This window comes from Manduca sexta, chromosome 22 (genome assembly GCF_014839805.1).
Source record: "Manduca sexta isolate Smith_Timp_Sample1 chromosome 22, JHU_Msex_v1.0, whole genome shotgun sequence".
NCBI classification, from domain to species: domain Eukaryota; kingdom Metazoa; phylum Arthropoda; class Insecta; order Lepidoptera; family Sphingidae; genus Manduca; species Manduca sexta.
In genome coordinates this window covers 7,212,737-7,275,205 of record NC_051136.1, presented here as the reverse complement: position 1 = coordinate 7,275,205, position 62,469 = coordinate 7,212,737, and the positions used below count along the sequence as shown (strand labels likewise).

The 62,469-nt window shown below is 34.0% G+C and overlaps 4 protein-coding genes across 15 annotated transcripts; 1 reads left to right on the top strand and 3 right to left on the bottom strand.

Annotated features, from left to right (window-relative positions):
• Positions 1-5,404: 5,404 nt before the first annotated feature.
• LOC115442608 (proline-rich extensin-like protein EPR1) lies at positions 5,405-27,003 on the bottom strand. 11 transcript variants are annotated; one of them, XM_030167691.2, is made up of 9 exons: positions 26,748-27,003; positions 17,744-17,924; positions 15,850-15,984; positions 11,980-12,159; positions 11,172-11,431; positions 7,688-10,133; positions 7,412-7,618; positions 6,824-6,948; positions 5,405-6,590 (listed from the first exon to the last, which is right to left on the bottom strand). In XM_030167691.2, exons 2-9 carry the CDS (start codon positions 17,847-17,849, stop codon positions 5,823-5,825), a joined length of 4,227 nt encoding a protein of 1,408 aa, XP_030023551.2. In that variant the 5' UTR covers positions 17,850-17,924; positions 26,748-27,003; the 3' UTR covers positions 5,405-5,822. The 11 variants fall into 11 exon arrangements, with proteins under 11 accessions (XP_030023551.2, XP_030023552.2, XP_030023550.2 ...); XM_030167692.2 differs by lacking the exon at positions 26,748-27,003 and adding an exon at positions 19,461-19,600; XM_030167690.2 differs by lacking the exon at positions 26,748-27,003 and adding an exon at positions 18,409-18,522.
• Positions 27,004-28,114: 1,111 nt separating this feature from the next.
• LOC115442653 (protein phosphatase 2C and cyclic nucleotide-binding/kinase domain-containing protein) lies at positions 28,115-34,525 on the bottom strand. Of its 2 annotated transcripts, none has more exons than XM_030167762.2 (10): positions 34,247-34,525; positions 33,984-34,177; positions 33,239-33,343; positions 32,882-33,137; positions 32,374-32,501; positions 31,797-31,991; positions 30,025-30,386; positions 29,258-29,327; positions 28,711-28,878; positions 28,115-28,354 (listed from the first exon to the last, which is right to left on the bottom strand). In XM_030167762.2, exons 1-10 carry the CDS (start codon positions 34,287-34,289, stop codon positions 28,187-28,189), a joined length of 1,689 nt encoding a protein of 562 aa, XP_030023622.2. In that variant the 5' UTR covers positions 34,290-34,525; the 3' UTR covers positions 28,115-28,186. The 2 variants fall into 2 exon arrangements, with proteins under 2 accessions (XP_030023622.2, XP_030023623.2); XM_030167763.2 differs by having other exon boundaries at positions 33,984-34,175; positions 34,254-34,522.
• Positions 34,526-35,113: 588 nt separating this feature from the next.
• Positions 35,114-36,969, top strand: LOC115442621 (proteasome maturation protein). The gene is made up of 4 exons (XM_030167714.2): positions 35,114-35,369; positions 35,455-35,616; positions 35,854-35,955; positions 36,747-36,969. The coding sequence occupies exons 1-4, from the start codon at positions 35,367-35,369 to the stop codon at positions 36,906-36,908; spliced, it is 429 nt and encodes a 142-aa protein (XP_030023574.2). The 5' UTR covers positions 35,114-35,366; the 3' UTR covers positions 36,909-36,969.
• A 690-nt stretch (positions 36,970-37,659) lies between these two features.
• Positions 37,660-42,370, bottom strand: LOC115442652 (2-oxo-4-hydroxy-4-carboxy-5-ureidoimidazoline decarboxylase-like). Its single transcript, XM_030167760.2, has 3 exons — positions 41,901-42,370; positions 41,391-41,544; positions 37,660-37,870 (listed from the first exon to the last, which is right to left on the bottom strand). The coding sequence occupies exons 1-3, from the start codon at positions 42,085-42,087 to the stop codon at positions 37,690-37,692; spliced, it is 522 nt and encodes a 173-aa protein (XP_030023620.2). The 5' UTR covers positions 42,088-42,370; the 3' UTR covers positions 37,660-37,689.
• Positions 42,371-62,469: the final 20,099 nt, after the last annotated feature.

Genomic DNA, 62,469 nt, shown 5'->3' with positions numbered 1-62,469 from the left:
ACACTTTCAGTCAGAAATACACCTAGGCACACAAGATATTCGTATTAAATAAAGAGATAAAAAAATCAGAAAACTAAATCCGAGGTTTTCGTTATTTATGGTTGATATCTTGCTCAATATTAGCAGAGGTAAAGATGAGTATATGGTTTGATTCATTACCACAATGTCAAAATGACCCTATAGAGATAGGGGCCAAGTCAGAACAGTAACCCCTATTTAGAGACACCTGTTATAAAAATGATGAACAAAATATTTATAAAAAGTCATATATATTTTAAAATAATTCATATTTAATTTCTCACGAAAAATTAGGATTGGTATAGCGATAGGGTCATATTGTCACATCCTGAGTTTGATATAAATCCGACAAAGAGCGGATGCCCTAGTTGCATCTCTGCCTAATTTTTCGCCAATAAAGGCGTGAGCTTATGTAAATATTATGCTCTCGTAAAAGTCACTGGTATATCTGAAAAAATTAGCACACAATATTAAATATATTTAAATTAGTAATCATGCCAAAAGAACACCATGCTAATTTATAGCTCATTGTTTTCGATCCAAGGAATTCCCGATATCCTGTAACTATTTTCCTGGTTTGTTTATTAATCGCTTTTGATATAGGTGCTAATGGCTTAATACTTATTAAAAACAATGTTACTCATAGTATACATTAAGTAAAGTATTGCACTCCCTAACAGTTCACTAAAGAATTCTTTAAAGGTATGACGTTCCTGAAACATTGTAATTACGAAGGTATTTTGAGAACAGCGGCAACCACTGCCTTGGCAAAGGTAATTACGTCACAATGCGAACACAGTACTTTATTCAATTTACGTCAGAAAGACGGGTATACATTTTTATGAAAGTGAGGGCAGTCAGGAATAAAACGATTATTTACATCCATTACACGATTATACTGTTTTTTTTTTTTTATTTGACACGGAGAAAATTGTGAGAAATGATAGGGGATCACACCTTCAATCGTTATGAAGTTAGCAAATGAAAATGATTTAAAATATTATATCGAAAGAAAATTACAATACGCATCCTATTTTATTAGACTTTGGTAATGAATATGTCAATCATTTTAGTAGAGTTAAGACGGTCAAGGAATCACCAGCGACGATAAAAACATTGCCCGAGAAATTGTGTTGCGTCGCCAACATTCACCCTTCCCCCACATGTAAGATCATGATTAAACCAAGGCCGAGGTCAAAGGGTGAAGTAGCTTTTCCACAAACACTTAATCGACAGTATATACATTAGACGACGTAGTTAAGCTTTGAAGCAGCGATATTTTCAAGAACAAGACAAAATATTCAGGTATCGCAAAAACTTGTGATAACCCTTTCCATATAGATTAATTGTAATGTTATTTTTTAAGTATGTCTACCAGCAATAAGGCGAATTGGTCCAGCTTACAGCACTCTAATGATTTCAAGTCAAGGTTGCCATTACATTATTGCGATGTATCATTACTCGGACGGGTGAATGAAATAAATATGCATAGCTTCATAGCTTCACCCCCTTTGTTTCTTTCTAACCTAAACAAAGGCAAGTCCAACACACTACATTTCGTCAGTTATATCAGAACCCATGTTCCTTTATGTAAGTCACAATTTCAGATATTTTGGATTAACATAATAGACCACTTTTGTCCCGAAAAAGTACACAGTGGGACTATTATATCAAAAAACGTCGATAGGGTGAAGCCAGAAACAATATCTAGTTTAGAATTGTCTTTTATGCTTCAGAATTTTGCTACTACTGTGTAGAGGTAGAGCCGTGCTGACCTAATCACAAAATTAGGGTCCAAAAGATTAGCAAATCTTTTACAGTTTACTGTATATACTTTTATAATACAGTTCCTACAGAAACCAGACCTTAAATATGGTTGAATTCAAAGCAACTATTAAGCGAAAGCAATAAAGTTTATTACAAGATCTAATAATACCTAGACTCTAGGTATATTTATCCTCTAGATCGTAAAGGATAAATATTCCTGGAATAAAGTAATATTTTGTCATATTCTTTGAAATCACATCCTTCGATCTAGTAAGTACTTATTTATTTTTTTATTCGTAATAATATTTAACACAATTAATTGTAACCAGCTTGCGTATGATATACTCCCTATTTGGGCCTACAGTGGCGTCATGTGCTGGGTCAGCCACTTCCATGCAGCATAATTAAGGAGACCGATGGCTGTCATGTGAACGGGTGCTGCTTGTGTGGACTCGTATATCCATTTTACAAACTACATCTAAGTTCTAATAATCGATAGTACCTTTATCGGAAAAATTTATTATCTTCAAATTATTTCATGTTTCTGAGAAGGTTGTATACTAGTATGGGAACAGAACATTTTATTATTTCTCAAGAAAACAAATACATGCTCTTAAGAAAAGATTTTTTTTTTGTGTTATTCATTACACATATCTTAATACCTTTAAAGTGATTTCGAAAAGAGTAAAACTAACGTTTCTTGCCCGTATTTTATTATTTTATAAACTGCTTTCCGAAAAGTTAAATATTGTTCTTCTTTTATATTTGGTATGGTTCCCACCACTGAATTTTATCGGAGATTTCGCTAATATGGCTTAGTAATATCAGTTAAACCAAAAAAAAAAAGGTACAGAACAACAAAAACTTATTTGTAAATATACATGAGTTGTAACGTCAAGCAAACAAGGTAGATTAAAATTTTGCCTGAATTTAAATAAACATTTTATTGATTCAAGTTAATTATTTCATTTCATTTCATTAGTAATAGCAGACTTAACATAAGATATTTAAATTGTGAACCTAAAGAGAAAAAAAATCAGCTGTAACTAACTATTTCGGAAGCTGTTGATTTGCGTCAATAGCGGTTTCATCGATGAATGTTTATTCAATCAATTAACGTACTTATTCGCTTTTGCCGACATTTCAAAAGTCATTACAATCATAACAGTTTTTTGCTTATTTTTTTCTTCCATTTGTATTTATCACCATGTCATTACGTCGCTCAATGCTCTGTGCCGTAAAACCGAGCGTAGGCGAACAACGCGGTTCACTGCCCACTTATCCAGAGTCCATTCCTAAAGCATCCGTTACAAACAGAACTCGAACATCGAGTTATCAAAGGAATACATCCGCCACGATTATTAGTATGAACAACAGATAAGTATAAAATACTCGTGTACGGCTAAAATATTTAATTGGTGTTGTTATACACAATTGTTTGTACTTATATTATGTATTTAACTCATACATAATATTTAATTTCATGCAAAATTAACACATGAATATTATTGTTTTATAAAATTATTCCAAATTCTAAGTAGGTTAAAAACGTTTATCTGCATCAATGCTTGGCATCAGACACCATAGTATAAAAAAAATAGGTACTCGGTTTCGACGCCAGATGTGAATTAAGCTTTTTTATGCTTTGTGGGAATAAAGTAACTGGTATAAATACATATAATTAATAGTGACCACGATTCCCGGATCCCATCTGACTGCTACGATAATATATCGCACTCTTAATAAAATACTGACACTAAAATTGCAAATTTGTGGGAATCGTCAATCAACCAATTTCTGTTTGCGACCTTTTAGTTATTTCCCTTTTTTTTTCATGCTATAGGTTTCATTTTTTACCTATCTTTAATAAACTCAATTTTATAGCAACTTCAAAACAAAAGGTAACAAACAAAAATTAGTTTTCCGACGACTGCCACAAATTAACAATTTTGAAATAGGTTTTTCAATCAAGTTAAAACTACCTTCAGTATAACTAGGTAAACGAAAAGGAACCTGTGCCCTCCATTGGCATAATAATATAACGCTTTGTACCCCTAATTATGAGTTAAAACTTTGACATTGATTTGCCAAATTAGTTGACCAAGTGTTGACATTGTTCTACAAGCATTCACTAAAAAGGTGTAAAAAAAGAATAGTGCCATAGCCACGAACAGGCGCAGACGGTTTTGTGCCTGTGCGAATGTCAGAAAATCCGTACAGTTGACAACTCGGTTCAATTCCCACCGTATGCCTCGTAGACTTTCTTGACAAGAAAAAAATCTATCATCAATATAACTTTGAACCGAAACAAATTTCGAGACTGTCCCGATAGAATTTCAATGTTAAGACTAATTACAGGACCATTACTTAACAAAGAAGCGCATGATAATTCCAGTAAGATACCAGTATGAAAGTGTCTAGCTATAATTTAAACTTTAAACTCTTGTGTTAAGGTTGAAACTGTTTTTTTAGCTCGATATCTTTTGAACATACACAACATTTTTGACTCATGTGCACGTGTGTGATGCATGAATTAAGTATCGTTGCTGGACAATGAGCTGTTGCTCCATAGATCGATAGCAGTCTATATCCGGAACCAGATTACTGTCTATACCATATCCAGGAAAGAAAAAAAGAATCTTAAACAAAGAACACTTTCTTATCAAAAAATCTTGTCCAGACATATTGTGTAATTCATCAAATATAACAGGGCGAACAGTCGATAAACGTTATTGTTTCAAACATTTAATTTTTCGTTCTCAGAAAATAGTACAGGCACGGTAAATGCATTATTAACGAGAATCCCCCAAGTAAGGAACGAACTCCGTATGATCCACTACTTCCTAGTAGCATTATGCAAGTTATTAAGCTATCACATTGTTATCCAACAACCCGGTTTTATCCCGGGTGGATTGCCCATCTTCATATGCAATGCTTTGGTAATTCCAAGTTCTGGTTACATTGCTTTTGTAGATTAGTTGTGATACTAACCATCAGACGGGCGACATTATCAACTATTCACCGTTGAATTATAAAAAAACTTTAGTGTCTAGTATCTAGTGTGTGTTGTTTTAATATGTTTGACTATGAAGATTTAATTTGTGAAAGAGTTTTTAATTAGCTTTTTACAGCAATAGTAGTGTCAGGTGAAAATTCTGTTTTGTTTATTAGTAATGTATTTTTTAAGATAGTAATGAGTAAGTATAACAAAGTGTGCAAAAGTGTGTGTGGTGGTTTTATAAGTACGTATTTATTGCTATATATTAAAGTTATCTAAACTTATTACGTATTTAATTTGTGTAAGAATGTAGTAACGTTAACAAGCTACAAAGTTGCATCTTTAGTTATAAAGATGTAGGACACTAGGACTGATGTCATCGCTATCACAGCGCGAACAAGGGAGAGTGACGTCAACGACTAACTTTCCCATAGACCAATATATAAATTGAACTTGCAGCCTGATGTTTAAAGAAACTTAAATGTTTTCGCATTTAATAAAATCCTTTTCATTTTTTTTTCCTATTATCGTAAGCAATTATACGATTATATAATGAAATAGTCGGTAGGTATATCATTTTTTCTTTAGAACACACAGCCATAATTTCAAATTTAAACTAAATAAAATTAAAAATGCTTTATTTAAAAAATGCATTTCAAAACAACATTAGTAAAGTTAACAAACAAATAAATTGTCATTTTTCTTAATATTAATTACAGCTACGGCCATTTAATTTCTTAATGTAATAGCAACATCGTTTCATATAATTTATAAAGCTTTCATAATAATTAATTAAAAAGCGTTGAAAACCGTCGATACAATCGGGTTTATCTATAAATATATAGAAAAATAATTCAGGTAAATGAATAAATTAAAAATTAAAGTATTAAAAAACACTTCGAAGTCCGTACTACAGCCGGACATAACAAGAATAAGTCTTATTTCGCAAGTATTATATTAATATTTGTTATAACTAAGGTAATATAAGAGATGAGTTAGAATGTAGTAACTTTAGTTCAGCCCAAAGACAATTGTCCCGTTATTTAACGCCAACGTCTCGTGACGTGACAGCTGTTGCAGTGCGCGTGACGGTAGTGCTAGCATTTGCTGTACGGTCAGCAGTTCCCACTCTTCTAACAGTAGTAGTTGTTGTCGTCTTAGCTATTCCTCCATTAGGCAAATGTTGCACCTCAGTGCCAGTGCGCACTTCTTCGCTGGCTTTCTGATTTCTCTCATGTGCACTAGCATTTTTCACATCTCTTTCTACATTTTGTTCGTAACCATTTTTCCTTATAACTTCCCGACTGTGCGCTTCTGAAGAACTTCCACTACGTTCTCCACTTTCGGCCATTTTGATAACACCATTCGCCGTAGGTACCACTTCACTGTTCTGATAACGCTCAGTGAATCCCGCTGATGCATCTGGCTTGTCAATAGTGTACGAGTCTCGTCGAACTGGTTTCTCTGGGATCCACACGATCTCTTGAGTTAATGTTTCTTGTACAGGCTCCGGGGTAACCGTTGTGCTCCTTGATTCGTTCTCTCTTATTTGAGTGATGTGAGTGCGGTTGTTATACGTATCATTGTTATAGTCGTTGTCGATATTTCTAATATCTTTTGTAACTTTCTCGTTGCTTGGTTCGACAAATTTCTCCACTACCTGTGTAACTTTCTTTACATTGTTATATTTGACATCCTTTGGTGGTTCATTCACACGAGGAGAATATGGCTCTCTAGGTTTTAGTTGTCCCAGTAGTGGCGAATGTTTGATGCCAAAAGTGATTTGTGGAGTTTTATTGATCTGCACCTAAAATTAATATATTTTTTAAACAAACAATATTTTTGCTAGAATAATTCCGTTTTATATTACCGCGATAAAGAAGGGCACCACAATTTTATAGAAAATAAGTTCTTCATTTGCCAGAACTTCTCAGATTATTAGGATTTTTTGTATGCTAATCTTAGCAAATGTTTGAGGTATATTCTTTCCACATATTTATTTAAGTAACATTATATGCAAACACTGAAATTTTAACATACCTTTTCTGGAGAGTAGGTACCAGGAGCGGGCACTTTAACTCTATCGTCGACGGGCACTTTGTGTCGACCGGATATCGTGTAAACTGGCGTGTCCAGCACGGAAGGGATTCGGTAGGTGTTAGGAGCTGAAATATAAGAAAAATATTTGATGTTATAAAAATCTGTTAGATATTAATAAATTGGTAATCTCTACTCCCATTCTTAGTACGCAATTTTAAAATGGTTATTAATTATCTAAATATTACCTTCAATTAAATAACTTCATATTCCCATTTTAATTAATTATTACAAAAAGCCTTATTTTCTTGATTGGAGCAAACATTGCTCTGATTAAAACAGATTAGAGAAAGCATAAGTCTGGTTAAGTAATACTTACATGAGTATTATTTTAATTTCGTAAAGCTTTCGGTGTGATATAATTTATTATTTTGTTATAAAACTGAATTGGCTTTTTTAATATTCTCGAGTTACTGGTCTAGAGTTATCGTGCAGATATTTGATAAATAAATGAATAATAAAAAGTTAGATACAAAATGGATAAAGCATAAGCTGGTTGTTAGAAGATTGAAGACGAGGATGAGCACTTACCAGGTGAATCGCCAAACTTATTTGTATGTATCTTGATGCCAAATGTATGCTGGGGTGAATAAGTCAAAATGAATTTATACCCCTTTTCGGGGTCATATGATCCAGGAGCAGGAACTTTTAAGCGCTCATCAATAGGTTCCTTATGTCTACCGGATATAGTATATAAAGGCGTTTGAACAGGTGTGGGAAGAGTATAGGCATTTGGTGCTATAACAAAAATTGAAATGTGAAAATGTACATGCTAGTTAAAAATTAAATAAAAAGTATATTCCTTACCGGGAGTATTAATAGCCTTCAAAGTATCTGGTTTAACTCTAAAAGTATATTGTGGGGCATTGTGCAACAGTACTTTATCGGCTTTGTCAGGGTTGTACTTGTTGGGAGCTGGAACGTCATCGGGCTTGTGCGGATTCGTTTTGATTCGGAATGAGTATCGAGGCGCATTATCTAATAATATTTTATCGGCCTTTTGTGGATTGTAAACATTTGGTGCAGGCGTGTCACTAGGCTTGCCATCTTTGCCTTTTGGTGACAAGGTATAAGCTGGTGTTTTTTGGTGTATAACTTTATCGGCAATTTGCGGGTTATAAGCTGTAGGTCCAGGTGTATCAGGTATCTTTCCATCGGCAATTTTCGGCCTAAATGTATACGCTGGAGAATGATGATGCATTATATTCTCTCCTTTTTCTGGATTGTAATAATTAGGTGCAGGTGTATTATTAATTTTATTGTTATCTATTTTCGGTCGGAAAGTGTAAGCTGGTGAATTTTCATGAAGAGCCTTATCTGCTTTCTCTGGGCTATATGCATTAGGCGCGGGATTATTTGAAGGTTTATCAGCAGGTCCTTTTGTTCCAAAAGTATATTTTGGTGCTCCATCCAACATGTAATCATATTTACTAGGGTCATAAGCATTCGGAGCTGGTGTATTTTCGGGCTTGTGGAACGGTTGTTTGGTCCTGAAAGTATATGCTGGAGAATTCTCTAGCAATACCTTATCAGCTTTCTCTGGACTGTAAGCATTAGGTGCTGGCGTAACCATAATCTTTTCAGGTTGTCCTTTACCAGAAATGGTGTACTTTGGTGTACCATCAGGCATATGTGGATCGTAAGCATTCGGCCCCGGTGTATTAGAGGGTTTCCCCTCCGGACCGCGACCGTACATACTAAATTTGGGAGTATTATCAAGTAGGTGAGGATCGTAAGCATTTGGACCAGGAGTGTCTGATGGTTTTCCATCGGGACCACGACCGTACATACTAAATTTGGGAGTATTATCAAGTAGGTGAGGATCGTAAGCATTTGGACCAGGAGTGTCTGATGGTTTTCCATCGGGACCACGACCGTACATACTAAATTTGGGAGTGTTATCAAGTAAATGAGGATCATAAGCATTTGGACCCGGTGTGTCTGAAGGTTTTCCATCAGGACCGCGACCATACATACTAAATTTTGGAGTGTTATCTAGTAAGTGAGGATCGTAAGCATTTGGACCCGGTGTGTCTGAAGGTTTTCCATCAGGACCGCGACCATACATACTAAATTTTGGAGTGTTATCAAGTAGATGAGGATCGTAAGCATTTGGTCCAGGTGTGTCTGATGGTTTTCCATCGGGACCACGACCATACATACTAAATTTCGGAGTATTATCGAGAAGATGGGGATCATACATGTTTGGGGCAGGAGTATCACTTGGTTTGTCCAAATTATTCTTAGGTCTAAATGTGTATGCGGGAGATGAGTCGTGAAGCAATTTGTCGGCTTTGTCGGGATTGTAGAAATTAGGAGCTGGTATGTTATCTATTTTGGCCGCAGGTCCTTTTCCTGCAATTGTAAATTTTGGTGAATGATCGAGCATATGAATCGACTTTTCCGGGGCATATACATTAGGAGCTGGAGAGTCGCTAATTTTATTAATTTGATCTTTCACTCTAAATGTATAAGCAGGTGAACTTTCGTGCAAGACTTTATCTGCTTTCTCAGGATTATATACATTCGGGGCTGGTGTATTAGGGATTTTATTTGAAGGTCCTTTGCCAGCAATAGTAAATTTCGGGGTTGCGTTTAAAATATGCATGGCCTTCTCGGGAGCATACACATTAGGAGCTGGCGATTCACTTCGCAAAATAATTTCCTCTTTAATACGGAATGAATAAGCAGGTGAATTTTCATGAAGGACTTTGTCTGCTTTCTGAGGGTCGTAACTATTTGGAGCTGGAGTGTCATCTATCTTCACAGAACCAGCTTTACCATAAATGCTAAATTTGGGCCCACCATTCATTATGTGTATTGATTTCTCTGGGGCATAAAAATTCGGTCCAGGTGTTTGATCAATTTTCTCAACATGTTCTTTAGGTCGTATTGAAAAAGCTGGCGCACTTTCATGCAGTATTTTATCTGCTTTTTGAGGGCTGTAATAGTTAGGTGCCGGAGTAACTTCGTGCTTCTCGGCAGTACCCTTTCCAGCCAAAGTATATTTAGGACCACTTTTTAGCGTGTTTAAGGCTTTTTCTGGAGAGTAAACATTAGGTGCAGGGGCATTGTGTGACTTCACAATCTCAGTTTTAGTTCTAAACGAGAAAGCAGGCGACTTCTCTCTCAGCAAACGATCTGCTTTTTCAGGGGAGTATGCATTAGGCGCAGGAACTTGATCAACTTTTTCAAGCTTCATCTTACTTGCAATCGTATGCTTCGGAGATTTTTCGCGTATAAAAGCGTCGGCCTGAAATGAGATAAAATATGTTTTTATTTAATTAATACGAATATATTCATTCAACTACAATTTACATTTATCAAAATCAACGAATGCAATTATATACCATACAGTGTAACAAATGGCTAAGTACTTATATGTATACCGAATAATATTATAATAATGACAAAATATATACGAAAAGCATAAATTAACTGAATAAATCGCGATAGCATTTATATTAATATTTTGTAAACTGTACCTTTCATATTTTTTTGAAGTATTGGTTCAAGCAGCATGCAAACACATATCCATGACATTTATTTTTTTATTATTAATTTTAAATCCAATTTTTTTTTCTTCCGTAAAGAACTTACCCAGAGTGTATTAGTAAAAGTATAGTTAAGAGTTCAAAATATTTTAATAGGCAATATTAAATAACAAATTTACAAAGTCCACAAAAGTGAACTATTATAATAATTATAGAAATTACAAAGCATCCATGAAGCGAGTTAGAGTTGACGGGTTAGAAATGATGTCAATGATGAAGCTTGTTACAGACGAGTGAGAGTTAGATGGCTGTGATCCCCTCCGGCGCAGGATAGTGAACAGCTTGGCCGGCGAAGGGCGAGTGTCTGATGCCGAACGTATGCGCGGGCGCCCACGGCAGCGTCACGCACACCTGTCGCGTGCCCACCCTCCAGTTAGTACATGATTATAAATACACATAAATGAAAGGCCTTGATTGGAGATAAAACAAGTGGGTGGACTGCAATACTTTGTTTTATAATGTTAGTTGCGATGGCGTGGGCATTAGACAGATATTGTTTTTTTTTATTTCCGCGTGGATGATGTTATTGAAAAGGATAACATCAATGACAATAAACTGCAAACAGCACCCATCATCTATTTTTAAAATCATTAGCTGTAGTGTATAATATACCATACATTAACAAAATTAAGTTATTGTTATACAATACTTCACTTACAAGTCTTGACTTTAAACAAATATTTTGCAATTAAGTTAGTTATAATTATTTTATCAAATATAGTAATAATATTATATACCTTTTCAGGACAATAAACTCCGGGGCCGGGTACGGCAGCGGTGGCAGGCTTTTGCTCTCTTCGAGGAGCCATAGTAAATGCTGGAGGACGTTTTGTGAGTGCAGATGTCGCTTTATCAGTAGTATATGTACCAGGGCCGGGCATAGGAGTTTTAGATTCTACAGATTTACCACGGCCTGTGATACTAAATGCTGGCGCTGCTCGTTTACTGCCCTCCTTGGCCTCGCCGAGGACCGGTGGCATAGAATATGTGTTCGGCGCTGAAATTTATAATTTCAAATTAAATTTCTAACATTTCCGAGAAAATCTTTATTAAATTTTTAAAAACACAACTGCATTTAATTTTGTGATAAAGCGAGAAATCAACACGTCTATAATGAATCGTGATCTAAGTAATGAAACAACACACTAAAAACAAAGTGTATGATTGGTGAAACATTGAACATCGATGACATCACTGGCAACAACATAAATGAAACGAAAAGATTAATCAAAGCCGAGGACGACACTGACGATTTCCATAAACATACATGACATTGTAAACACATTCAACAAAACTAAATGTAGGTATACGGTGAATGTAAGGATCTATAACGATTCGTGACGAAAAAGCAGCAATGGCAACGCATAAAATAGCAATACAAAAATATTGAGGTGCGCCAGTACACGAGTGAAAGCCCATGCAAAACCATTGAATATAAAGTCAAATGACGCATACATTACAGTGTACAGAACGTCGATGATAACAAAACATATTGGCAGTGAAATGTGTAGGCTTAAGAGCATTGAAATGCTATGACCGCAGCACCTGGCGTTTTGCTTCCCGGCTGTGGAAGGCTTACACGAAGGCCAATGGAAAACGCAGGGGCATGGTCGAGGACTGCGCGAGCCGCCTTGCTTGGTTCGTAGTCGCAAGGCGCCGGAGTCGGGGCAACGCGAGGTGGCGGCCAGCGACCGTGGAGGGACGCCGCTGGACCAACTGCACGCCCTATACCAACCTCCTAGTTTAATAATATCAATAGTGTCCCCTAGATTGGCCCCAAAAAACTAAAAAAATATGTCTTTGTCATCAATTCAGCTTATTATAATTTTGCATTATACATAATATATGAAACATTTTTTTAAAGACAACTACTGTCTTCCGATGTGTAGAAAACGCCAACTGTTCATAATATGATACAATCCAAGAACCAAAGTGACCTTCCTTATACTAATACATATTTTTTTTCATCTTTAAACCAATATTAACCAAAATTCCAACTAAACATTTTTTTTTTATTATTTATAATATTAAAGCCCTCAAAATGCTGTACCGTTAATACCCACTTTATGAAACCAGTTTTAGGGTCTGATTCTTACGACCTATAAATAAATGAAACTGTAGAATTAACAGATAAATACTATAAAAATATTTTGTTATTTGTAAAATTATTTGTAAGTAAAAAAGTAATCAGAGGTAAAAACTTGACATCGTTTAAAATTCAACATCATAATTTTGATTAATTAAGTACTATAATAAAACTAATTCTGAATAATGACACTATTAAAAAATATTTTATAAAAAAAATATTGTTTTGATTTTACCTTGAGGCAATTTTTAAAATCTCATTTCGTAGTAAAATATGTATTTTTAAAATTTAAATATCTTTATAACACACCCCTTAAAAAGTTACAAAGAACAATAATATAGTCAATTGAGCAAAATTATCACAAAGTGTATTTTTATTTACCTTTCGTAATGCACTCTGGTAATCACTATGCACTTGAATGATGAAAATAAACCTCTGCCAACACTAAAGAACCTTAGCACAACTTGCATAAAACAAGTTCAAGGCACCCAAACAAGAGTGGTTAGTGAAGCGAGGTAGATGTGCGACTGAGCTCATATCGCGCCGTGGCAGCCTCTCGTGCTTTATCCGGGCACCTACACGGCCGGTCTGACTCAGCGTTGATCACCTTCGTTCTTACGGACTTATTTGGTGACATCGCTGTATGCAAGCAAATAATTCGCCACAAACATCCAATATCGACTGTGTTTAATTTAAGAAAGTTAAATCATTTATTCAACGCTTAGCACGTTTATTTATAAATAAACATGACGTTGTTTATTCAACAAATTGTCCTTGTTACGTAATCTAAAGGAACAGCCAATAGCCAGGAGAAAATACTTCTACAAGCATCCCACTAACGTTGTAATTGTGAAAGTTTGTGAGTGGGTTTACATATTTAAGTTTTTTTGGTTTAACCAGTGTTTCATTGGGTGTCCGTTGAATAGAATTAAATAGTTGAAATAATGGCACAGAGGTGGATTTATCTCCTGGACTGAGCCAATTAGGCTACTGTTCATCTCGATAGTAATTGTATTTTAAAATGTTTATCCCGTATTTTCTTTTTAATTTTTAAATAGTTAGCATTTAAGTTGAATTGGATCATCCTAATGCAAGATATGAAAATTCAAGCAGGCAGAAATTAGTTTGATAACCATTTTTCTTTAAGAAATCTTTTCTTCTTCATAGTATTATTGAATGAGTTTTTTCTGTTTAATTTATTACATCTTAATATTAATACTAAAATCAATGTTTAAACAATAATAGATCAAAACACAATAAAAAATTACATTACAAAAAGTGAAACCCGATCAAATCATTATATAGATTTTCATGTACTTAGGTAACCATGAACAAAACACTGCAGACGACATTGATTTATGTAAATCGGACTGCAGTAATGACCTACTTTCAAGCAAGTGTCGCATAATAAACCACAATATGTCGTGAAAGCATCTCTTTAAAATATCGCACTGTTGCCGAAACGTCCAATTACAAAGTTTCTTTACCTCAGATTAAAACTTTAATGACGTTATTATCAATGCCTTAAATTGATTAAATTTTACAAAGAACATAATAATATAGTTTAATATTATGCGGATTTTTTTACAGCACTGTCATTAGGTTAGGTAGGGACATTTCCTGGGATAATATTTTTATTTTATGCATTATGATCTTAAAGCATACATCAGAAACAACTGCATGTAGGTGGTAACTGTATGCTTAAATGTATGATATTTTCAGCTTAGAAATAAAACCTTAAATGTTGTTCGCAATTCAACAAATTCGTAGCGCCAGTGGGTGTAGATTGTATAATTGGACATAGAAACTGTTTTGATCCGATATAAGGCAACTTGGGCAATTAACCAATAACATGCGACGACAATAGCCGAGTCACTTCCCACGTCTGCGACAGACAATTCGAGACCGACTAAAAACGATTTCTCAATGTGATCGGCCTGTACCGATGCGGCCTGATAATTATAATACTCCTTTGGGTGCAGTACATTATGATCTGTAACGAGGTATTGTTGTTCGTGGCTGCTACAAAAATATGGCTTACTGTAGTATCGTATAAGTTCATCATCAATCATTGTAAGGGTTTATTTGTATAGAAAATAACATTAAATAGCAAAATCTTTTATCTCCCTTTCTTTCTTGTTAGGAACGTAACTTAATCCATACAAAAATGTCAAAATTTTATAGTACAACAATTATCCAAGTACCTAATAGTTTTAATGCACTAACTCAATACCCCAAAAATACAACATAGTCAACCAGCCGCTGGTAATAAATTCCAAGACATAAACGAATCCAGACGTCATTATTGCCATTCGTGTTTGGCGTTTATTTTCATAGCCATCAATCGTTCGACGACTAGTTCTAGTAGACCATAAAAATGTCACACACTTAATAATAGCCTGTATAGATCTACATACCACTAAGCATTGCTTTTGACATTCAAAGCATATGCCACTAATTAGAAATGATTTGGATGCTTATTTACATTAATTAACATAGCTAGGACACGCAAGCCTATTTGCTATTCTAGTCATGTGCACCATATTCATGTAGTATTTAACAACTTATTTCATGTAATTTCTTAATGATACCTACGTTGAATAAAGTAAAATAAAATTGTCTATTATAAATGACATTAAAAATAAACAATATTCTCTGCTTAACTTACTGAAACAAACTAGTTATTTTAGGATGTTAATGGTATTTTTTATTTAATCACAAATGCAAGAATAGCTAAACCTGTTCATGTATGTAGGTACACTTAATAAAGCTTATTTATGTTCGTACCTGACATTATGTTGTCCTAACTCAAAACGGATATAAATTTTAATGTATCATACACAATTTTAAACACATGGGTCCAGATGGTTTATTTTTTAATGAGTAAACAAGATTAACTCGGACAGATTTAGGTTGAAATAAAAATCAATCAGACAGATGAAAATATTAATAAAACTTCTCAAAGTCACCTCGGTTACGATTTGCTGAAAAGTGAATCAATAACAATGCAATTTCTCAAAGACTTATGATCGTCGTTGAACAATGATCGAATCATAATTGTACGCAAGGCTGTCCATGATGCAAAACCACACTTGGTTGTATAGATATATGTATATCATTTGATCCGAATGAAATATTGCCGGCGAACTGACGGTAAACAAAATTTAAAATCACCTATTATATATATTGTGTGCAGTTGTAGACAAGTTAGGTATAAAAATTACGTATACAAAAACTGCATTCCAGGCACTTAAGGTAATGTTTATTCGCTTATCTAAAAAGGTAAAGAAACACAATGTAAGTAATCTAAAAAGCTATTGTTACTTTACCTTTAGCTGTCATGCCTTCTGTATTGTATGATGCCGGTCCAGGGCCTGCCTTAGCGCTGGTGCCTGCTGGATCCAGTTTCTGCCCAAAAGTGAAAGCAGGCGCACGAGGCTTGCGAGATTCTGGCGGTGGTTTTCCTATAAGAATTACAACATGACACCACTATCAACTTATACCAGTAGTACCAATTTATATTGTTTCCTAAAAATATTATATGTATTCTCTCGTTATCCTTGAAACATTGGACTACTCAGTCAACTTATTCGTTTAATAACACGAATCCAATTATAATGTATTCATGAACGGATGAGAGTAGGACGATTCGCCAATGTCAAACAATATTGTGTATCTCATGCGCTACTGATAGAGTTCACCTTGGGCCGGGTCAATGTTTGTGCCCACGTTCTCTATAACCAATTTTGATCCTCAAGTTTTCAATCTTGTCAATACATACAGGCCTATAATAAGTATATTATTTGTACAAAACCTATTATTAATATATTCACTATGGCCGCGTACATAGTTTTTGCATACTATAATTAAAATTACCTGGTAATTGTACGCCGCCTACACTAAAAGAAAATCATCCGGAATTATGAGGCGTAGTAGGACCAACATCCGTTTAGTCTAACATTCGAATAACCAAAATAATACAATGTTATTCTACAGAAAATATGAACATTATGATGTCACTTTGTTGATACACAGAGCGAGTGAGGCCAATATTTGCGGAGTTGTGATAATCCGACAACTCAAAACACAACCTCTGATGGAATCGAGAGCTGACGTAAGCGCCAACGCACGAGAGATCGCGAACAATGCGGCACCAAAACTAAAGCGACAAAAACTAAACGCCATACCACTCGTCACACATAATGTGTGCAAAGGTGTTCAAACATTGTCCGGGCGCGTACCACCTAAGATATTATTTTCAAAACCTTTCTACTTTACTACATTAGCAATTCAGCCACCTGCACATTCCAAAAAATGTATTTTATAATCCGATTCTACAAACTTATCTCTTTATTCAAAATCGCTTATTGACAGCATTTCAAATATATTGTATATTTTTACTTCTACCGTTCTATACTTATACCGGATCACTAATTTATTTCTTCCAGCTGCTTTTTTACAATACCCACAAAAGCATTAAATTAATTGTACAAAAATATATTTCGATAAAACAGAAACAAAATTAACAATACGAATTGAACAAAAATTAAGATCAGTTAAACCTTGACCTTATACGATTATTAGTTATACATTTGATGACAAAATGAAACTCAACAAACAGCTCGTGTTCCATTCGAAGTTCGATCCCCTGACTGTGTCTTCCGGCCCTAGCTGCTCTTACCATAGCGATGTATATACGGGAGCTTATAGAGCGTGAACATAAGTAGAATTTTACCAGCTACTGAGATCTCTACATTCCTTCTGGACTTGAATATGTCAATATAAAATGTACACCATTGCTATTATAGCATATAGACAGATAAGAACTATCAAGTAGGATGTAATATTAGTATTACCCAGTCATTTCCGAACTCCAACCAGCTCGCTGATAAATAAAATATCTGGATAGCCTTCTTGCGAGTGGGTGGGTTATTTGACATGTTTCAGGTACACACGACTGGATAAGGATTTATTAACATACGTGTAGATTATATCTAGAGCAAACCCGTAATGGAAGCTCATTAATACGGGTCCTGTTCGAAGCAACTGGTAAACATAATAAATGTTTGTTAGGAGGTGCAGTGTATTTCGTTGCTTGATAATATTATAATTAGATAAGTGTACTTACCACCAGGCACAGAGCGAAGTAAATTTGCCAATGAATGACAATAAAACGAACTACTTAAATACAAAGCAAAGCTAATATCATGTGAAAGAACCTACCTATAAGAGATGGCAGCGAAACTACAGCAGGCCCAGGACTGGCGGCCTCGGCTGCGATGGGTCCTCGCCGTTTAGTCGGAGTCCAAGGATTCTGACGAACGCCCATTGGACCCTCACAGGGGTTAAATCTCTTTGAGAGTGACGATGTTGTAGTCACCACGCGTACAGATTTGTGTGGTGTCTGTAATGAAAACAAATACTAAGATTTTTAGAAATACATATGTACTAGGGGAAATAACAGCTATGTCATTTACGCAAACGTACCATGAGTAATATGCATGAACTAATAAATTGTTAAGTAATAAATTTTTGTAGAGTTGAGACAGACATGTAGGAAAAAGTCCATTCCACAATTCACACCAGTGCAAGAAAGATATCTTTAGAAATATATTATACTTAAAGGTACATAGAAGAAAGGTCCAAATAATATATTGTACTACAAAGTGTCAAGTATAATGAATGTATGTAAGAGAGCCGATCAAAGTATCCAAAGCTAATCGAAGGGTCGACTTCTATCACTCTATGGCACTCGTTGGACTTTTACCTATCCCTTCGAAGATAAAAAAAGGCATGAGTGAATAAAGTTGATTAGCGCTGTGAATAATCGGATTTTTCTATATTTTTTTATTAAAAATCAATAGAAATGATATCAAATAGTATATTACCGTACGTATGGTACTAAACGAAGATTTTGTTATCTTAGAAGAATGCATCCTATTCAACGATTTAAACTAAAATAACGGTATAATAATTATTATTCTAATATAAGGCATACAAAATGTTTAATGGTAATCAATATTCTTTTTTACACATTTAAACAAACCAAACAAAAAATAATAATATAATCATAAATAGCAACTTTCAATAATATTTACAAACTGACATTTGACAGAAAGAAAAGGTTTATAACTTATATTTGCATAAACCACAAAAAGTTTTCATTTGTATAATGTTCACAAAACTTGAGACAAAAATCTTAATCAAACGTCTACTTTTAATACTATGTAATTTAGCCGGCGCATTCATTTGACAATTACAATTAAATGCTCCGCCCATTATATTTCCCAAATTTACGTTATAACATAATTATTACTAATAATTGCGATGAATATAATGGTGCATTCAAATTAATCGCTAAATATCGCGTATATGTTCAGTCGTTTTTATTTAAGCTCTAAGTACTGTTTCATATTCAACAAGAATAATATTATTATTATATAATGGTTTGCAGAATATGTTGCAAACTTGATTTATATAATGTTTACCTGATATATAAATAAAAACTCTAATTATAGTTAAATGATAAGCCTCAATGAAATGTGCTAATTATTATAATGTGCTAACTTTTCATTCGCAAGTTTATAATTTTTTAACTAGGTATATATAACTAATATATCTATAAGATATTGACATAATTTGCTCATTTTATTTTATGCATAAGTATACTAGTATATTATACTCAAAGAAAATATCCTCTTTTTAGTATAATAAAAAATCATTAAAAAATATTGATTACAAAGTACGCCAGGATGACTTCATTTGCTTATTTTATGAATGCTCCAATGACAACATGAAGGCTACTATAATTATAACGTCGCCGATGAGGTAGTGTTATTACGATAAATGTGAAACAAAAAATACAAGTATATTTAATGTAATATCACGTTAAAGTATCTGTTAAGGTGTTTTAAAATATGCATATTAGATTAATACTAACCTGCCTTGAAGATTAAAAATGCACAATAAGAAATTAAAAATATTTAAGTATGAGCCGTACATCTTCAACATTTACGATAACAAACACATTAACATTCTACGATGATTTAGAGCATATGACGCGAGCACTTAATTGCTCAATTTAAACTGAGTCTGATATATATAAAAAGATCATTAGATCTGTATTGACACTTGTTTCACCTCATTGACACGGCGATAAAGTAACATGTAAACATAATTACCGACATGTTGTCGAGTTATTATTATACATGAGGATTATTCGCAGTAGTTAGCTGAGACGACTGTCAGCCACTTAGCAGCCTGTAGATAGCTTCTGTCATAGTTTTATAACGCAAAAACCGCCTTGGACATTGTCAAGCAACTTCAGTTCGTTCTGTGGTATGGAGAACGGAATTGGTGTCCGAAAGTCGGTCTACATATTATTATCAGGTCACGAGATATTGTTTAGAAACTGGTTGATATTTGATTTTTTTTTAATCTTAGACTTTCAAGACACCTTTTTCAATAAGATTTATATTGTTTAGAATTCAATTTTTTTTTTAAATATATTACAATAAAAAGGCATCTATCGGTATGTCGGAATTATTTTGAATTGAAAATAAATCTAATTGGAACAAAACTTGCAAACTTTACGCAGACAAACAGAATGAATCTAATAATATCCTCATAATGTGTAATTATATTCTTCTGCATGTACTTAACAAAATTTAAATTAATGCTACCCCTATTTTAATCTGAATTATATATTATTTTGATTTGCACCCTGGCTACGATACGCTCATTCGTCGTGTTTAACAGTAGTTAGGTAATACTAAACTTTAAAATATTTTCTTAATCATTTCAAGATTACCATTTTCTTAATCGCTACTAATAATAGTAGTGTGCCGCATATTTAGTGCCTTTTAGAGAGACATCGTGCGATTTCGCAAATGCTGATTCGAACTAGAAAGTTGCTTTACCTTTAGCAGCACATGTGACATAAAACGGGATATGTGAATGTGTTTTCAAGGTAAGTAGGCTGTTTTCTTTATTATGACAGCTACTGATTTTACGTGACTATTCGAAATAAAACTTACACGATAATATTAAACTAGTAGAAAACAAAACACCATTATAATACAGTAGAAAATTTCCTGTTAAATTTAAATCTTTTAAACAGTGAAAGAATTTAATAAATTACATAAAAATTATAGATTTCTCTCTATTATTAATTAATTGATTATAAATATCACGATGAATACGAATACCAAAAATAACTCGCAACTCAGTTGATTAGAAGATTTCTATATAATTGGAAACATTATGCCGATGAGTGATATGTGCAAGTAGATACAGTTCAGAAGGTACACGCCACAGAAAAATACCAAATACACACTGAATTACGTAAGTACCGGATAGTAAGTAAATGATATTATGTTAAAAATATAAAAACCGATATCTTAACGTCATAAACGCACACAATTATTTGGGACCAATTATTGCCATTTTACTTAAATTTCCATTTCCTTCACAAGAATTCTATTTTTTAAATTTTCAATTTATTTATAAAATTATTTATTGTACAAATTATAATTATTAAAGCGAACAAAAATAATGATGTTTTATCATAAATCTATATATATAAAAATGAATTGCTGTTCGTTAGTCTCGCTAAAACTCGAGAACGGCTGAACGGATTTATCTTATCTTGGTCTTGAATTATTCGTGGAGGTCTAGGGAAGGTTTAAAAGGTGAGAAAAATTCGAATAATTGTCGGGAAAATCCTCAAAACAGCATTTTTCTATTTCCCATACAAACGTTTTCTAACTAATACGTAGAGTCAATTTGAGCTTTATTGCTATTGTATAAAGTTCACTGTTGTCTAAGCAATGTAGGTGTGTTCCTAACATCAAAGCAGTGTGCGTTGGAGCACAGAATATAATAATGTAATGTCGCGTTCTGAAACTCAACAAAAGTGATATCGCGCACCTGACCGCGACTAAATTGAACAGTCACAAAATTTAATATATCATTAGTTATTTGGTTGGCTTCACGATATTATTTCTTTTGTTTTACTTTAAAATGCATGTTTTCGTTATGGTCAATTTTTGAGCTACTTTTGCATATCTATACTTATAATAAATCTGTAGAGAGGTCAATTCTGTACATGAAATATATTTCCAAAATAACTGGGGGTGATTAGGGATCGATACTGATGCCAAAAATGCAATTAGTAAAATTTTTGTCTGTCTGTCTGTATAACCGTTATAGAAACAAAAACTACTGGACGGATTTTAACGAAACTTGGTACAATTATTTGTCATACTCCTGTGCTGGTTATAGTATACTTTTCATCATGCTACAATTAATAGTAGCAGAGCAGTGAAGGGAAATGTTGGGTAAACGGGAGAAGTTACTCCATTTTTTAAGCTTCCGTCATTTCGTGTGCAACCTTAATGGTTAAAAGTTCCTTCGATTTCACCAGGATCCCATCATCAGACCCTGACCGGACAATCGGACCATCTGCATACCACCATAAATTAAAAAAACATCCCGACAAATTGAGCACCTTCTCCATTTTTGAAACCCAAAATCCACGCGGGCGAAGCTGCGGGCGGAAGCTAGTAAATTATAAAATCGTGATGAGTAAAATAAATGTAGTTACTAAAATGCCTTTTCACGTTCATATTATACTGTACTGGGTATTCCGACGGCCACAGCGGTTTCGTGGTGGACTACGATACCAATCTAAACCCACTGTGTGATTATTACGTCTTTCAGATATTTTTTTAATATAAATAAAATGGTTTTTATGTAAACACAAAACACAATTATAGCCAGTATATTATAATATGGTATAAAGCTGTTGGCTCCTTTTCAACAAATAAAAAAATATACAAATAGGGACTAACATTGTTCATAAGTACGTGGATTTAACTCCTGGTAGCAACATAAATTAATTGTTCACATCATATTTCAATAAACAATGGTACGATTATATTAATTAATGGGTTATAAGCGTTTCTCTATTCGGTTTCTTCATGTCTAAGAACGCTTTCAAATTACCCGCGCGGCTGTAGCGCTGCAGTTCCGCGGCAAGGTAAATCCATAAGAATTACCACAAATCAAAGGAAATTAAAATAAATGACCTAAGAGCGCCTTCACATCATCACATCATCGCACGGTTAATTAGAAAGCACCTTACATGACGCCTTCCTGGCCGCTCAACACTAAAGTTACTTGCACGTGTGCCTACTCAATTTTTTATTTCAATTTAGCCAAGTAGCAACTTATCTAATATGTATTAGGTTTTCTTTACAACTCCAGCCGAGTTAAAATTACCTGATGCACATTTCCGGGGCAGAAAGGAGCCGGTATTGTGTGTTGACCTACCTGCTTATCAAATTTCATCCAAATTCATTCAGCGGTTTTAGTAGATGCTTTTACTATACATATAAATGTAATTCCAAACTTTTTAATTACAATAATATGTATAAATAACTTACAAGAACGATGTTCCGTTTAAAAACTGCATATTTATCAGAAAGTTTTTTTATGGAAAAAGAAACAATATTTTTTATAACTAGTTAAGCAATTCAATCACCAAATAGAGCTTTCAAAAGGCTCAATTTATATGACAAAGACTCGTCGACGTAATTGTTTTGTATATTCGCAGTAATTGTGTTTATGCAAAAAAATACGGTAACGTGCGTAAATCTGAATGAATAACTAACAATTACATCAAAATATTGCTCATATTATCATATATTAGGTACACTTAACACCGATATCACGGAGCGATTAAAAAAAATTGAAAAGATCAATAACTCTGGCTGATGCCACGAAATTCAAATGAAGCATTAAATAGGTACCTTTTTTGACATGCGAAGTAAAATACCCATGATAAAATCTTATAACAACAAATCGTTTCAACGTGTGTAACGACTGATATGCACATACTTTGACGTAATGCCTTATTTTATTGTGATTGTGCAGTATATATATATAAGCATTGAAATATTATTGTCTACGTATAGGGTTCTGTATATTAAACCATACAAAACAATTCTCGTATTATACAATTATCAGGACTAAATGTAACTGATATTACATATGAAAAGGTTGTGTTGTTGATATATATTACCGTCGCCAACAGAAAGAAAAGCAAAATCAGTGCCAGCTCGTACGAGTCACTGTTGTCGTGAAAAATGAATAAAATCGTATTTGGGCCACCGCTTCGCGTCCTGAAGCCTTCGCAAATAATCAAACTTTTTACTTAACTCGTTTTTCAGTCACAACTTTATAGCTTTTAGTGGTTAGTTTAAAATGAATCTGCATGTATAATACCGTTTTTAAAGATTAAAAGTATATTTTTTTAACTCTCGAAATGTTTTCGAAATGATAATTATTAAATGTTACATACAATCTACATAGTTAATATAATCTATTAGAAATGCACCGGAATTGCACTTCAAGTATTTCAGTTATTCTACAGGTAAATACTAATTATTGTATGCTTGCCATCGACTATATCTACTACTATTACTACTACTACTATCGTTCATTCAGTTCAGTTCTATAGAAATAGTAACAAGTAATAAATAGATGTTAATTACTAACGCAATTATCGTGAATAAATTAATGTAAATTATTTATGATCTACAGCTAAATATATGTATTTATACGTATTATAATATGTACATTTATATTAAATAGAGATCCTGTGTTGTATATGTAATTGTACGTGTTGACTGTATAAAGACTATAATAGATCACAGACTATCCGAACTACCTGACTTGTTAGTTTTAATTAACCAATTATTTAGTTATTATGTTACTCGACAAGACGACTTTTGTCAAAGACATCTGTTTTGTTCTGGCTCTATAATTAAATAGCACTTAGTTGTAGATTCATAAACGGGAGTCTATTTGGAAACGTCTCCTTGTCTATTTCTCCTGCTAAGGATTGGTGGTCATATTTATTGTATAATCAGTGTAATTACTGGATATTAGGCTATTGGCGCATTGGGTATTAACAGATTGCAGTGCCTTACAGTACTTAGTAATTCATAACTCGGACTTCAGAACAGTATTGCTACCACTTGTGGCCAGGTGTCTGGCGCGGCATTTATTATCGGACGAGCGTATTTGAATTACACCCGTTATTCAGTTGTATAAAAAATGTTATACACTGATTGATATATTAACACTATAGTTGAACAGTTATCCAATTGATATTTCTATCGTGTATCAGTAAAGAGATGTGCGTAGGAGAACATCTACTTAATTATAACATAGTGATTCCATTTAATGCATAAACAGTACGACGCGGTTGGAACTCATGACCTTGTACTATGATATTATAATGCTATCAATATACTGCTAGTTGCTATATTGAAAGTTGGGTCAAATGTTCACTATTAAATAAATGTCCATCGCAGTTACCTAACCAATAAATTATCTGTGCAGCAAGACGTTCTTTCAATTGAGACTCATAACGATAACCTGTTCAACCGTGGCACATGCCGTCATCGACCATTTCGTACCGCGAGGCGCACATTTCGCTGCTCTACGATCAGGAAACATCAACGGTGTGGTTGAAATGTTAAGGCCGTTGTTAATAGTCAACTCAGTTGATAGACTGGTGGTAGATACAAACGGCACTTCCTTTGATTCCCTTGCTAATTTCAAAGTAAATTTTGCGTGCGTTTCAATGGGGTTTTATGAATCAATAAACAAATTTACGTGAATTTTATGACGCACGGAAGAGGCTTTGGTCACGTTGCATCCTTGTCGATGCTCGATAATTAATTGATAAACAGAGTAACAATGAGCCGACAAGCGTGCTGAGCACTGACACATTCAAGCGTCAAGTAAGTATACATTTGAATATGTTGTATGGTTAGCAGCAAGAGGCGACTACAGTAATATGTAACACGAGAGTTGTAAATCATTGTCACTCGATACGAAATGTGACACTTGACTGCAATATTTGCGGTTGTGTCACTTTATGACCTAATGTATCCATACTGCAAAATACAGAAGTTGACCTAGAAGAGACTTATCATCATGTTATTCCTATAGACTATAATTGTTAGGTTTTGGAGTCGAATTCTATGTCGGGCAACACTATACATACGATTTTTCTTACATGATTTGTCGGAAGACGCTTATACAACTTTAAAGAAAAGCAGGTGGAAGAAAAGGTGGCTATGTTTTAATTCTATTCCTAACTTATAGTCAACATTATTATAAATAATATCAAGAATACAAATCCTATTCAGGGAATTTCAACGTGAGTTGGACATGGCGTGCTACAAATTATGGAAATGCAAAAGAACATAAAAGTCATTGCCACCATAGTTAATCATACGTAGATCTTATACAGTATAACAATGCCCCAACTGCCATCGGACAGCCGTGGGTCTATAGCGTAAAAACTATGCTAATTTATTTGTGAAATAATGCTTAAAGAGCATAAACGCATAAATATAATACTTACCTACCACTATAATTCATTAGCATTGTTATCTCACATCTCACGCTATTTTGGTGATATTCAATGACGTAATTTTTCATTGTACTACATCTAAACACTATAACTTGCTTCATGATTAATTTCAAAAGGATAAAACAAATAAAGTAGAAAATACTTAACCTAAACAATTTAATAATGAACAGCTCGATCAAACTATGAACTAATCGTAATAGGAAAATAAGGTCATATAAAATGTTAATAATAAAAATCCTGTATTACTGGCTAGGATAAAAATAAAACATAACCAACGTAAGTAAAGATAGAGCCCAACCGTTTATCAAATCTTTCGAGCTATCAAACAATCATTTTCTGCAACCAGGGTCGAGGCAAAAATAACAAAGGAGAAAATTGGACAATTACTATTGTGACCATCATTTTACTAACCAAAGGATGAAATCCATTATATATCGGGACATAGGAAGCTATGCACTTGTCTGCATGTATAACACATATTGTATCACGAAGTAAGAACCTAAACAGGAAGTAAACAGAAATTAACTAACCTACCTTTTCCAATGCAGTAATACAAAAGGTAATAAAAGAAATACCATTAATCTGAAACTAAGAAGGCTACTTCTCCAATGAAACATGATGTGATGCTTTGCTCATAAAGTTTTAGATAGGTAGGTTCGTTGAGATAACATGTTATATATCGTCCATATAAATGCACTTTCATTTACCTAACTTGTATGTTTTTTGCAAATAAGTAAATATAATTTAAAGTACATAAGTATAATATTTTTCACTTACCCGATAAAATATAGCCAGCTATAATCTTAAAATTACAATTTGAATGCTGATACAAAAGATCAGCTGATCGTTTAGTGTTAGTGATAAAATTAGAGTTGTTATAATCTCATGATAAGACTATGTTAAAGTTATTATATGCATGTAATTAACTTTCGCGAAATTTCGATCAGCCAAGCTGTCGTCGTTAAAAAACGCGCGGCGTTCGGTTCTCGCGGTGCACTGCGGTCGAATGTATTCGCACTACGTTCGAAATCCGAGTATTGTGTTCGTGTTTCATGGTACGATTATAGCGTGTAGGCGCTTCCCGCCAAACCGGTTGCCTTGGTTACGTGAAGCGGTGACATCATTCGCGCTTTTTTGCAATGTCGTTCCATTTTACTTTTAAATTAAACAAAATATAAATAAGGACTTGTTATATTAATTTTATAATTTATTGTTTCTGCTTACTTATTCATATAATTAAGACAGCTGTACACTCCATGTTAAAATGACAAATAACTAAGTAATTATTTTTTTCATACGTACTGCCCAGCTCTATTTACATGCCTTATATGGCAACGGTAACACTATTTTATGTTTGAATACGCCTTTGTATAATCGTAAAGTCAAGTTTTACAGTAGACTTACTGATTTTCTTAAGTTTTTGGTACCTCAATGATTTATGTTTTGAGCATATTAGGGTATGCTTGTCTGAAATGATCAGCTTTCGGTATCGCCCCCACAAATCCACAGCTGTTATCATATACTGTGTATAAACTTTAGGAAGTATCTTGTTATTGCCTATCAATATAACGTATTTGATGATAGATTGCCTGACACTTTATGCAACATTAACTTGCTTACATAGAATATTTTTTGTAAAGCGCCTGACGCCATACGCGTCGGTGTCGGTGAACAAACTGAGTTATTAATGCAACGCAATACTGTGATGTCGCGACGACATAATTACCTACGACATATGTATTACTTATTTGTAATACAGATATACCTACCTAGAAAATGAGCTTATGTGACTCCCTGCTCCTGTACACAATATACGCAACGCTTTTTGATATTGCTATTTTTCCTTTTCTTGTAAGTAATGTTAATCTTAATGTTCTTTTAAGTACCCTGAGAGTAATATGATTAATATATACAGTCAAACAATTAGTTACTGGACAATTTCAAAATTCCAAATCGCATATACTTAAAACATGTAAAATGTTTTCTTTTCTTTTTTAGTGAAAGAAATTGTTAAAACACAAAAGCGTATAAGCGATTTGATGTTGGTTTTTAATTTGTTCAGCTACTAATGTGGCTGACTGTATATAGGTTTTTATTTTAAATTACTTGTAGATAATAGAATTAGAACAAGCGACCATGTCGTCAACAAAATTTATTGTCTTTTTACATTAAAACATTAATTGCTGTAAATTTAATGACTATATTTTTTTATGTAATCAAATATCGAGCATTTCGTCCATGCGGATGGAGTAAGGCACATCGTGCAGTGAGGTCCAGTTGACGGTGTTGGAGCGCGCGACCACGTCGTCCACTACCTGATCGCGGAACTCGCGCCAGCGACGTTCCTCCGTGAAACTCTTAAAGAGCTGCTTCTTTGTGGGAATCTAGAAAATCAATATCACCATTAGATTTAATATTATTTTTAATTATAATTTTGTTTAATCCATTGTAGATTGAATTGAATACGAACACCTTACTGTCCTCGGCCATCAAATTGAAATATCCTATATCAAATTTTATCATAATCAGTACAGCAACTTTCTTGACAAGTACATTATTTATTCTTAAAATACATAAAATAGGTACCTAATTCGAATAAATTTAGTCTTTGCATTTCAAGCCTTCACACCAAATATAGAAATCAATTTACTTAGCTATTCAGAAAAGCGCTACTAAAAAACAGAGAAACTCAATTTTGGATTTCATGGAATAAAGTATGGAATTAATTAGCTATACCTACCTTTTTTTCCAGATAGTGTTGTATACGTGTCCAGATATTGGCTGTATTTCTCTGCATCAACCATATTTTCGGCAGCAGCATGCAGTCGACCGGCGTGAGCGCCACGATGCGTCTGTCGCGCATGTTCTCACCAAAACCAAAACTCGAGCCGGGGTTAAATTGACACACCTAACAAAAAATTGCTCAAATAATCATAACGTTTTTAAGTTTATTTGTAAACACTACTGATTTTAACTGAAGTTAACGTCCTACTTTTTGTTCGTGTGCTTTGTTTTTGTTTTAGTGGTACCTATGTTTAGAACTATAATGTCGTTTTTCAGCACAATCTAATATTATAGAGAAATCTAGATCATGCTATAGTGCAATTATAAAATCTTTCTTGCTTTCATTATATTATCATTGTCTGTATGTATGTTCGTGTTATATAACGTTATTATTTTCAGTCATACTTCGGTACGACTGAAAATAAATAATGAAAATAAAATAATAAATAAGTTATTACTATTACATTGTAGAACAATGCTACTACTTATTTTGAAATTAAAACCTGCATAAAATAAGTATGGAGGTTCGCTGGCGGGCGCTGGGCTCCAAGTCCTTCGGGAACCACGCTTAATCTGAAAAATTATCTTTTTACAGTGTTCGATGGTAAAATTAAAGCTTCGATATCTGTCGTCATATTACCTCAAAATAACTAAATTCCATATTAACTATGAAAAAAAATACGAAAACCACGCCATCTCTTCTATTTGTCTTTTTTATTGGTTACCATCGATTTCAAACCATATATCCTACTAATAATATAAGTCTAATATACTTCCTGCATAAAATTAAAAATTCTATTTCTTAAAAGTAGGTATTGTTTAACTTTTTTTTTGTTTGTTTCAATGCGCTAATTTACTTTCGGTGACATAGAGTAGTTTTTATTTCTAGAATTCCCTGTTACACGCTAGACGCTAGTAAACTGTGTTTGGAATTTAAACTGACTTATCTTCCTTTTGAATTTTCGACCAAACTTTTTTTATACTCGAAGCCCAAACATAGCTTTACCAACCAATGGTGTTCTGCAATACTAATGAAGTCTAACGTATTTCAAGATCAGCACAGGTACTCATTACGAAAAGTGTATCGTTTAGTGTAGTTTTTAAAAACGGCTTTTTAAATTCCCTCATTGGGCGAAGAATAACTGTTTCATCATATAGGTACAACAACTCAGTTAGTTATTGCGCAATGCCATATATGTTACTTTGCCCTGTACGGTATATCTACTAGAATGAATGTATTTCTCAATTAAGACATTATGTTACAGCTCACCTGACAGATTCTCTAGTCTGATCTGATGGATGCAACAAAACCTGCGACTTCAAGGATCCAGAGCGTTCCCCCATTGCGTGACTGCCGGTACTTGCAGCACTTGCTCTTTTAGTGTCATCGTTTTCCACCACTATTTGCACACTTTCTCGCTTCATACTTCCAGAGTGACGCATCTGCTTTACAGAACTTGGCATCTTTAAAATACTGCCTCGACCTTTAGAAGTTTCCCTCGTCATGCTATCTTTCATCTGAGATGACAACTCTCCAGACATTGAGCCGTGGCTTTCTTTGCTGTCTTTCAGATTCTTGTAAGCGCCAAAATATTTAGTGTCGAAGTCTTGTTCGCTTTCTTCTTTCGGTACCTACGGTATTGATATTGTATTAAGGTTTGTTTCATTAAATTTAACGTCACTCAACGAAAATATTTTTTAGCTAAATATAACGACAAATAGGTTCATCGGTGTGATTCTGTTTTAAAAATACTCCATTAAATCTATACTATTATATAAAGCTGAAGAGTTTGTTTGTTTGTTTGTTTGTTTGTTTGAACGCGCTAATCTCAGGAACTACCGGTCCAAACTGAAAAATTCTTTATGCGTTGGATAGCCCTATGTTCGTGGAGTGCTATAGGCTATATATCATCACGCTATACCCAATAGGAGCGGAGCAGTAATGCCTAATCTCAGGAACTACCGGTCCGAACTGAAAAATTATTTTTGCGTTGGATAGCCCTTTGTTCGTGGAGTGCTATAGGCTATATATCATCACGCTATACCCAATAGGAGCGGAGCAGTAATGGCTAATCTCAGGAACTACCGGTCCAAACTGAAAAATTATTTTTGCGTTGGATAGCCTTTTGTTCGTGGAGTGCTATAGGCTATATATCATCACGCTATACCCAATAGGAGCAGAGCAGTAATGGCTAATCTCAGGAACTACCGGTCCAAACTGAAAAATTATTTTTGCGTTGGATAGCCTTTTGTTCGTGGAGTGCTATAGGCTATATATCATCACGCTATACCCAATAGGAGCAGAGCAGTAATGGCTAATCTCAGGAACTACCAATAGGAGCGGAGCAGTAATGGCTACTCTCAGAAACTAGGAGTTTGAAGTGAATAATTCTTTTTGTGTTGGACAGCCCTTTGTTACTGGAATGCTATAGGCTATATATATCGTCACGCTATGACCAATAGGAGCGGAGCAGTAATGAAACATGATGCAAAAACGGGGACAATTTATTAGTTTTGAGAGCTTCTGTTGCGTGCGCTGCGTAAACGGTTAAGGTTATGCAACAATAATGTATGACGGGATTGTTCCTCTTAAAAAATTCTACAAAAATATATCATAAAACAAAGTCCCCCGCTGCATCGGTCTTCCCGAACGTGTTAAACTCAAAAACTACCCAACGTAATAGAATAAAATTTGGTATGGAGACAGTTTGAGACCCTGGGAAGAACATAGGCTCCCGGGAAAATATATAGCGTGACTTTTATAACGGAAAACTTTAGCCCGAAAAACTTTATAACGCGGGCGGAGCCGCGGGCAAAAGCTAGTTTTAGATAATAGTTAATGCTAATACTGACCCAGTTGCAGTGTCAGAGTTGTCCTGTATAAAATGCTGTTACCTTGATATTTAAGGCACATGTTACTCCGTCAGGGGTGGGACCTACTTGTCTCGTTATACTCAAATTAAAATAAATACAATATTTAACAATCCCACATAACAATTGATATCCTAATTGAAGTCTAGTTAAGTGGAACATCATACTTACGTAAGGATCATATAACTTGTAAAAGCTGTGCCCCAAATGCTTTGTGATGATCACTTGCATCGTCTCAATCATTTGACAGCGGCCCGACAGTATAAAGTAGACGAAATTGGCGATGCCCACGCCGTCTCCGAGCAATGTCTCCGTTGGCTCATAAGATTTCATCTTCGCGACTATACAACCTTCGCGACGAGCCACCTGGTCATAAAGTATGGCACAACCATAAGTAATAAAAACAGTTTATACATTTAAAATGATCCTTTCTAATTCAATTTTGTTGTAAACCACTGTAAGGCACTTTATTATGTAAGTTGTTGATTTGTAAATCAGTTTAAACTAGAAAGGTCTTTCGCCAGGGCAATATACGTCCCCATAGTGAAAAGGCTGTATAGAGTCATAGGTGGAACATATGATTACCTTTAAAGACTACAAAGATATATGAACTATAAGTAATTACAACTTATTTTCTTAGACCTATAAGATAATACCAAAACAAATACTAATGTCTACTTTTTAATGACCACCGCGCACCGAGCGCGAAGGAAACAAATTAATATGTAAACTCAATTACTATGTTTACCTCGTCAAGAGCATCAAAATAAGTAAAGGCCGACATAGCCCGCATAACTTCATCCCACTGTTTCTGCACAGAGGCCTGCAGAATGTTCTTGAAATCCTCTTTCATTAATGCCAACAGTTCGCAGTGACCTAATAGACGTAAATGAAATAATAGTTTAGAGAATTACGCGTAGCGATTGCTCACTCGTGCTAAATCTATATACGTTGCTGGGATAGGCTGTTTGGTCGATAAATTTATTTCAGTGTGTAGGTTTTGGTCTACTTATTATGTACTTTAAACATATATATGCATCAGTTACTTATATGTAAGAGGTTTAAAGGTTCGATATAAATAAAGAAAAAAAAATTACTTATAAAAATCTACGCTACGCAACTTATAACATAATATTCATTGTGACCACACTCTACAATATTTTTGATCTACTTCACACCATTCGGTCCCTTAGCTAGCTTATTTAAAGTACTTATAGACCTTATGATAAACCAAATGATATAAATCTCTTTCTAACCGACTGTCGTTACTGTGGCAGTCCTGGGTATGTTGTGCAATAAAGAAACTTCCCCGAACATATCTCCGGAATGCATAGAACCTACTTCGATAGACACGTATTGCTGTAAAAGCTCATCGAAAATCATCTGGCTGACAATGACGTCACCAGCGACTATAAAGTATAAAGCGTGGGCCTCGTGATGTTGACGAACTATGGCGCGACCCGGCCCATAATATTTGAAATATGTTACGGCAGCTAGCTTCTTTTTCACATGCTGTAATAAATACTCAGTTTAAATAGATATATGTCAGAATATTAATACTATATGGGTGGATATAAGTATATATATATATATAGAACAATAAATATTCTTACATTAGGATAACGCTTAAAACATTTAAGACCGCCAATAATTCGATAAATATATTTTTTCTCTTGTTCCGTACGTTCGTCTGCGGGTTTATTCAAAAGGGCTTTGTCCTGAAACGCAGTGAATATTTAATATTTATACAAGCTAAAGACCCCTCTGCAAGCAAACGTCCTTGAGAAATTAAATTAAATTAATTCGTTCGTGCTAGTCAGCGCGAGAGTTACGGGTGGGAACATGCAAAGATTTAAAGTAATTAATTTATGTAAAAAAAATAGCCTTTGGGAAATTTTACACTACCAAAATATGTACATTATTCCTTATTAAATTGTCTACTTAATGGCGTTCGTTGCAACTCAACGTGATGTGTACTTTAGGAGGATGAGATACATGAAATGAAACAATAGGTATCCAAATTATAAATATATTGCACAAATAAGATATTTAATTTTCTTTTTATATGTATTAAAATTTCGAATATAAAGCTTCTAAAGATACAGCTAGCGCGCCGTTTTGCTTCTGGGAGGGCCTTAAAATATTAAGAAAGACTTAACTGTAAAATTTATAATTATTATTCTAGATCTCAATATTAGATGCACAATGCTTATCATTAGGCTTATATTTATGAATTGCAGCTTAGGTAGCGACATCTACTTTTGGCACGATTGACGATATAGGCAGTGTTGCAACAGAGTATTTATTTATAATGCAGAAATTCAGCGATAGGGAATAACGTTATAAGCAACGACTAACAGTAATCGTGAGTAGTTGTTTCTTTTTAGCCTTTCCACGGACAGCTTGTTGGACTCTTCGTTTCACATCTTCCACGCCTTCATAATGATCCACTGCTTCTATAAGCCAGTACGCATTGGCCATCACTAACCGTCCTAATGCACGGAATAAACATTTTGCTCGAAATTTCTTCCTCATTTGTTCCTCCGGGTCCTAAAAATAAATGATGATGCGTTACGAGCTAAAGAATATCATTATCAAAATATTATAATAATCGCCGGAGTTAACTACCGCTTCTTTTTTGCCTCCACCACCACGGCTCGCCATTATGATGATTCACGTTTCTATTTACTTTATATGAAATAAATAAGTATGTAATCTAAAGTGGTGTTATATTCTCTTTCTATGTAATTAGAATAAATATACAATAAAATAGTCCAAAAAATATTCTTTGTAATTTGATTTTCGAGTTACTCGCGAAAAAACCTATAATCTATGCGCCGAAAGCAAGAGAATTATTCACCACAGACTAAAAACGTTGCTAAGAGTGGGCACGCACAGTAATCGATATCGGTTAGGTATCATTAATGTTGCCATTAGGATATTTATATTCATTTTACTCACACGTACCTATAAGAAATAAATTAAATAATATTTTCACAACTACATAGGTAAAGTATGGACAATATCTACTTATTCTTTTATCTAATAAAAACAAATATTTCAATCCAGTTGTCAGTCTATAGTAGCGTTACCAAACGTCTAGGATTTACTAGAACGTCTGGCATGTATTTTAGGCACATTTTAAAATGCCCCGGCGGGACAGACTCTGTCCCGTAAATCAATCGATCTACAATTGACAAGTACTCAGGCACGCAATGTTCCCATTTTTGCATACATATCGATACAATTATAACATGAAAACCGAATAACAAATAAAAATATGTTTAAACTGACTAAATCCTCAAAAAAATATAAAAAACCTTAAAACTATTCACAAAACTAATTTTGTTTTTTATTTGTCCCGGATAAAAAAAAACTGAAATCCAATATACATCAGTGTGAAATCCCGTATTTTCGCCCGTTTCATTATTTGCCCAATAAGGCAGAAAAAGAATCTGGCAACCCTAGTATATAGGTAGACTTTAGAGTCTATAATTATTATATTCCACAGACGTACAAGAAGTTATATTCTGCTTGTTCTTGTTCTGAGTTATATTCTCTTTGATAATCTGTGACATGATTTGACAATATTGAGTTTTGCGTTTGACATTATAATTTCACCTAAAGCCGCTTTGTTAAACTTAAAAATATCTATAAAATTGGTATATTTTACCGTTTTCCATAAGCGAAAACTTAAACGAATAAACTAGTTATAAATTAAAGAAATCTAAAAACGATACAATGGTGAGATAAAAATGGATTTCTTTTATTTTTCAGCAATACAAATTTTGAGGTTTTGTGGATTCGTGTAACTTTTATGTTATTACAGAGTTTTGGGCTGCCTTCTTTAAAAGTCAAGCCAGAGGTGGGCGGTAAGAACATGCCTATACAAGAGGGTCCTTTTGGAGTGCCTAACCCTATGGTGGCTGGAATTGCCGGTACAAGAACTAAATTAGGTTTTGCACACCCCTTAGAACTGTCTGAGCGGAATGTAAGTATACAAATTTATCAAAAAAGCATATTATCAAGTTTGTACATTTGTTTTGCATTAGACATTTAAATACCAATGTTTATACGAAGTTTCTTTTGCATCTATTAGCTGTATCAATATTATAAACGTGCCACTGGTACCTACCAGTGTAATAGTTCACTTACATATTTATTGAATCCAACTTCACAGTAGTGTATTGTTTAGTTTACTATTAATAACCATAATAATTGATTTCAGTACCACATCAATGAGGAGAAAATGAATTTAGCGATGCTCCGGAATATCCAAGGTTTACACGCACCCATGAAAATCACAATGGAGAGAAAGTTTGCAAGCAAAGTAAGTGTATTCTGAATTATAATCATACATTTTTATACTTGATTACACAATATAATTTAATAATCTCAAGATCTAGTTATTACTTTGTTGGTTGCTTTTTCAATGTTTCCCTTTATTGTACAAAATTCATAGAAAGGTTTGATGACTGCTACTTATTAAAATTACATAAACAATAACAGAAACATTAAATGTTGTATTAGGTATTAAGACTAACCTACTAAACTAAACTTTAGAAAGTAAAAAATAAAAATGGATTATAGAGTAAATAGTAATGCAAAATAGGTTGGAATATCAATGACTTGGCAATAATAACAGACTCATTATCAATTGAATGTAGATATGTGAAAAGGATCCAGCTCACAAAATGACACTTTTGAAAGAGTGAAGATTGAAGCTTAAATCATATTTTTGGTCATTGATGTTCTACTTTATATTTTGTTAATAATAGTTCAAATTATCATATTTTTACTAAGATGTTTTTACAAATGGAAAATATAGACCTTATAGTCTAAAACTAATTTGGCATACTCCGCTCATTTTTGACCGTACTGTGGATTGAATCCTTTTGTGTATCTAAATCCAATTGTATCAGCTAATCTGTTTATGGCAATTAGACAATCATTATTTTGTCAATTATCACCAATACAGCTTTAAAATATGTTGTAATAAAAAAATATTTATATGTATTGTATGTGCAATAAAATGTATTGGTCACATCATACACCAGAATGAGAATAAAACAGGAAAATAATCACAACATTATAAATAAAATTCTTAATATGTGTTTGCAGATTGGTCGCCTCCCTTTCCTGCCAAGCTCAAATTTACAGCATGAAGTCCTCACAGGCAGACACATTGACATTGGATTTGAAGATATACTCAACCCTCTGGAGCTGTGCGAAGTGGCCGGACAACCCCATGCTGTTGTAGAAAGATCACTTGGGCTGTTGTGAAATAGTTGGGCTTAATTTTTTTTTATGTGAAATATCTTGAATAAATTGTCTATAAACATGACTTATCATTATAAATAAAAAGCAATTGTCACATATATGTAAGTACATAAATTGAAAATGGCTCAAATGTATCTGATTCCTTTTTGTTGTGCTCGTAATTGTCAGGACAAGATTTATTTAAAATAGTAACTGATAAATTAACAGTAAGAGACAGGAAAATGTCTGATTTTGATAATGATTTTATTTGTACATGTTTATTTCCAAAACCATTTCAGTAAAATGTTGTAAGTGGGTTTAATTTGTTCTAGCTTGAAAGTTAGAATATTTTATGACCCCATAGGTGGTGCTGTTGACGAAATCTAAAAGATAGAAGATAGTTAACATAAAATGCTGTCTATGTAGAAAGTAGTCTGTGGTAGGAATATGTCTGCCAGGCCCACTGCTTTTTAGTATAATCATTTTATAATTTTTAACAAAGACTGAAATAGGGCCATGAATGCGGTAAGTATGAGAAACTTAAAGACATGGCTTATACAGTTTTCTTTAGGCCGATATTAAAATCGTCAGATAACAAAAGTCATTAAATAAACTATGGTTTGATCGAATACAGACATCAAACCATATTATATTTTAACTTGTCAGTGTTGTGCTACATGTTATGAACAACTTTTTTCTTATGATTAAAAAATTAACTCATCCCAAAGATCGGATTAATTCGATTAAATATAAAAATAATTAATTAAAATATTAATAAGACAGCAAAACACAATCATAATATTTATTAATCGTCTGTTACAATATCAAGTATTCTCAGCTTGCATATTTTCTTTACTTCCTCTAAGGCAATAGTAATTTCTTTCTCCTGCGTGTTGCAATACCTTTGTTGCAAGCCTTCTATTATAGATTCTACCTTGTTTTCTCGGGCACATACTATAAACGGAAATCCAAACTTGGTTTTGTACCTGTACACAATAAGAATTAATGTATATAAGGTCAGTCGGGGGAAGTGCGCCATAAAATTTTCATAGCTGGATTCAATGCAAAATAATTTCTTTTTGTGCTGACTTAAGGTGGTAGCTCAAGGTCCATTTTCATACATTTTGTTTCGGCTTTAATCTGGGTAACTAAACAAGTATTGGCAAGTAAAGAATTTAAATTCACGTCTAGTTAGTGATTAGTTCTCGCAGTTGAAAGAAAAATGTAAAAATAATTAATAATCATGGATATTTCTGCCTTTAAAATTTCGTCATATTAAATTTATGAAAAATGTATGAAAATGGACCTTGAGCTACCATCTTAAGAATGTAATTTTATTAATTTAAGAATATTTGGTATTTTGTGATAACAACCTATAGCCATTCAAGGAAATCGGACCATAAATTAATAATATTTTGCTCAAAGTAAAAAAAAAAATGGTAGTAGGCGCACTTGCCTCCGGAAATGGGGTAAGTGCGCCTGTGTAAAAAAAAACGCCAATATGAAACATTATAAAGAAAACACTCATTTTAGTCCATAGAGAAATAAGTTTTACTCGCATTGCTCTTGGATAATTTTTAATCACTCAATATTATAACAAACTATGGCTGTCAAATCAAATTCGGGGTAAGTGCGCCATATATATGTAAATCAGGGCTTGAAAACATTTTAGATTTTTTTTTTTATATATAATTTTTTGCTATGTTAGAGTTTTGTGTGCGGATATGTTGGAATAAAAAAATGGTAGCCCTAATATAAAATCCATTTTATTTCAAAAAACTAAAAAAAACATACAAAAATGTAGGAATTAACAATTTTGAATGCGTTATAACTCAATTACTTAGAATTTGGCCTTATGACATTTGATATGTTTTAGCTGCATTATATCCAGATAACGTGCCTGATCGAACAGTTGCAACCTATTCACGTAAAGTTGCTCTAGACCAAGGTATTTCAGTTTTTCTTTTGTAAAAACGAATTAACTAATACGCCTTTTTATTTAAGTCGGCTCAAAACAAAATACCTTGAGTACAAAAATTCTGCTGTTAAGTATAACATTTTAATAATAATAATTCATATTAGTAAAACTTATTCTCAAAAAAGGTTGGTTATATATGGATCAGGGGCAAGTGCGCCATACGAATATTAACTGTGGCGCACTTGCCCTACTCGTTTAGGTACATTTTTTCGCATTGCTAAAAAATCCTATATTTTAGTATATATAAATAAAATTCAGGTAGGAAGTTAAAATAAAAGGTTTAAACTATGTATTCACCTTACTGGTTTACAGAAATATGTTAAATATCATGAAATATTTGATGTTATCTTTCACGGGGTCATCTCGGTTTACAGGTTTAAATGACACTTAAAATAAAATGGCGAATAAATCGTATTAAAATGAACATAGCCATTTATGTTTTTTAGTGGAACTGTATTTCAGTTAGTAGCATAGATGTAAGATTGCGGTAATTGTGTAACATCAATAGTTCTTGATTTTTTTAGGGTAGGTGCACTTACCCCGTCGGCGCACTTGCCCCACCTGACCTTAATTAATAAGTATTATGGAACATTTTCTGTCAACATAATAATATATATTTTTTTAGGTTGACCGTGCACAGCTCTATCTATAAACATATATTATCTTATTTTTCCTTGCCACCTAGCGGCGGATTAAATAATTTTTATTTTAAACTGCTGTCTCATTCATGTAGCAAGTACAAAAAAATAACACAGTTAATAACTAGATGGCGTTAGTAGTTATCTTTTCATACTTTCTTTTTCACGATTTACCTCGTCGTAAATGTGACAATTGTAACAGGAATTGCCATATCAATATAATAATCATTAAGGTATTAGATATATTACACACTGAGGAATTATATACACATATTGGGCCCTTATTCTGTATGATACTGTAAACGCGTAACGCGGCCGTGTCATGTTATCTCCGAGAAATGTGCGTGGAATGGTATTCTGTAAGTCAAATTTCTATAGTCCTAAACATGACGCGTTGTGTTACGTGCTTGTAACGCACTGCTAAAATAACGTGCGGGATAGAGAATAAGGCCCCTGAATCTCACAAAATTGTGGCAAATGGAAATAAGAAATAGTGCTCTATATAAACGTAGAGCGCAGACGCGGAACTATATTTTATATGAACTATCAACCCCTATGTAAAGTACCTATATAGAGGGTTTTTAGTTATTAATATTTTACATATATTATTAAAATCCCTTTAAAAAAATTACGAAGTCAATGAATAATATAGACGCGTGAGAAAATTCATTGGGTTATTTAAATAAAAAGAGCTATCTTAGCCTTAGTTCTTAACTAACGTATGAACAGCATTTATTTCCACCTGTCTAACACCTATAAGAATGAAAATTTTACAAAGCAATATCCAAAATAGATGCTTCATTTTGCCAAATCTTTGAAGGTGTTTTAAAGTTATGATTTTGCAATTAAGTATAGCTAGTTTTTCAATATCACACTTTAACTTTATTAAGTAAGGATGCCCTACCCGCATCTTCTAAAATTGAACTGTCAAATAATCCGGAATCGAAATCCCCCTGATCCGAAACCGGATCAGGGGGATGAAAATACTTCTTTAACGGTCCACAAGTTCCCTTAACTTAAAGGTTTTTAGGTATAGATAAAAGTAGGATCTTGTAGTTATATGGACACTGTTTACCTTATCGTTAATTTTAACTGGATTTGTGTTATTCCGAAATAAAATCGAAGGCCCAGTACGAGTTATATCTCACTCGTTGACAAGATCTTTACGCAGCCTCATTTTTACACTGGACACCGTGACTTGTAAGGGTTACGTCTTACTGCAATAGCGTTAACTCCGTGCTATTAGCTATGTAGTACCTACATAGCGTAGTGTTTGTTACCATAGTGACAAATGAGTAATAATAATATAATAAGAATGTCTACCCTGTATTATCGTGATATACTACCACTCTGAGCACAGGCCTCTACCACTGAGAAATAATTAATAACCAACGGTTCTTACACTACTACTTACATAAATATCGACGACGTGCTTCTAACGCAATTTAACCACGATGCAATTGTGAACTGAGTACCTATATAGGTAGTTTTACCAGATTGCTATTACTTGTAAATGTGCATCTTGAAAACGTGCGTCGTCAGCTCGTATAAAAGGCCCTAATTATTACATCTTTAGATTTTGTAATGAGTGAAATATCACTCCTTACATAATCTAATGATAACATTAGATTCATAAGCCACGGCAGTATTTTGTCAGAAACCTTTTTAATATGATTTTCATGCAGTCGTTATGAAAAATACGAAAATCAAGTACGTTGGTCAGTCTTGTTAATAACAAATACCTGCCGCTAGATTAAAATAACTTGATTCCTAGTATGCAGAATGTGTTAAATAGTTTACTATATCATCAGGCCCTGGTATTTAAAACATAAATTTTAACAATGTATCTATACTAATGTTAAGATAAATATTCTTTAATTAACAGATTACCGCTCATTATATTTGTCGATGAGACTTTTCTGCTGCAATGTAAGTTCATGTAAACCAGCAGCACGCTGCTCATTTGTTGATTCTTTTGTCAATTTCCCGTGCGCCGCCAGCCGACCGGCTAAATCGGGGTGAAGCTGCAATATCTGTAATTTATCTGTAATTACAAATTATTCTTACATTAAATACCAGCTTTTTCATTGCTATTGCTGTAATTATGTATTGTTACTCTAATTATTTTATAACCCTGAGCAAAGCAACAAGGTATCGCATGAATTTTAATCTACTCCTGAACTCCTTTTAGTAAGAAGTCACAGTAGCAGCAGTGGTAGTTATTATCGTTTGAGCGTTTAAACTGCGTGGATCTCTTAGAAAAGAAACATTAATCTTCCCTTTACCACAACAACGTTAGATAACTAGAATATATCTTTAACAGGTTTTAATAAAATATCTTCTTTTCTACTTAATAAAATACAAGATTTAAGCAAAACGGGATAACAATTTATAACTTACCTCCAAAGCTGACAGTTTCCAGATATTTATTGAATGCATCGTGAATATCTGACAGTTTTGCGAATGGTCGTGATTTCTTAACATGTATCGCAGCCGTGGGACATAGTTCTATAACGTTGCCAAACACACACACAAACTCATCATCTGGTAATAAATTTACATCATCAATTCCAATTCTTGCGGCCATGTTGTAAAATACGTCAATATTGTTCAACTTCCGATTGCGTTCTGAGTAATATTATGTACCTACTTAAGTGCTCAATCGTTATAGACTTTGTGTACTCTTCATAATAATATTGTTTTATCAGTGCAACTGTTCTATATACAGGTTACAAGTTCAACCAATAAGAAATATCTGTTTATTCAAGTCATTAGTTAGTGTGTGCAAACATTATAACTTTAATTTTCTTTCTAATTAACTTATTGATAGTCATTACCGCCGATTACATTATGTTATTTTATTGATTTTAATTTTATTGTTCACAAACATATTAAAATAATGATTTCTTAATATACAAGTTGATACAAGTAAATTTCTTATACTTTTCTATATTGTTACAATTGTCTTACAGAAAACTTACGTGTAGTAACAGTTTAAGGTGGCGTTCTGTGGAGTGATTGAAATATTCAAAAGCGGAAATAACCAACTATAAGGCTGGCAGAACCGGCAAGATTATTTTTCCTATGAAACCGAATTGTCATATGGATAATGCAGATCACTTTTAACATTAGGTAACTGCTTATTTACCAGCTCCTATAATATATATATAATATTGCAAATCAATCAAACTTTACCCACCTACATGAGTTTCCCGAAGAGAAGAATTGTCATTAAACCTTTTCCCAACAGATACTACATTTTGTAAGAAACTTATCTGCTTGATTTCAATTTTAATGAACGATCGACATTCAATACATACTAGCAGGCTTACCTACATCGGAATTGTACATTGTAGTTAGAGATGGTCGGCATTCAGCTCGTCACGCTTCATCGCATGTTATATTTGTAAACATAGGTACTTATACTACAAGTAAATATACAAATTTACTTACATAATATTGTGATGTGTTTGTATTTCGTGGACACTTTTATATTGTAAATATGGGTCGCTTTGTTTAGAACATTCATTTCACTATTGAGTTGTCAGCCATTAATAAGTCAGATTATTTCCCGAAACAGGAATTTGGGAAATCTTCAATGTGTTAGATATTAGATGTATACGTAATATAGAATACTAAGAACTAAAATTTATATATTGATAGTGAAGAACTAATAAATATTGTATACATGTAGATAGTGTCCCACAACTCTACAGGTTTATTATTCACATTTATTTTGTAAAGAATAAAAAAAACATTCAGTTTTTCTCAGGGATTTGATTTTAAAGTATACAAATATTTTGTGTCTACTAGTAACGAGGCCTAAGATTATCAGAATGGTACAACAGCTGCCTCAGTCATCTAAATGCGTATATCAATCCGTGCTCAATAATTTCAAGTGTATTTTATCTCAAGTATCATAATCTCGTATTTGCTTTATACTCTAAGGTTCTCAATGTTATCTTGTAATGAATATAACGTAGGTACTTAATACATAAATACAATTTTAATACATAGTATTAAAATGTTGATTGACATAGTTTAAATCATTTTACTAAAGTAGATAATCCCTAGGTGATTGATTACTAGATACATATAATACTAGATGTTTTGAAATGATGATGTACTACACCTTCCTACCTCTACCACGCATCAGTGAACATGCTTGGTATACCTACCTGTGGTTATGGTTATGTGTGGTTTAATAAGTTTACATAATATTATGATCTGTCCACTGTTTAGTCAAGAAACCATTCCTATTTACACTTCGGTGTCAATTTCAACTGGTATGGTTTCGTTTTATATCTATAAATAATATAAATTAGTCACAATCAGAATCTTGTATTTCATTACGTGAACTCCCCACACTATACATTACGTGAACTCTTCATACTATTCATTACGTGAATTTCTTATACTGTTTATTACGTGAACTCTCCATACTATACATTACGTGAACTCTCAACACTATTTATTACGTGAACTATCCATACTGTACATTACGTTAACTTTCCATACTATAAATTACGTGAACTCCCCACACTGTGCATTACGTGAACTCTCCACACTGCACATTACGTGAACTCACCACACTATTCATTACGTGAACTCCCCAAACTGTATATTACCTGAACTGTCCAAACTGTATATTATGTGAACTCTCCACACTATTCATTACGGGAACTCCCCACACTATTCATTATGTGAACTCTCCACACTATTCATTACGCGAACTTTCAACACTGCGCATTAGGTGAACTCGTCATACTATTTATTGTGTGAACTTCCTGTACTATTTATTACATGCACTCTTCACATAGTTCATCAGGTGAACTTTCCAAACTATTACATTAACTCTCCACATTGTTCATTACCTAAATTTTCCACAATATCTTTATCTACTACATGAACTCTCATTCATCACATTATAACATCAATAAATATATAAATGTATTGCATGAATATTGACACAAAAAACTAATTTTAATATAAACTAACCAAGCAATGAGAAATGAACAGTAGTTACTACTAAAATTAAATTCAACAGTAGGTTCAGACGGATTTTTTTAAGCAGGGTAATGAACAAGCGGGCCGCCTGATGGTAAGCGGCGCCCGCGGCCCATGGACTTATGCAATTCCTGGGGCACAGCCAAGCCGCTGCACAAAGACGAGAGCACTCTTTTTAAGCCACGTTTAAAGAGGAATAGGTCGTAGGGCTCAAGGAATACCGATGCAGGGAATTAACTCCACAGTATTCACGTGCGTGGTTAAAAAGATCGTTAAAAGCGGAACGTTTTGTTACGAATCGGTTCCACATAGTACGAATGAACTGCAACATTATGATGGCGATTGGCGCTGTAGTAAAATCGTACTACAGGGTCCATATTAAACAGGTCTTCAGAACACTTCCCATAGAAAAGGAGATAGAATACACAAAGAGTTCCGATATCTCCGCATACCTAAGGCCTCCACTCTGTCCGTGAGATTAAGATTATGGGGAACAGGTTGGTTATACTCTTTAAGGCAGCGCTCTATTTTTACGGCGCGCTGCCGTTTGGGCCGCTAGTAAATAATAAAATAATGATCCAAATATCTCTGTCTATCTCCAAACATGAACCCTATAATACATTAAATGTGTGCTTTAATTAAATATAATGTTGACGTATACAAGGTGAAATTTTTTAACAACATCTCGAAGGCAAGTACTCTAATTACTGGAGATAGCAAATTTTACTCAAAGAAAACGTTTCTTTATGTTAAAAAAGAAGCAAAACTGCATTCAAAAATCATTTGAAAATACACTTGCCATACCCGGGAATAAAACTGGCTAAAATTCGAAAAAATAACACTGTTCTTATATGTCATTAATTGATACAGTAGATTTATACGTTTAAGCTGTTCCTTGGGCAAAACATTTAACTCATTTCTTAAGAGGTCTAGTATTTCAAGATATTTTGTTTGATACAAAGAGTTGATTCTTACAAATGGCACCATCAATTGATGGCATAAAAGAACAGTGTTATTTTTTTTGGATTTAAGCCGGTTTGATTCCTGGGTGTGGCAAGCGTATTTTCAAAAATGTCTATACGCAGTTTCGTTACTTATTAAAAATAAAAGAATGTTTCTTTTCATTAAAATTTACTTTCTCCAGTTATTAGAGTCCTCTAGGTGCGGTTCAAAAATTCCACCTCGTATTGCAACAATTTAAAATAGTATCAGGTCTTATATGCTTACGGTAGGTGTTACCTAGATACTAGGGGACGATGGTAACCGCCTTGGCGCTCCAAGTTTGGTTAAAGATAGCACAGATCTGCGGGCAAGTATGTTAATATGTACCTACCCATACATTGGATTATTATAGTAGATTACATTACTAATATTTTTGTAAAAGGTATTGAATATTATTCGTGCCTACGATATTATAACTAGTAAACACGAAACGTTCAGCCAGAGGATAATACAGTGAAGAAGCGTAGCGAGTATACGTAGTACTTAATATCGGACCGTTAATATATAATTAGTCGAAGCCAGATGTAACAAGCACACAATAGCGACATCCGTATTTGCACACTTGAGCAAACGTAGAAAAATTACCTTACGCTCGCGTTAACGAGTACAGATTTTGTCCCCCGGCACATAGCGGCATTAAATCGTCTGGTAAAGGGAAACAAAAGCGACATTTATGTGTCAGTTGTATCGAGCTAGTCGGCGAGAGGTGAATAAATCAGCGGGTAGCGTTGACGCGAAATGCCGCAAACGAGGCCCCTGAGAGGGCTGCCGGGATGCCGCGGCCGCGACAAATTGCCGCGGGGGAGATATCGCGTTTCGCACAAATCGCGAGTCACGACGATTAGGGTCACCACATTTTTCTGGATGAAATAATTGTACTAAACTTTATCTGCGACGAAGATACTGCTAACAATCGTCACGCGAATATGATAAATTCAAAATTCAAAGATTAGCACAACATTGCTTACGTGTAATCCTAAGGTTGCTTAAATATTAAAAAGTAAGACGTTTGCCTAGGATAGGATAATTTTAATTAACATCTCTATGACTCCATGGCTACTGAAGGTTTAAAACTTAATTTTAAAAATGTTATGAATATTACCTTATCCTTCAATTAAGGCAATTTTACTATCTAAATAAAAAATATTAGGAAAATCCATTCACTCCATTCGTTTCACTAGAGTTTGATCAAAGAGATTATAAACAATACAGTGGTGATAAAGCAATGATATTTTTTGCATAAATCAGAATTTATTAAACCATTACTTAATCAATCAGCTACCATCAACCATGTAGCGGGTAAACAATCAAAAAATATACGAACTAATTAAGCCTCTATCAGTATTTTTAAACTAGCGACAACGTTTGCGGTGTGAATTCAAAATAACAGTGACTATAAAATCATTTCCGAGCTAAACATTAAACGAATCGTTTCAAACAACAATTTCAAATTTAGTTCAGCTACTGTATCTCGTGTCAGTATTATAATTTCGTACAATTTACATAATAATGTTATCTTCGTTTATGATTATTGTTTTGATTCATTTACCTACTATTGCTCGCGTGAAATCAAATAGCCTGTTATTGTATTGACACTACTAAACACTGATTTAGGCTACAATAAATTATTTTATTAATAAAATATTTTTATTTTATTTAAATCTATAGCTATTCACTGATATTTTAATTTTTAATAAATCATTGTGACTATCCTATAACAAAACTGCTGTCGTCCTCTTAATTTGTGGATATGCTACTATATAGCCTACTCATTAAAAGTATCTATAGGTATATAAAATTCTGCATACCGTTGAAACTGTATATTCATAAGTTTAGGATTCGGCTCCCAAGACAGACAATGAAAATTTCAGTATTTATTATCAAAAAACATAGTCATATATATATAAACCTATATACACATACATATAGGTTCAATATTTCGAGTCCCCTTTTATGATAACATGAACGAAAATAAGTCCTGAGAACCGTGAGTGCGATTTCGCCTCTGTCTGCGCCTTTATGTGTATATAGTGAGGTTAGGTGTATAAATATTGTATTTACCAGCCAGTACTAAAGATGTAAACAACCTATGCTCTTTTAAAATTATTACATACTAGCTTCCGCCCGCAGCTTCGCCCGCGTGGATTTCGGACTTCAAAAATGGAGCCGGTCGCGAACGTTCGAGAATGTTCGTTTTACGAAGATACTCGCTAGGTGATTCGCTAGCCTCTAGGTGCCAAGCAAGCCGCCTGCCTGTGCGTTCGCGACCTTATATAGGTATATACAAAATAATCCTTATAGCATGATTCAGTATTCACGCATGATGGCTTAATATTAGCGTATTTCATGTATAACTTTGGTGTTTCTATACTGATTTCTATGATTCTTTTTTATGGAATATTTAATAATGTTAACTTTTTAATTAGGGATGACTGAGAGTGTTATAAACGTAAGAGTAGACAAATATAATGAGAAAGCTTCGAACTGCTAAGCTATCGGGAGTTACACGTGTTTTTGTGAGTCAACCATAAAAGATAGACATATGCTGTCGTGGGATATTTTTTACATAATTTTAAGGAGAACATTTCCGTCATACATGATTTCTGTTAGCATTAACCAAGGTTGCATACGCGACGAAAGCTTAAAAAATGGAGTAACTTCTCCCGTTTTCCCAACATTTCCCTTCACGGCTCTGCTCCTATTAATTGTAGCGTGATGAAAAGTATACTATAACCAGCACAGGAGTATGACAAATAATTGTACCAAGTTTCGTTAAAATCCGTCGAGTAGTTTTTGTTTCTATAAAGGTTATACAGACAGACAGACAGACAGACAAAAATTTTACTAATTGCATTTTTGGCATCAGTATCGATCTCTAATCACCCCCTGATAGTTATTTTGGAAATATATTTCATGTACAGAATTGACCTCTCTCCAGATTTATTATAAGTATAGATTTGGGTCTGCTTTATTACATTTCATCTTAGAGCAATGTGCCTGTGGAATTCCACCATTAAGTGGAAATAACTGTCAATGGTTCAATATTTTTATTTTCCTTTTTGAAACTGCCCGGCGAATTCACATTGTAGATATTTCTCTAGGTTTAGTAAATCTCGAATGAAAGTATACGTTGACAGAAAGATGTTCTACTTTAATTCCTTTGTAAATCATTCACTCACATTTATTCTTTATCATCATACTTGTACATTTTTATATTCTTTTAGAAGCCACAATAGCGAGGTTACTTATAAAAATTCATAATAAAGATTGCAACCGGTGACATGCCCGGGACCAGCACCGTCCGAGGTGGATGGATGCAGGCTGATATAATAACCCATAAAAATGGCTTATGATGATACATAAAAGACATAGTTAACTGTTTCAACATATTAACATAAAAAAAAATATATATTTTAAAATTTGTGCTACACCGTTCTGTATATGTAGGTTTGATGAAGAACATTACTCTGCGCTTAATTTGATTGTATTCATCAACGCGTATTACTGTAGCTTTTAAAATAAGTACAAAATTATTCATGAGCTTGCCTCGTAATATATTATTCGCAATTTACGAAATATTTGATAAAAAATATTTATATTTTTTAATTCTTTGGCATTTTTAGCTAGCACTTTCTGGGTACAGAAAACAACCTACACCTTGCTTTATACATAAGATTAAAGGTTTTAAAATGTCGCATTTAATATGAGTTTTATGGAGAATTTTTTAAGCTTTTTGTTACTCTTAGGAGGTAGTTATATGTTATCTTACTTCTTACTAATATTGTTAACGCGAAAGCTTTTCAAAATGTTAGAGCTAAACCTAAAAATGAGTTGCATCGGATTTGGATGAAATTTAGCACACTATGTCCTGGATTAACATTTAGGCTATTTTTATCCCGGTAATTTGCTCTAATGAGAAAATAGATGGCGCTGCTATCGTACCCATGGTGTTACGGATCGCTACAATGATTGGGGCACTTTATAGCGGAAAAGGCTTTCATGTGGTTCAAGCCGCGAGAAATACCTAGTTTTCCATATATTTGAATACAATACACTTCCACTAACAGGTATGATCCCTTATATCCCCTTAATACCCTAATGTTTTTTTCACCTGCCGTTATCCCGCGACAATCAAAGCAATTCAAGTTTAAATTATTTACTATTTTTCTTTGTCAAATAGGTAACATACCTTAAACGAAGTCAAAGTGACAAAATTCTGCTTAGATTTATAATTGATTAATTTTATAAGTATAATAATATGATTCGGTATCTGATGTATTTACTCATAAACATATTCTCTTGCCAGTGTTTAAAAGGCAGATTGTTTTTCCAAAAATTCGACGACACTCTTGTACACAAACTCATTAAACCATTTTATTTCGAAAGGGGTAGGAAGAGGTGCACAAAATGCACCACCTTTTCGCTATATTTCGCTTTCGATCAAGCCTACGAACATATCGGGCACAAATTCCAGAGTGATCCAGATAAAAACTACGTAATAAATATGATTATGCCCAATATAATGTAAATCACTCTTTTTCGTGTAAATGAGGTTTTAAGGTTTATGTAGATCTAGAAAGTGTTAGAGATCTGAATAAAATTTTCAGACCCAGTAGCATTTAAATTTGGAATGGAATTCTTAAATAATCAAATTCCTAGTAAATTGTTATATTATGTCGGTGTTGAAGCCTACATATATATGGTTAATATTGCCTAATGCATTATACACACGTAATAAAATTTACAATGGACGCATCATCAAAACTAATACGTTAAGTGAAACCTTGAGTAATAGTTTATTAATAAACTCTTAATAAACAGAGCATTCATTATCCAAACAAAACATTATGCCAGTGACACTCTGGAGAAATCAAAATGTGGTGCTTTAAAATGATATGGAAACAATAAACATAAAAGCAGCGGCATGCACGGCGCATGTGATTGCTGTGAATTAATTAAAGTGGTTTTCATTAGGTCCATAAATGGGCGTCGCGCCATTCGGTGGAGTCGCCGCACCGCGTGGGTCAGGTTCGGCGGCACTGGGCAGTGGACACCGAGCGCCGGGCAGCGGCCAGTGTGCACCCGCACCGAATGCCGCCATGTTTGATGTACCGCGACACCGCTCAGGGCGGGGCCTGCACAGATAACAAAGCTCGCAACGTCGCTACACCGGACGAGCGAGGAGCGCACCGGCGCGCTCGCTACGTGCCCGACCAATACCAATACCACTGATTTTTTGTGTTAGAAAAAATATTAAGCCGATAAAGCCTCAAAAGATAAGTTTTAATGTATGCACCATTGTTTGTTGCTTTTTGTATATGTAAGGGTTTTTGTCATTTTTTATATAAGGAATACTCGGTAACTGCGTCTATCTTAATTTATACATTAACTGGTTTGAAGTGGATATTTTAAAAGTATTTTATTACAATAATTACTAACTTTATGTTTAGCTTGCAATGGGTTACTAATAAATTACTGTAAGTACACTAATACTATTTACGTTTTGTTAAAATTAACTTGAATTTCTGACTACACATGTAGTGATTACCCTCATCTTAACCAATATGTTAAGTCATTAAAATCTTAAACAGTAAACGTCATCTTTACCATCCTCACCATTTAACATGTCAAATTTGAATGAATAAATGTGATTCAAAACTTATCTCTTCATAGGTAACAAGTCTCCGTGTCCAACTATAAAATCCTTTTACGTGGTACGTGGTGCCCCCTGATTGATTTATGGCGACAATCGTGACCATAATGTATCCAAGTTTACATTAGAGAATCCGAGACGAGCCACAATAAGTCGGCAGAATTTATTTATACGAGCCTGGAGAACTAGGAACCTTTATCTCTTTGTTTGTGGAGTTTTAGGTCAGTTAAACAGATAATGTGTTTCTTTATGTATTTAGTCGTAAAATAAAATCTTTCGCGTCAACCTCATGGGGTTTCTTATATTGCGCGTAAATCATTGCCAAAAGGGTTGGGGTTGAATACTGTTTGAGAGACTATAGACGTCGATAGATAGCTACATTAAAAATATACTGTACGATTATTCATTGTTTTACCATTCCGAGATATTAACACTAGTTAATTATACAGTTGTAATATTAGAGTAAATGAGGAAGTAATATATTATTGTACACTTTAATTATTAGTCCGTAGGTGCCCGAAAATAGTAGTTACTTAAAATTTTGTTTAAACATTTTCACATTATTCTTATTTTTAGAATTCAACCTAAATAATACAACAGTTTTAAAACATCGGCTTTCAAGTTTGGGTAAAGATCAACCATTGATTAACCTATGTTAAAGAATCTTTGTTCTTTAACAAAAAGAATGGATAAATCGCCGATAGAACTGTTTAATTGATCATAAATTTTAAAGTGATTACAGTCTTAAGGTATCACAGAATCATAAAGAATATATACATAGGTATGCAATATATCGTTTACATATCTGCATTTACGAACAAAAAGAGACACGTTTATTATTGTTATCGATATAGTATTGTCCTTGCCATCCATTCCATTTAGTATATGATCTTTAGAGAACTTAGAATTATAAGATAACAGATAAACAAAATAGCAGTGGATATCTGATGATAAGTAAGAATTTACCGCCCCAATAGCCAAAGAATAACAATAAATCCATCCGTCACGCAAACAACTAACATTACGATGGGAATCACTGACACATTAAAGAAGAGTTGAGATATCGTCGGGTCTCACAGAAAACTTGACACTTTAATATGTTTTTTTGCGACACAATAGCACCATCCTGATCTTAGCAACCCATTTATACTAGTTAATAATCTAAGAAGGAATTATCCATAACCCGGTTCTACTATTTGCATTCAAGTACTACGGCGATTAATAAAACATCCAGCATTTAAAAAATCTTATATTTAGTCTGTATTGTCCTGCTGTCTTGTAAGTTCAAGTATTGGGCTATATTTTTTTTATGCTAAAGTATATTTTTGTGGGTAATGGTGGTCACTTACTATTAAGAAGCCAATTCAACCGTTTATCGGCATTATTCAAAAATCACGTCTTCAATAACAATATAACAACTAAAAAATATGTCTACTAACACTTCAAAGTTAATACTAATTACTAAGTTACTGATCACACTAGATTTAGAAAAAATAACAAACAGAGCTTAGAATTTGAGGTGTTAATTTTTTTGTTAGCGTATAGATTCAATTATGTATAATTCTAAGGATTAAACTAAAACGGAATCTAAACTAAAGTAGTTTTAAAGTAATTAATAAGTTTTTGCGTTTATTTCGTTGCGTTCACGCTTTGATGCGCACGAAATTAAATAATGCATTACGAATATAGAAAATTGTTGTTTTACCGATAACAAACATTTGCAGTATTTAGTCGATTTTCCTGTAGAGTTGATTTCTTTCCCTTTTTATTTATGAAATTCTGTCTGTTTTTGGAATAGCCATAAAATATCACGAAGCCCTGTCGCACTTAAATCTACAATAAATTAAAATTAATGTAAAGCTTTTCCTTTAAATGACGCAAGAGTCTATTCAATAGTTCTTTTCTTTTGCTATATTTTTAACCTGACCAAAAAATACATATTACATGTAGGCTTTAGGTTAGGCTACGTTTTCGACTTGAATTACTTCATAATCTTTATTTAGAAATCTTTTGCTTTCGCTATTCTCCGTCCATATAATTATTATCGGCATGACCAAAACATAAATAACATATCGGTTTTTATATTACATTCAGCTAATTAGAGCAATCTCCATAAACCATGTCATGTTTTTTAATTTGAAATCTGATGTATAGACATCAGCTCATGATAATGATATATTCATCATTCAATCATGATGATCGTGCATAGCTATTGGCCATCATGTTTTCATATATTTGTTAACACCCGCACGTTCTGTCGCGCGCCTTTAACGGACGAATTAATTGGAAACTATTATAAATGATATGCATGGCAGTGGTGCCGGAGCCACGGCACATGCAGGGTTCACACGGGGCTGTTGATTTATACCCCTGGGTCGGTGGCGTGACGCGAGGCGGCCGTGCGGCGGCGGTGCGGCGGCGGAGCGGCGCGGGCGCGGCAGGTACGCGACCGGCCCGCGTTTATAGCGGAACTTTAATTTACGACCGTTCTAAATTACGTGGATTTACTGCGGGCCTTTATTGGCCCGCTACGAACGCCCCCACCTCTCTCCGCCCTTCTGCCTCCCCTACTTTTGACTTCCCTCCTTTTGTACGACTAACTTCTGCTCGGAAAGTGCATTGCTAAAACTGCATAATTTAAAGCGCTGTAAAACTGATGGCGAATTCGAACTACCTAACTCGTAAATCCAATGAGATGGATTCAGTAGCATGATATATGTACATCAAGTTAAAATTATTACCTAAAATATTTTAAGCTCCGGAATACGATGAATTCATACTAACCATTTAATTACGTCAATAAAAATAAAGACCAGTGAGCGTTTGAAATGTAAATTTTCGACGCAGGATAATGAAAATGGCTAGTAATTCCATTCATGAATGACTCACACGTTTTTATCCCGTGTTGGAATTTATCGAGTAATCGTGAAAAGCTCTCTCCAACCCTGCGCAGCTCCAAGGCCACGTCACATCCGGCGTTATCTACAAGGAGAAAGCGGATGCTACTCTGTGGCGGTGACTTCAAAGACTGGCGGCCCTTTGTCGGCGTGGGTCCTTATAGCTCTTGCAAAAGTAAATATTTATTACCACGTAATTAAGATATAACTTAAACACATTAAGAATTTTTAATGGCGAAGTATTTTTTAAGGAAAAATGCAATCTTTGGCAATGAACAATTCCTCTGCCTGATTATTATGATGAGATTTAACAGAAAATAACGAAAAATGTGAATGTTTAGCGACAACAACTTATGGATGATAAGTCGTCCATAAGTTGATTCATTGTTACAAATCATCAAAATGTTCGTTAAAACGTTGATTCATTTTAAAATCTTACACATTTAATTTCTAAGACTTACAAATTCTTGTACATAATAAACATGTTTAAATAACATAAAACACGTTTTTTCGTCTTGAACCGAACTATTTCTCTAATGAGAGCTAATCCATGTACGCCATGTCCTGAGAACCATTTAATGGTCCCGCAGCCCACGGTCCGGCTTTTAACTTCTAATCTAAGCCTATTAAACATCACGAAACCCTCTCAGATCTCGTGAATGCATTTCCAAGTAACCAAGCCGATATAATTGTAAAAAATAAAACTCGGGATGGACAACAAACACGTTTTACCTAAGCATAATTTGCATTCGTCTCAACTGTTTATCATATGCACGGATCTTCTACAAAATGGAGTTTAGAATTACTTCTAAACAGATAAGAGCTACTTTTGAATGCAGGAGATGGCGTATATGATGTTACGTTTTAAGTATAAGTTTTATAGCGTTGGCGGCTGGGCAGTAATTGGAAGTGAGGATGCGCGGGCGCAGTAAAGCGGCAATTGACCAGAAAATAACGAGCCCTCGCCTTTAGCTATACTTATAGCTGGCATATGCCTCTTATGTACAGCTGCCGTATGCCTAAAAGTTTATTATTAGTTTTGATGTACTTGGATCAATGATGCGAACTTACGCTGTGTGTTTGCCGATCTGTTAGAGCAATTGTTTTAATCAATTATTAAGCACTTTTACAATCGCATAGTTTCTATTTTAGAGCAAGAAAGTATATATTTCCAACGGTGTTCTCTTATATCAAGAGTATAAAATGTATGACCAAAACGCAAATTGACAATTCTACTTGTTTTTACGATAAATATCTAAAATTTGCTGTTTCATTTCAAGTCCCAGAAGCGTTTAAGCGAACAAAGTCACAAACAGAACTGTCTGATATAATTGTCATACAATTTACAAAATAAGTACTTGATCTCGTTCTAATTTATTATTATGTTGTCCGAATAAACCGCAACACAATTCCCATTATGTAATTTTAGTTATGTACCCCAAGATTATATATATGATACGTTCATATATTAGGATTATTAGGTATGATTAAAATCCTTTGAAATGAGGTTAAAGATCAATTGCCTTACGAACTTTTACGTAACAAAAATTGAACTGTTTGATGTTTTTATAACCGCATAAAAAGAAAACCATTGCCTTAACAAGTGTAAATAAATGTGTATCAAAATACAATCTGTAATGGTTATGGACCCACGCTGCGAACGAATAGAGGAGTCCATACAACTGGATGATGATTCCATAAATTTATACAGTGCACAATAAAAAGGCTGTTCGGAACAAAACGGCGTCACCTCAGTTTATGGACTGGCGTATGGCGCTCACTAAACGCACCGATCATTGTTCATTGAACGTAAAACAACAGCTCTAGAACAACAGCCCGCCCGGCGCCCGGCACGGCGCTCAGCGTCGATCCTAATTACACGCCGTGAAATTGGTGAATGACCAATTATATTGTGTTTTAGCGACTCAATATTGAGCTCGATTAGTTGGAGGCAAACACCATAAACAGACATTCGCCTTGACACAAATGGTCCGCGCCGCGTCGCTCATACATAAATCCGCGCGTCGCGACCCGCCCGTGTTGACGTACTGGTGCTAATTAAACACCAATAAAAACTCTATTAAAATGGCCAAATATGGATGCTTTGGACGGTACTTTTATGAGTCGGCGTTACACAATTATGTATATAATAAAATAACGTTGACATGTAAAAACCGTGGAGTGACATTATAATTTATTGGGTATTTTGAACCGTTATTCAGCTACGCAGAGCGTTTCACATAGGTGTGCACAATATAGTGTTACACATATTACATCATTACCATATAATCCAGTTGATTTGTTTAAGAATAATAAATCTCCAGAAATATTTGTTCGTAAGTACACGTGTCTACGTGCCTACGAGCCGTAGCGCGTAGGCGGAGCCTGTACTACGTCGGGCCGGGCGCGGCGCGAACAAGCGCGGGCGGCGGATTAAACTCGGACAAAGGCGACACATGAAACGTGCCGCCGAATCTGCTTATCACACCTTATTGTTTGTTGCCCGCTCGCGGTGATATTACCCTCTATATATCAACACTCACGTGGACATCATACGTGTTTATGTAATGATAATCCACGAGTAGGTATCAAATCCCCATCCTAGGGCAATCACTCCGACCCATGCGGTTCACTGTAACGGTTGTAAATAATGTGAATTTTTACGATAAAACCCTAGCAAACTATATTAAATGTTTTTTTTACGAGCCATAAAGAAGAAATCGTGATTTATTTTTTGGCTGCAAAATATTTAGATGGCAAAAATTATATAATTTGGATTACAGAAAACCCTTTAATTATATGTAGAATATTTTGGTATAATAACTGCAGCAGTCTCACTAATGTAAATCTTCTCATGCGACTAATAAAACCAGTGCTGAAGCTACAGCTGCTCTTAAAGCGCTACTCCACAAAAGTTAGTTAAATATTATGTTTAAGACGGAACGACTATAATTATCTATTGTGATTTCTAATTTGTTCCTTTCTGATATAACAAAACAACACACTCTAAAGTCCATATATTCGTTTATGGGGAAAGACGAACAATAGATCAGCATTAGCAATAAACACAGAAATTACAATGTAGCGATAACTTAGCGTGTATGCAGCCTAAAAATCAAGAAAATGAAAGGCTTGCAATGTGAATACCGATGGAGAATATGAAAAGTTTTGTATGAAAGTTGTGTTTTTTTTTTGTTGAATAACATTCGAGTATATCTTATGGTACGCAATACGACTTCCCATAAACAGTAGCAACACCATACAAAAATTTGATTTACAAAGTAGGTACATGGTACTCCACTACGCTCGTCACCCTAGGACTTGAGATGTTAGGTCTCTTAATGGCCACTAATTACGTTGGCTGCAATGTCCTTAAAACCGGAACACAAAAATGCATGCACACTGCTGCTTGGTAGTAGAAACAGACTGCAGTGGTATAGGGTAGGCCCTAGCTCCTTGCATACGAGAGACCTACCACCAGCAAAATTCTTGCTTTCAGCTACGGAAGAAAACTGTAAAAAATATTAAGGGAACATACGCAACAGACTCTAGGTCCAAAACTTGAACCATAGCCAAGTGAAGGCCACGGCAGGCTTTAAATAATTTGGATGTTTTAGACCGAAACAAGACAAATTAAGTTCCTATAGCAAAGATGACGTTTCTTTTTATCGAACCACATGAGTTTAACGCATATTAAAGATACATATTGTATTTTATCTTTATAGGTATTTAACTATAAGAATAATAACATTTACCTTCGCAAGTTGAAAATTGAGTTGGATGGGAATTAGGTGTGAATATTAATCTATTACGGAGCAACACAGGCTCTCTAACGTTTTATACAATAACAATCCTTGCTACATATAATGGACTTGCTAATTATATCATACAATTTTTGCGCATGAAGTTCGTTCCTGAAATAAAAATTTAAATAACCCCCACACAATTATATCTAAAAAGTAAACACAATATGTTTGTTGACCCTTTAAAGTAAAAAAATATGTTTATGAATAAGTACCTGATAATATTTCGAACCAAATATCGATGTGTCAGCGGAACGAATGGCCTGCGCATTAGCGGTGCCTTGATGCGACAATTTTAGGTTATAGATCTTTTCTATCTCGAGTTATTTAAAATTTTAATTATATTTTTTATTCGACTATTAAATTGCTAGTTTCTCTATAATGGGACCTCGATCGCCACCTATCCACTCTTCAAGATTAAGATTCTTATAAGCGCAAACATGTCCATGTCTCAAGAAAATAATGGTGACGTAACAAATAAACAGGTTTTCCTCATGCCAAGACTATATCGGGAACTGAATTTAATTCGAGCACATTATATAAGGGGTAGAAAGATTTGTATTTACGACCACGAAGCAATGCCTAGTGCTCGCACGCACGTAGCACAGACCCCGCAAATTACCCGTCGTCAGGGAACCCGACTAACTACATATTTACAGCTTTTTATGGCACATAATCGCTGCTCTTATTAAAACTTAAGTGGTTTCCTTTCCTAACGTAACTGCCGGTAAATGGATCTGTATGTATAATTTACTAGTATATAAATCTTAGAGATTCGTGCAACTTTCACAGTTTTAAAAGAAACGGCTACAGCGGTTTCAGTTTGAATGAAGAGTAAAAATATTTTAATTATTTGTTATGTGCGAGCGAAAAGAGGTAAAATATTTTAATTATTTATTATGTGTGATTGTAAACTGTGTCTGAAACTTTACATAATTTATTTTAATGATTGTTCGTTAAGATCGTCTTTAGCTTTTCTTTTATTCATATGTCATTGATGATCCCGGATAGTACAGTACGGCCAAAAATAGAGATGTTACTTTCGTTAATCAAATACGTCAATCTTTGACTTGTAGCCTGGATAAGATATATCTAAACTAGACGACTGGATATATGTCAGCTAAAGCTAAATCTCTCCAGTGCCTTAGAACATTTAAAAAATCCTGTTATAAAAATTTGATGACTAAAACAACGTTCTATGACCGAATAACATGTTATCACACGCAAGCTCGCATCCAAAATGAGGTGTGTCTCTTTAAACGCCGCACCCTCTTAACAACTTACATTGAACTTAAGTTTTATAAAACAGCACTGATTTAACTGAACTAAATACCATGTACTAGTGAATACAGAGTCATTTTAATATTGCATTAATAAATGAAACCACATCCTACTCATCTTTACCTTTGCTAGCATTATGCCAAAAATCATCCATGAATAATGAATATTTACACCAAAAATCCCAATCATATCAATTTTACTTTCTGATTTTATGATTATTGCGACTATGGCGTGTATGTAAATGTATTTCTGACTAAAGTGTAAATTGAATTGAATGAATTCTCTTCCTATTGCAAAAAAAATTGTCGCAGCGTATACACGTTTTTATTAAGTGTGGTTACATTTAGTAATGCAATATCAAAATGAACGTGTATAACATACACTTTATGACTATTTCAAAATTGCGTATCAAGTTGTGGGATCGACATAATCCCTTTGCATCTTCATAAATTTTTAATAACTTACATATTTCATTTGTTAGTCCATAGTAATAAAAATTCGTTTGTGTTGTTTTCCTCAACCATTATACCCTTTTGTAGTAAACTAAGATTGTGCGTCATATAATAATATGATTTATTAATGTATCGGTGAATATTATCTTTTCAAAACCGGGAAGAATGTCTTTATATTACGTTGCATAATATGTGATTATATTACAGCAGAATAAGTACGTATCGATAGTCGATTAAACAGCGATAGTCCTGTTGGGTGTGGGAAGGACTGCCGCGGCGAATGTCCGCAGATTTAAAAACCCAAGGGCACGCACCTCTGAATTTTCTAAAGTTATTATATGCACACAAAGAACATTCTTGTTGAATTTTGCTTGCTTTAACAGTGAAGGGTGATATCGTGAGGAAACCTGCATACCTGAGAAGCTCTCCACAGTAATTTTAAGCGTATATGAAGTCTGTTATTTCGCACTAGGCCAGCGTGGTGGACTAAGGTTTAATCCATCTCAGTAGAAGAGGAGGCTGTTGTGGGACAATGACAGGGCAAATATTATTATAAGTATTACTAAATCACTGCGCCTTATATAAGGATTTTGTATTAAGTTCTTCTACAACAGCCCCTTTAGCTGTTTCGAGGTACGGATCCCTAAATATACTGAGTTGCACAATTATCTCTTGCATAGTTTAAACCAAGCCATTCCACACTAGGTCAGCGTGGTGAAATAGAATCTTAATCATTTCAGTATAGGCTGATATTAATAATATTATTTTAATCGAGAATTTAAGAATAATAATAATATCAGCCCTGTATTATATACTTGCTCACTATTGAGCATGGGCCTCCTCTACTACTGAGAGGGATTAGGCCTTTGTCCACCACGCTGGCCTAGCGCGGATTAGTAGACTTCACAAATCGTGAATTTAATTCATTAAGAATATAAATAATATTTACGAATATTCTATGTACATAATAATTATTTAAAAACGTGCGGGCACGATGTATATAAAGTTTTATATGTAGTATAGTTTTTGTATGTTGTGACTTTTAGCCTATTTTCTTTATTGATAGTACGATTAACGATCTTAGATTGATTTATTTGCTTTACTATCAAGAAAATTGGTAACGCGCATAAGGTTTAAGCAATGAATTTGCATTGGAAGCTTCTGCGAGAACGAGGACTTTTTGTTTGAAGTAAGTCAACAAATAATAAATAAAGTCTACTTTTCAGTAAAATAATAACAAGTCTTATAATAACACTCAAATTCGGGCTTACTTTGCCTACTTATATAAATATCTATGATTTCCTCCTTAATCCAGAGAAATAGAAAAGTCTCATATGAAAGAAAAGTTTTTTTTTTCTCAGGATTGCATTTCCTTTATTAGACTAAATTTAGGCTTCAGCTTCTGATACATACATATACATACCTACCTACGTAGTTGGAAGTTCATAGTATGTACTACATAGCACTAGAAAAGTATAACTTTCCTTTCTTTAGATGGGAGGAAAGTACACATAACCCTTCATAGCAGCATGATACGTAGATAGAAAAAATGGCGAAAATGAAACGGTTGAAATAAGAAATAGTTAAAAGATAATTTTAGAATTTGTTAGTTAGTTTGAAAAGAGAATCTACAAATGTTTATTAAATGAATTCCAACAATTATTTTGCTTTCAAAAAGCTCCTATGTCGTTGAGTAATGCATGTTAAAATTATTTGGGTTGCAATACCTTTATTCTGCGAGCCATAATAATATATTTTTTTGTGAAACAATAGAAGTCTAGAAGCGCAAAATTTACAGTTTGTTATTTATTATAGTGTATGTATTTATTATAGTGCTTATCGTGTATATCCACAAATGCTTTATTCATTATTTTGTGCCATGTTCTCAAGGGCATCTATTGTTTTAATTCTTCCTTTTGTTGAAATTACAGAACAAAAAATCATCAGATATTTACACTGTACGCAAAGTCAATGTCATCACAACTACGTAACCACCAAATAAACATTTCTTGTCACTATCAAAACCAATAAAATAAAAATATACCATCGTACGTTTCTTTTTATGTTGACAATAAAGATAAGTCAATACGTATATATTGTAGGTATTCATTGATGTACGTAGTTGTGAAAAACCAAGCGAATATGCCGAGATAATACGTAGTGAGATAATATACGTTTGTAAAACTTAGGGCTTTTATTTTTGATGCTTGGATCAACAGTGGATTCCCCGTCAAGCTTAGGTAGTGTAAAATACGTAAAAATTCAATTAAGTCTGATATTCTTGATAAGGTACTCTTGGAAACTTTGTACATAGATTCCCTTGTCATTAATAGAAATCTTTGATGGAGTTGTGTGAGAAAACTTCAATCACCCTTTAAAAAGCGTGACAGTTGCTGCAGCTATGAAAATAGTATAAAAACTTTTCTCTGTTTCACAAGTGTAATCAGCTATTGTTCGATGTTCCTCGATTTTATCCGTGCCTGGAATTACCATTCCCACATAAGCACGTTAATAAGTGCATATATAATACATCCAGGACTATTCTAATTCATTCAAATTCCATCAACGACATTATTTGTGTAACTTCTGACAAACATCTCCGCAATTTGTGATACAATTACTTGCAGCAAAATCAGGAAAATACTCCCAAAAACCTGCTTTAGAGGTCCCACTTTTGGCTTTATTGTTTGTAAATTAACATTACAAGAAATTTGTTCTATATTTTATTAGAACATCACGAGTTTTTTATTTCTCTGGTCAGAGTATTGTTATGACCTAGAGTCATATATTTGTACCCGCCGCCGCCTCTTTAGGTAATTATTTTTTCATTAACTTCCAATCTAAAAATAAAAAATATTTAAACATATCTAAAAA

What these genes read in the sequence shown, in the direction of transcription:
- LOC115442653 (XM_030167762.2), bottom strand. Translation starts at nt 34,289, where the DNA reads ATGGCGAGCCGTGGTGGTGGAGGCAAAAAAGAAGCGGTAGTTA. An exon ending in CAAAAAAGAAGCGGTAGTTA is followed by an intron (nt 34,178 to 34,246) that starts ACTCCGGCGATT and finishes TCATTTATTTTT; the next exon opens with AGGACCCGGAGGAACAAATG. An exon ending in TCCATACTTATTTTATGCAG is followed by an intron (nt 28,879 to 29,257) that starts GTTTTAATTTCA and finishes ATTTTTTGTTAG; the next exon opens with GTGTGTCAATTTAACCCCGG.
- LOC115442652 (XM_030167760.2), bottom strand. Translation starts at nt 42,087, where the DNA reads ATGGCCGCAAGAATTGGAATTGATGATGTAAATTTATTACCAGATGAT. An exon ending in GGAAACTGTCAGCTTTGGAG is followed by an intron (nt 41,545 to 41,900) that starts GTAAGTTATAAA and finishes TTGTAATTACAG; the next exon opens with ATAAATTACAGATATTGCAG. An exon ending in ATCGACAAATATAATGAGCG is followed by an intron (nt 37,871 to 41,390) that starts GTAATCTGTTAA and finishes TATTGTGTACAG; the next exon opens with GTACAAAACCAAGTTTGGAT.
- LOC115442621 (XM_030167714.2), top strand. An exon ending in TAGAACTGTCTGAGCGGAAT is followed by an intron (nt 35,617 to 35,853) that starts GTAAGTATACAA and finishes AATTGATTTCAG; the next exon opens with TACCACATCAATGAGGAGAA. An exon ending in AGAGAAAGTTTGCAAGCAAA is followed by an intron (nt 35,956 to 36,746) that starts GTAAGTGTATTC and finishes ATGTGTTTGCAG; the next exon opens with ATTGGTCGCCTCCCTTTCCT.
- LOC115442608 (XM_030167690.2), bottom strand. Translation starts at nt 18,456, where the DNA reads ATGCATTCTTCTAAGATAACAAAATCTTCGTTTAGTACCATACGTACG. An exon ending in AGAAGGCATGACAGCTAAAG is followed by an intron (nt 12,160 to 15,849) that starts GTAAAGTAACAA and finishes AGGTTGGTATAG; the next exon opens with GGCGTGCAGTTGGTCCAGCG. An exon ending in TAAGTTTGGCGATTCACCTG is followed by an intron (nt 6,949 to 7,411) that starts GTAAGTGCTCAT and finishes CTTATATTTCAG; the next exon opens with CTCCTAACACCTACCGAATC.